At 35.3% G+C, this 69,918-nt stretch overlaps 8 protein-coding genes and 1 long non-coding RNA gene across 16 annotated transcripts; 4 read left to right on the top strand and 5 right to left on the bottom strand.

Moving 5' to 3' along the window:
* Nucleotides 1-12,127: 12,127 nt before the first annotated feature.
* Nucleotides 12,128-13,456, top strand: LOC107922806 (uncharacterized). The gene is made up of 2 exons (XR_001691434.2): nt 12,128-12,781; nt 13,073-13,456. It is a non-coding gene; the product is annotated as an uncharacterized lncRNA (long non-coding RNA).
* A 3,210-nt stretch (nt 13,457-16,666) lies between these two features.
* LOC107931529 (spliceosome RNA helicase DDX39B-like) lies at nt 16,667-18,684 on the bottom strand. 3 transcript variants are annotated; one of them, XR_005904838.1, is made up of 3 exons: nt 17,269-17,324; nt 17,047-17,124; nt 16,667-16,936 (listed from the first exon to the last, which is right to left on the bottom strand). XR_005904838.1 is itself a non-coding variant. In XM_041081043.1 (3 exons), the coding sequence occupies exons 1-3, from the start codon at nt 18,637-18,639 to the stop codon at nt 16,783-16,785; spliced, it is 282 nt and encodes a 93-aa protein (XP_040936977.1). In that variant the 5' UTR covers nt 18,640-18,684; the 3' UTR covers nt 16,667-16,782. The 3 variants fall into 3 exon arrangements, 2 of the variants coding, with proteins under 2 accessions (XP_040936977.1, XP_016718925.2); XM_041081043.1 differs by lacking the exon at nt 17,269-17,324 and adding an exon at nt 18,590-18,684; XM_016863436.2 differs by having other exon boundaries at nt 17,240-17,318.
* Nucleotides 18,685-19,490: 806 nt separating this feature from the next.
* LOC107923574 (uncharacterized) lies at nt 19,491-23,660 on the bottom strand. The gene is made up of 5 exons (XM_016853758.1): nt 23,546-23,660; nt 20,510-20,570; nt 20,253-20,350; nt 19,752-19,876; nt 19,491-19,667 (listed from the first exon to the last, which is right to left on the bottom strand). Exons 1-5 carry the CDS (start codon nt 23,658-23,660, stop codon nt 19,506-19,508), a joined length of 561 nt encoding a protein of 186 aa, XP_016709247.1. The 3' UTR covers nt 19,491-19,505.
* A 3,334-nt stretch (nt 23,661-26,994) lies between these two features.
* On the top strand, nt 26,995-29,662 carry LOC107923032 (probable WRKY transcription factor 47). The gene is given in 5 exon segments (NM_001327217.1): nt 26,995-27,236; nt 27,394-27,465; nt 27,570-27,722; nt 28,498-28,842; nt 28,932-29,662. Coding segments are annotated over 5 exon segments (1,521 nt in total). The 5' UTR covers nt 26,995-27,002; the 3' UTR covers nt 29,649-29,662.
* Nucleotides 29,663-32,375: 2,713 nt separating this feature from the next.
* Nucleotides 32,376-33,636, top strand: LOC107923626 (uncharacterized). Its single transcript, XM_016853814.2, has 6 exons — nt 32,376-32,521; nt 32,605-32,652; nt 32,762-32,822; nt 32,913-33,017; nt 33,133-33,300; nt 33,384-33,636. The coding sequence occupies exons 1-6, from the start codon at nt 32,457-32,459 to the stop codon at nt 33,444-33,446; spliced, it is 510 nt and encodes a 169-aa protein (XP_016709303.1). The 5' UTR covers nt 32,376-32,456; the 3' UTR covers nt 33,447-33,636.
* A 306-nt stretch (nt 33,637-33,942) lies between these two features.
* LOC107923623 (protein transport protein SEC23) lies at nt 33,943-38,425 on the bottom strand. Of its 3 annotated transcripts, none has more exons than XM_016853809.2 (7): nt 38,196-38,425; nt 38,012-38,117; nt 37,300-37,921; nt 35,265-37,085; nt 34,556-34,672; nt 34,376-34,447; nt 33,943-34,256 (listed from the first exon to the last, which is right to left on the bottom strand). In XM_016853809.2, exons 3-7 carry the CDS (start codon nt 37,777-37,779, stop codon nt 34,119-34,121), a joined length of 2,628 nt encoding a protein of 875 aa, XP_016709298.1. In that variant the 5' UTR covers nt 37,780-37,921; nt 38,012-38,117; nt 38,196-38,425; the 3' UTR covers nt 33,943-34,118. The 3 variants fall into 3 exon arrangements, with proteins under 3 accessions (XP_016709298.1, XP_016709300.1, XP_016709299.1); XM_016853811.2 differs by having other exon boundaries at nt 37,300-37,914; XM_016853810.2 differs by having other exon boundaries at nt 37,300-38,425.
* Nucleotides 38,426-38,598: 173 nt separating this feature from the next.
* LOC107923624 (L-cysteine desulfhydrase) lies at nt 38,599-41,161 on the top strand. 2 transcript variants are annotated; one of them, XR_001691583.2, is made up of 3 exons: nt 38,617-40,158; nt 40,636-40,717; nt 40,796-41,161. XR_001691583.2 is itself a non-coding variant. In XM_016853812.2 (2 exons), exon 1 carries the CDS (start codon nt 38,799-38,801, stop codon nt 40,152-40,154), a length of 1,356 nt encoding a protein of 451 aa, XP_016709301.1. In that variant the 5' UTR covers nt 38,599-38,798; the 3' UTR covers nt 40,155-40,158; nt 40,796-41,161. The 2 variants fall into 2 exon arrangements, 1 of the variants encoding a protein (XP_016709301.1); XM_016853812.2 differs by lacking the exon at nt 40,636-40,717 and having other exon boundaries at nt 38,599-40,158.
* A 53-nt stretch (nt 41,162-41,214) lies between these two features.
* On the bottom strand, nt 41,215-44,039 carry LOC107923625 (diacylglycerol O-acyltransferase 3). 2 transcript variants are annotated; one of them, XR_005904837.1, is made up of 4 exons: nt 43,429-43,916; nt 42,489-43,221; nt 41,454-41,569; nt 41,215-41,329 (listed from the first exon to the last, which is right to left on the bottom strand). XR_005904837.1 is itself a non-coding variant. In XM_041081042.1 (3 exons), the coding sequence occupies exons 1-3, from the start codon at nt 43,876-43,878 to the stop codon at nt 41,532-41,534; spliced, it is 1,221 nt and encodes a 406-aa protein (XP_040936976.1). In that variant the 5' UTR covers nt 43,879-44,039; the 3' UTR covers nt 41,215-41,531. The 2 variants fall into 2 exon arrangements, 1 of the variants encoding a protein (XP_040936976.1); XM_041081042.1 differs by having other exon boundaries at nt 41,215-41,569; nt 43,429-44,039.
* A 1,664-nt stretch (nt 44,040-45,703) lies between these two features.
* LOC107923573 (ABC transporter B family member 21) lies at nt 45,704-51,815 on the bottom strand. Of its 2 annotated transcripts, XM_041081040.1 has the most exons (13): nt 51,437-51,815; nt 50,728-51,135; nt 50,558-50,612; nt 50,290-50,465; nt 49,950-50,171; nt 49,616-49,854; nt 49,002-49,527; nt 48,629-48,902; nt 47,449-48,323; nt 47,080-47,346; nt 46,725-46,988; nt 46,329-46,622; nt 45,704-46,208 (listed from the first exon to the last, which is right to left on the bottom strand). In XM_041081040.1, exons 2-13 carry the CDS (start codon nt 51,061-51,063, stop codon nt 45,849-45,851), a joined length of 3,888 nt encoding a protein of 1,295 aa, XP_040936974.1. In that variant the 5' UTR covers nt 51,064-51,135; nt 51,437-51,815; the 3' UTR covers nt 45,704-45,848. The 2 variants fall into 2 exon arrangements, with proteins under 2 accessions (XP_040936974.1, XP_040936975.1); XM_041081041.1 differs by lacking the exon at nt 51,437-51,815 and having other exon boundaries at nt 50,728-51,376.
* Between the last annotated feature and the right edge of the window lie 18,103 nt (nt 51,816-69,918).

Below are 69,918 nucleotides of genomic sequence, written 5' to 3'. Positions count from 1 at the left end.
TCCGAAAGGAGGATCTGCCATCGTGCCATTCTTCCTGATAGTGCCGGCGATTCCATCATGTATTTTATTGGGTCCAGCTTTGAAATTAGCCATGTCATCTGATACAACATATATTGTCTGAGTCTCCGAGCTACCCAAACCAGAGCGTAACAATATTTCTCAATGGACGAATATTTTGCCTCATATTCAGTGAACTTTTTGCTGAGGTAGTAGATCGCTTTTTCTTTCTTTCCTGACTCGTCGTGTTGCCCCAGTATGCAACCCATTGAACTTTCGAACACATTCAAATACAATATCAATGGTCTTCCAGGAGTTGGCGGTACTAACACTGGAGGACTAGACAAATATTGTTTTATCTTATCAAAGGCCACCTGGCATTCCTCGTTCCATTCTCTCGGGCTATGTTTTCGAAGAAGCCGAAAGATTGGGTCACATTGGTTGGTAAGTTGAGCGATAAATCGGGCGATGTAGTTTAATCTCCCTAAAAATCCTCTAACTTCCTTTTGCGTGCGCGGAGGTGGTAATTCTTGGATGGCTTTTATTTTATCTGGATCAACTTCGATACCTCTTTCACTGACAATGAAGCCTAGCAACTTTCCCGGGGTAGCCCTAAATGTACATTTGGCTGGATTAAGCTTTAGCTGAAACTTTCTCAGCCTTTCGAACAATTTCTTAAGGTGCACTACATGCTCTTCTTCCCCTCGAGATTTAGCAATCATGTCGTCAACGTAGACCTCTATTTCTTTATGCATCATGTCATGGAATAACGTTACCATAGCCATCTGATATGTTGCCCCAGCATTCTTTAACCCGAATGACATTACCTTGTAGCAGAACATTCCCCACATTGTTATGAAGGTAGTTTTCTCCATATCCTCAGGGGCCATATTGATCTGATTATACCCCGAGAATCCATCCATGAAAGAAAACAATGAATGTTTTGCTGTGTTGTCCACCAACGTGTCAATATGTGGCAAGGGAAAATTATCCTTTGGGCTTGCTCGATTCAGGTCACAGTAATCCACGTACATTCGTACTTTGCCATCTTTCTTTGGTACCGGGACTATGTTAGCCACCCATTCTGGATATTTGGAGGCTTGTAGGAAGCCAGCGTCAAATTGCTTATTGACGTCCTCTTTTATTTTCAACAGCATTTCAGGTCTCATCCGTCTTAATTTTTGCTGGATGGGCTTGCATTCTGGCTTTAATGGGAGCTTATGGACCACAAATCTTCATCTAGCCCTGGCATGTCCTGGTATGACCATGCGAAAACATCTTTGTATTCGCGGAGTAAAGTGATCAAACTATGTCTGGTATTCTCTGAAATAGAAGTCCCAATCTTCACTTCTTGTTTCCTCTCTTCAGTGCCCAAATTTATTGTTTCCACAGATTCTTCATGAGGCAAAATCTATTTATCCTCTTGTTCCACCATTCTTAACAATTCAGGAGACGAGACATAATCTTCAGCATTTTCTTCAGCTTCAAATTCTCCTAAGCAAACAGCCTTCTCAAAATCAATTTCAAGATTCGTAACGGGCTTATTCATGTCGTCAATATCTGAGCACCTGAAAGTTGAATGGAAAAGGAAGCTATAGAGGGACATCCAAGTATTGGAAACAACAAACAAAATGTTATGTCATGGCAATGAGGCAAATGTAAGGATAGGCTATGAAATGAGAAAATGATTATGAAATTAGTGATAATGCGAAAAATCGTGACAAAATGCATTTTCATTGATATTCATTTAAATGATAAAGAGCAAATACAAGCTCTTACAAAAGAATTCTATTATATCTAAGGACACAATAGAAGGTTAATGTTTAGCATTACTCTGAAGACTTATAAACTACAAGAAGCTCTTCGGCAGTCCAATTGTTCAACATGAAACCAGGAGGGCAAGGGCGTATCCTCGAGACATCTTTACTTGCACCAGCCCCTTTGTCAATGACATTTATACTGACATTCTGAAAACCCCTTTCAATTAACCCCAGCATGTTTCGTGGATCATCTTGTCCAGGGTACATCATTCCCGCAGATGTAAATGTTTTTGACAAAGGAGGGTACTCTATTGGTTCCCATTCTGGTTCTCGGCCCAAAGTTCTTGTAATTCTTCTCTCTTGATCCTTCTTCCACTGTCTTCTTCTTTGACGCATGTCAGGCTGGAACCCCAAACCGTATCAGGCCTTGTGGTGCACTGGCTTTAAAGCCCTATCTATTCCTTGCAGATGTCTCCCTAAACCTCTTCTCGTACGAGCTCCCCTTCCTACGGTCAACTTGACACCCATTCTGATATTTCTCGACAGTTTTGGCATCGGAATTCTGTTTCCCTCAGCGACGAAAGTGGCATTGACGAATTTAAGAGATCGAAAGGAACATTCCACTACGTCCTTGCTTACTTCCAGGTATGGGGCATCAGCAAAGATAGATGCGACAATGTCTTCTTCGCCCTCGACTGTGACCAAACAGCCATCCATGATAAATTTCACCTTTTGATGGAGGGATGATGGGACTGCTCCAGCAGAATAGATCCAAGGTCTTCCCAAAAGGCAGTTATAAGAGGGTGTAATGTCCATGACTTGGAACTCGACATCATAAATGTAAGGGCCCACTTCCAAAGGGATTTCGATCTTTTCCATGACTTCGCACCTCGTCCCATCGAATGCCCTTACCGTGGAATGACAGGGCCTTAAGTAGGACAAATCCATCGGTATTCTGGAAAGCGTGGCCAATGGCATAACATTTAACGCTGACCCATTATCGATGAGTACGTTTGGTATTATGTATCCCTTACAACGAGTCGTGATATGCAACGCTTTCACCAAGCCTTTACCATTTGGCGGCATCTCATCATTACTAAAAGAGATGAAATTGTCCGCATTCAGATTGTTTACCCACCTATCAAGCTTTTTGATAGATATGTTGTTGGCCACATAAGCTTGATTTAACACCTTCAATAAAGTATTCCGGTGTGGCTCTAAATTTAACAGTAGAGATAGAACCGAGATTCGCGCTGGCTGCTTGCTCAATTGTTCCACCACACTATACTCGCTGTGCTTAATAAATTTCAAGAATTCTTGAGCTTCTTCCTCATTCACAGGCTTTTTAGTTTCTTGCACGGGTGGAATTTCTTGCTCGACTTCGACTTCGTGCATCATTGTTTTCCCTTTTTGCTTCGAGTCGCTACTTTTCTTTACCGGTTCAACTTCTTTAGAATAGCATCGTCCACTTCGAGTAAAATGACTTACCTCCCCAACATCTTCAGTTATGGCTTTGGACTTTTCAACTTTCAGTGTAATGATATTAACATCATATCTCCACGGTACTGTTTTGTTGTCCTTATACGGGAAAGGCGACGGTACTTCAATTACCATCTGTGGTTTTAATGGCTCTCTCATCGCGTCGTAATGAATTACCAACGGTCGATCAGCACTATAAGGGGGCCCTGATGATTGGCTATCAGAGACGCATACTTCTCTTTCGTTGGCATCTTCCCTCTTGTTAAGGACCTTGATCTCCTTATTATCCATCCGGTCTTGAAGTAACCTTTTAAAGTCCTCACATAACTGAATGTCATGTCCAACAATCCCAAGAAAATTGCAAAAACTTTGACCTTCTTCTCCAAAAATTCTATCAGAGTGACAGAGCAATCCTTTCTTAACCAATACCTCCCAGATTTTCTGCAGAGGCGTCCTTATTTCTGAAACACATCTTCTGACCTTCCATTCATCCTCTTTCCCTACTGTGCTCACATTCCCTTTGGTATGGTTCGGGAACGGGTTCCCGGTGGCGTTACTAGCACTATCGAATCGTAGGATACCCGCGTTAATGAGTCCTTGAACTCTCCTTTTGAAAGCAAGACAGTTCTCAGTAGAATGCCCCTGGTTCCCTGCGTGGTATGCACAACTAGCGTTTGGATCGTACCACTTTGAGTATGGAGGTTTAAGGGGTGCTATGTAATGGGGAGAAATTAGCTGTTTTTCCAAAAGTTTTGGGTACAATTCCCCATACGACACAGGGATGAGGGTAAATTGCGGTCTTTTGGGATTATGCCTTACTGGTCTTAGTTCGTTTCTGAGTTGGCTTTGGGCAGGTACCGTGTTTTGTGGGAAAGTGGTGACGGGTCTTTGGTTGTTCGTGGCGTATACGGGGTAGGACGGATGTGGTGCTTGGTAGTAAGGGGTTTGAGGGGGATAATAGAAATTCAGGGGTGGATAATTTCGAGGTCGGGGTTGGTTAGGATACGAATTAGGAATGTAACGACTCCCAGTTCCCACCATGTGGGCTTCTGGCTCTTTCTTCTTTACGGGTGCTGCTTTTCTTGAGCCTTCTGATCCTTCCATTCTACCGCTCTTGAGGGCATTCTCTATGAGTTCACCGGATATTACAATATCCGCGAAATCCTTCGTGGCACTTCCCACTAATTTGTCATAAAACGGTGCCTTTAAAGTATTGATAAAGAGAACGGTTATCTCCGTTTTTGTTAGTGGGGTTCCACTTGAGCTGAGACGTCTCTCCATCTCTGCGCATACTGTCTAAAAGTCTCTGATGGCTTTTTCTCCATCATTTGCAAGGTCATACGGTCTGGCACCATATCTGATACATGCTTGTACTGCTCGCAAAATGCTGACGCCAAGTCCTTCCAGGATCGAATCTTTTCTCTACTAAGTTGATTGTACCACCGAAGAGCTGACCTTGTTAGACTATCTTGAAAGTAATTTATGAGTAGTTTATCCTTGTTCACATAACCGGTCATTTTTCGACAGAACATAATGAGATGTGCTTTTGGGCACATTGTCCCATCATACTTCTCAAAATCAGACACTTTGAACTTCGGAGGCAAAATTAGATCAGGTACCAAACTGAGTTCCTTGGCACCTAGTTCGGAGAAGACTTCAGTGCCTTCTATTGCTTTGAGTCTTTCCTCTAGACTCCTATATTTTGCGTCATGGTTATCCAATTTCAACTTGGATACCTCTGCTGGGTCATCCAGATCTGGAACTAGTGGATCAGCAGGACTAGCCCCTGGGTTCGACGCGAATATTCCTTGCCCCAAATTAGTGGGTGGAGCAGGTGGCATAGGTCGATGTTCCAAGCCTGTGGGTTCCCCTTGAGTATACCCTCTTTGTGTTGTATATGCGGGCGGTGGAGTGAATCCCGGGGGATAGAGTGGATCCTGATCGTGGTGAATTCTTGACTGAGGTTCCATAACATCGGGGTTCTGCATTTTTCCTTTGACCAAAGTTGTCATCATCTCCATCATTTTAGCCATCTGATCTCTTTGCTCGAGTGATTCCTCTCGAGATCTCACCATTAGGTCTCTCGTCTCTTGTTGCGATTTGGCCAGTTGCTCTTGTAATTCCTTTTGAGCCCTTTCCATCCTTTCAATTCTCTCATTGAATTCAGCTTCCATTACTCTAGCTTGTCGGCGCGTTTTATAGGAATGGCGTGGTTCCAGATTTGAAGTCTTGCAACTGCGGATTATACGGTTCTTTAGTTTCGGTGGATGATTATGGTGATATGTACATGCGATGAATGAATGAATGAGTATATGAATGGATGAATGTCCAAAGAATAAATGATGCATAAATGTTAGTTATGAGTAAACATGCAAGAATTTGGTGTTGATTTCAAGATAGCCCCATATTTAGGCATTTCATTTATCAACATAGTCTATTACAAAAAGTTTCCATTTTTCCAACAGTTACACAAATTTCCTAGCCACGTTGCCTTATTTCTTCACTTGCTCTAAAAACTCTGATATGCTCGATCTTTGGCTCGGAGGGAATTGGCAACGGAGAACTTCGGCTTCATCTGATAATTGAACAACTTGCATAGTCGCTTTGCGAATTTCATTGATCAAGAAGTCGAGTTGCATTTCTTTTTCTTTGAGAGTTCCTTCATACGCATGAATGTCCCTATCGTACTGATCATTCTTTTCTTTTAGAGCCTTTAGGAGGTTATCTAATTGTTGTTGATGAGATTGTAGCATATTTTCTAGATCTCGTGCTTTCCTTTTTAATTCTTGATGTTCAGACTGACTATTCGTAAATTCTGCAGTCACCATTTCATACTCGGCGTTCTTCCTTCTTAACTCTATCACAGCGCGCGCAGCCTTTTCCTCCTCTTTCTTTGCTTTTCCCTTCCAAAATTTCATTCCTCCCTTGATATTGCTAATTTATTCCTTCCACTCTGCTGTCGACTTGCCCAACCCACTATTCTTTATAGTGTTTCTTAATTTCTTGTTTTCCAAATGAAGGTCCCTTAAGTTGTTTCTCACGATCTCGGCTTCTCTTTGTACTTTTTCAGTTCTGGACCTTTCAACCTGAACTTCAATCTTCAGTTGATAGTTTTCTTCTTGAAGGGCACCAAGGTCCCGAGACATCTTGGCCTTTTCTCGTTCAAATTCTTGTCTTGCCATTTCTAGCTCAGACGGCGTTTCCTCCGAGAAAGGATTCTGGATGGTGTAGTTTGTTGACGAGATTTGCTGACTATTTACCCGTTGCTTCCTCCATATGTCGTAATCTTGGGTAAGGGTATCAGCATACAAGGCAAATTCCATGAAATAAATTTCCTTCCAAGACTTTGCAGTGTCTCGGACTTTCTTCATATATCCTTCACCCGTGAAAGCGAACTCGAACTGTGCTAATCCTCCAGTTGCGGGTAGAAATTGTCACGAATAAAATTGCCTTTGGACCAATAGCGGAGCATATCCAACTCCTCCCCATAACCCAAGTAAAGGTACCCAATCTTGGCTTCTACATTTGTATAGTAGAACTGAATGACGGATCTAGGGTGCTCTCCATGTTATATCCTCAGCGCGAAGATTCTGAAAGACTGATACCCAATGTTGCTCGGTGACTTCCTTCGGCCATTCTTTCTTGAGGTAAGCTTCTAGCAGGGCAAATATTTTTGAAAACATATGGAACGGAGTGCGCTCTACTTTCCAAAAATGACTCAAAATCCAAACATTGAGCAACTGAGCACATCCACTAAATCGTCCCTTTCCAACCTTTCGACAAGTACTCAGGGACCTGAAGGTCTCGGCTAGGATAGTCGGGACAGGGTTGACTCCTTGTTTTAACCTTTCGAAGAAATCAACTACTGCAACTTCGAGATGTCCGAGAACTTTTGGGAAAATGATCAAACCATAAATGGCCAAAGCGAATAGATTTACCCTTTTCAGCATGTCGGGATGGTTCAGAGCCAAATCTCGTAGGGAGGACCATGGAATGCAAATGGTTTCATTCTTCTTCTTTATCTGTTTTTCAGCCCATGCATCAGTCATGTCTGTCAGTCTCACTAACTTTTTCTTGAAGGTCATCGGCTTAGGCTCCTTTACATATATTTTTTTGAATTGTACATTGTCGATGCGGAGTAAAGCAGCATACTCTTCTATGGTTGGAGTCATGTCTTCTTGATTGAAGGTGAAACACTGATAAGCTGGGTCCCAGAATCGAACCATGGCTTGAATCACCTGTTCATCTACACGGATGGTGATCAGGTGAGCTATATCTCCATACCTCTCAGTGAAAATATCTCTAGTGTCTGAATCCCACTGATTCCAAATTCGAACCAAATCCTCAAGGTTATTTTGGCGAACATTTACAGTTATATGTTCGAGCAAATTGGCAACACACCCTTCCACTAGACTATCCCCCTTTTCTCTCTGAGTTTTTAGAGACCAGTCCCGAACCACGGCATTCTTCTCGGTTATTTGTGTAATTGACTCCTCCATCAGAAACCCGTTTTTTGGCAACCAACCTTTAATCAACACATTCCTAATATGATGCCTATGATGCATGATGAAAATAAAAATAAAAACAAACAAACTTGGTTAGTAAACACAACAAATATAATTTGAAAAACAAATTAAACTACCCAATCCAATTATTTTGCATAAACAGTGTAAATGAAAGGCAAAAGGCATTTTCCCCGTGTACTTATTTTGGTGACTATAAGCGGACAGAGGTTCGGCATGACTCTAATTGGATAGCTCGTATGGTTCATTATATGCAGTCTCGGTTCTAGACAGGTACTCGAATTGCTCGTACTATCATCTGCTAAGATCAGCACGAAGCCTCGGTCATAACCCATCACAGGCTCACGAGTTCAATTCGAGGAATTACATTTACTTATGCCTATGCGGAGGGACAAGTTAACTCACGAAAGCATAAGTCATATGTAACCCGAAAGTATTCACTAGCCTGTGCGGAGGGACGAGTTAACTCACGAAGGCGTAGCGTTTACTTTCACTTAAACGGACGGAGCCCGGGTAGAGAACTCATGTTATGCGAAAATGCAAGTGCACGGTGTGTGGGGAAAAACTCATAAACCTTTACGTTTTACTTAAAGAAACTAAACCAAAATTAAAACCATAAAAATTGAAAACTGAAAAACAACCAAATAACAAGTTAGAAGAAATATTTAGAACACGATACAAATGCATGAATTTTGAAAACGAGATTTTCGGATCACGACCAAATATTTACTTTGAACAAAGAAATTTGAAAATTTTGACAAAATGTGTTTAATTCGACTCGACTTGCAAGTTTTGTCCCCAGCGGAGTCGCCAGCTGTAGCGACGTAAAGATTCGTTTGGTTTCGGTCGTTAATTGTGGCCATCTATTGAAAACTTGGAAGTAAAAATTTGATTTTTAAAATAAACAGGGAGTCGCCACCGATCCTTTTTATTAGGTGTGACCGGACACCTGTTAGACTTCTTTTAAAACAAATAAAAGGCTGAGTTTAGGTCTACATTAAAAGCCAGAGAAAAATTAGGGTTCGGGAGTCGGTTACGCGCAAGGAAGGTATTAGCACCCTCGCGACGCCCAAAAATTGGTATCTCATAAACACAGGTTGTCTTGATTTTCAAAAATACGGGTTCAATGTAAAATTTAGTCGTGATCCGATTAAAAAACGAGAAATTTTAGTTTATTCCGTTTTTTGAGAAGGGTATATCGCTTTAACACGAGTCAATTGACATTCACCCAACATAGCGATGAACTTGATGACTTAATGTTAAATCGATATATTGCCTTGACTATTGAAATTAATTAGAAAACCGGAACGTAATTTTCAAGAGAATGCAAGACATAATAAAATATATACATATATGTGTAAAAAATAGTATATACGTAAAATATATATATATAAATAGTAGTAGTGTTAGAAATATACTATACGTATAGTGTTTGAAGTACGTATAAGATAGTAAAAAAGTACATAACTAGCAACAATAAAATAAAATATATACATATATGTGTAAAAAATAATATTACAAAAAGGGTATGTATACATGTATAAAAAAATAAATGTATTAACAATGAATATAATAGGGGTAAGAAAACAAGTATATACACAATATATATGTAACGTGGTACTAAGGATATATATATACAATACAGTATTTAAAATAATATTTACATAATATGAAAATATAATATTAAAAGGTATATATACATACGTAATATATATAAATACATATATAATATAATGTTAAAATATTTACATAATATATATATAATGTTACATAAATATATACCTATATATATATATATTAAAGATATATATATAAACATATACTAATATCAATACAAATAATAAGGATAACATATAAAAAATACATACATGAAATAGTATATATAAAAAAACATAACTAATAATAAAAAATATACATACAACGACATAAAAGTATATGAGCAGTAAGAAATATACAATACATAACATTAAAAATATATATAATAATATACACAAATATAATATATATATATTAAAATAATAATATGAAAAAAGAAAAGCATCTGTACATTATATAAATACATACATGAAGAAACATGTATAAATACTAAGTGAAAATCAATAACATTAATAATGAATATAATAATAATAGTAAATACATATATATATATGTAATAGTAAAAATGTGACATTTTAAAGTAATTATACACATATATGTAACTAAATATCATATAATAATAATAACAAAATATTGATGATGTTAATAAAATATAGTAATAGATATAACACAAATAATATCTAAAATACAGTAAAACAATGAAGGTAATATAAAACAACTTAAATTTTTCAAAAAAGGACTAAATTTGAATTAAAAATGAAATTTGGGGCGAATTCGGAATGAAAAATAGAAGAAGGGGACTAATTCGAACGCGCACTAAACATTGAGGGGCCAAGAGCGCGATATCCCCGTTTATTAAAACACTGCGTAGCAAAGGGGGGACCAAATCGAACGCGGAGCAAAACAACAGGGCCAAATTATAATTAAAACCGAACTTGATTTAAAATATTGAAAATGTGGAAGGGCCGATTGCACAAATAGCCCTTCCGCTTTTAAAAACACGCGGATCCTTGCTGGGACGGGTCGGGTCGACCCGACCCACCCCTGAAACTGCGCCGTTTTATTGGTTAAAAGGGGGGACCAAAACGCACCGTTTTGGTCCCCTATATAAGTTAAAATTTTTTTATTTTTTTTCATTTGAAACAGCTGAAAGAAAAAAAAAAAGAAAGAAGGGAGAGAGGGGAGAAGGAAGAGAGGGGAAAGGGGAGAGCTCCGGCCACGGGCCGGTCACCGGACGGCCGCCGGAGGTCTGCCGGTGCCGGCCACCGAAAAAGGTAAAAATTTACTTTTTTTATTTTTTTTATTTTTTCGAATATATGTGTATATATATGCTAGAAATGAGGAAGAAAAGAAGAAAAAAAATGGATTTAAGAAGATAATAAAGAAAAAATAAAAAAACAAAATCACCTTCCGATTTATGTTTTCGTTCCTTGTTTCCCTTTTTTTGTATTTTCCTCAGCTTTTTGTATTCGATGTATGCTATTTGTTGTTTGAATCTATTGCTGATATTGTTATTCCGAAATGGTTAAATTTGCTTCTCTTTTTTTGAATCCCCCCTTTTACAAATGTTTATTTCTCGGCTTTATAGTCGACTACAAAACTAGGAAAATATTATTTATTTTTTGTCCTATTCTGTTTGGTTTGCTTCTGTCTTTGCAGGGTATGGAGGTGTCAGGGAAGTGGAGGAGAAGCATGCGGTGGCAGACGGTATGGGAGTGACCAAGGATGGTGCTAGTGTGAAAGTGGGGCGTGGTAGCCAAGGGCAGAAGGGCGTGCGGCGCAAGTAGGGGGCAAGTGGAATTAGGGTTTCCTCTCTGCTGATTTGTTTTGGGCTGCTGGGCTAGGTTAATTTAGGGTATTGGGCTAGTAGTACTTGGGTTAGGCTAATTGGGCTGAAAATATTGTAAACAGGTTTGGATTAGTAAGGGTTTGAAATGTATTTGGGTTTGGCAAAATTGGGTATGTACATAAACAATTAAATATAATTAGTCTAAAAAAATATAGCCCAATTTCCAAACATGTATGGAGAATAAATTGACATAGTAATAAAAAAAACGAATAAATGATATGCAACAACAATCTATGGAATAATATATAAAAAAATATCAACATACAAAACAATATAGAAATTAAGAACTACTATGAGGCGAATCGATATAAAAACTACATATAAAAAATCATAAGTGAATAACACATGCAAAATTTGAAATAATTTATATATATAAAAACTAAGTATATACATAACTTATTATTGAAATAGATATTATAAAAGAGGAAATTTGAGTCAAATAATGTACAAAAACATTTTAAAGATGATGTATCCATTTAAAGTTGACAAATGTATATACATATAAAAAAGTATTTAAATGTGAGATTTTAAATCAAAACAATATTTAGTAAAATATGTTCTTAAAGAATGACTTATGTATGTAAAAATATATATATAGAGAAAAATTTAAAAGAGTTCATAAAATAATTTAGCATGGGACTAAATATGTACATAGAATTGAATTATTTTTATTATACATGTACAAATATACATGAAAAATTTGAACAAGTGTGATATAAATATTTAAAATAATATGGTATAAAAATGAACTACAAAATGGTGATTTTATATTAAAAAAAACAAAATAAAGTTATTGAAATAGCCCAACACACATATAAAATATTAAGCACTTTAACGTAATGAACATTACAAATTACAAACTTTAATTAAAATAATACATGTACAAATATATATAGAATATTTAAAGAAATATTGTACGAATATTAAAGTGAATCAACACATGTATAAACGTTAAATATATTGTAAAATAATAGGTTATACTAATAGAAGAATAAATTAAAATTGAATTAAAATAAGAGGGATAGTTTGAAAATGGAAGAAATCCCAAAATAGGGACCAGCGCGCAACATGTGCTAATTCGCAGGGACCAAATCTGGAAATAATCCATACCCCAAAACGCAGTGTTGAAACGCGGGCCTTATTGTAAACACGCGCTAATTACAGGAAAAATTTAAAAAAAATACCATGCGATTGAACGACCGCGCAAAGGGAGAGGACCTAGCGCGCAATTAACCATTTCAAACAAAAAACGCGGATCCGGCCTACCCATCGGGTCAACACACGGATCCTTCCCCCCTTTGGACGGCGTCGTTTCATATGCTTCATAAAACAAAATTAAAAAAAAAACCTAAGTTAACTATTAGCCATTTGAAAAGGAACCCAACAAGTCCTAAAGCTCTCCCCTTCCCCTCTCATTTGGCCGAACTCTAATCCCCTTTTGTGCAAACGCCGATCCGCCACCACAGTCGGCGACCAGCGTATTCGGGCTTTAGGGGAGGTGGTTTTTCAGCCTTGAGATCCCCCTTTTGGCTTCGATTTCAACGAAGCAAAAAAGAGATTTGTGGCCTATTCGCAAGGTAAGCCCTCTACTATCTTGTTCTTTTTATTTTTTTAACAAAAACAACAACCAATAACTCAATGAGAAAACGAAATGGTTCATTGAAAGCTAAAGCGATTCGGAGAACAAAGAAATCACCTCTGCTATTTTGATTGCTTTTTTTTTTATTATTCTTTGTGCGTATATTGCCTCCGTAACCTTACAAATGATGAAATCTCTTGGCTATATAGCCGAAGAGATAGAAATGATTAAAAATAAATAAAAAATACAATATTTGTTTTTTTTTGCTGTGCGTTCGTCGTTTTTGCAGGTACGGGGTGTGCGTGGCGCGAGTACGGGGGCTGTGTGCTGGCGTAAGGAGGCGCGCGTGGCGGTCGTACGGAGCGAGGGCTGGGGCTTGGCTGCGGCGCGAGGAAGAGAACCCTAGGGTTTCTATTGCTAAGGAATTTTGGGCCTTGAACCTTTGGGTCTAGATTTGGGCTTGTAGTAGGTTTGGGCTAGGGTATTAATTTGGGTATTGGGTTAGTGATTTGAATTTAATGTTTAGGTTTGGTTTGGTTTAAGCCTAAATATTTGTAAACGAACATTGGACTTTTGATTTTTAATTTATGTTTCTGGGTTCATTTCGAGCCAGGCAAAAATGGGACATTACACATTATAAATAAAAAAAAAACTTAGAAAGTCTTTGGTTTGATTCATCTGATTATGAATGACAATCATTTTCTTCTGTGTAATTTAAAATATCATGATTCTCTTGAAATCAAATTAAAAGAGAGCATGTTTTTAATGACAAGTTAATCAAGATCTTTATTGGAAGTTTCTTAATATTCTTCCATGTCGGTTCTTCAAAAAATGAGACGACACTCCTCCATAAATAGATCCAACTAAGTACCTTAATCACCCTTTTAAAAAAATTAAACTAGCACATGTAACAAAATCTCACTTTTACTAATAAAATTAAAATTCCCACCAACCAATTCACCCTAAAAAGGATTTGAAAAATCAAAATATATGAATCTCTAATCAAAACAAAAATAATTTCTTACAGAAAGAGTGGATATAAACATATTTAGCAAGAACATAGAATACTTAAATATGGCTCAGCCTTAGTTGCCTTCTCTATGTACAAAATGGAATAAAAAAAATATTAGAATCAAAATATAATAATATGTTGATGATATCTATAGATTGGATGGAAGATAGTCTTAGCTTCTCTAATTTTTATGATTCATAGCTACAAGTATAGTTTTTAATATCTCTTTTTTGCCATCTTTTTCATTGAAGAAATATTTAATGAACTTTTTGAATGAAATGTCATAATTAGGTGAGTGAATGGTCCACAATCTATTTTAATTCTATCCAATAGGAAACCATAGCTTCACAATCTGGTATTTTACCAGCAACTTTGAGCATTCTTTTCTCCAAATTAGCAGTATTACATTTTCCACCATCACTAAATCGATGGCCTTTTAATTTAGTTAATATCTTTTTATGATTAATTTAGTTATTATTAATAAAATGGAATATTAGTTTATAGAAGAAAATTTAGCACCATTACCATAACTTCAATTCCTTAATAATTTAATCTCATTGAATTTGTTATCAGTGACTTTTTTTGGGGGGGGGGTAAAAGAAAGGAGGGCAACTAAGAGACCCCAGTTATTACAAGACATAATCCTTGTAGTAATTCTCATCGAATCTTTCTTAATTATCCAGTTTACTAGTCGTCACAGTAAACATGGGCGAAATCAAAATTTTGTTTTAGGGGGTTCGAAATTAAATTATAATTTTTACGATGATAAAAATGCATTTTCACTATTTTAATAGCCTATATATTTATAATTTTTAAAAAATTAAATCAAATTTTTATATGTTTAAGGGGAGCCAAAGTGTAATTTTACCTTTACTAATTTAAAATTTAAAAATTTTAAAAGGGTTAAATAAAAAAAATTTCATTTTAGAGGAGACGAGCCCTTGTCAACCCTCTAATTTCACCCCTGACGGTAATAACAAATATGTAAACCTGGTTCATTGCTAATAGAATATTTGATCATGAAATTCGATACTCCATTCATCGTTTTATCTACAATAACCAATGTCGATTATAAGAATCACTTTTTATAGTTTGCGTAATATTATTTTTAAAATAACTCATCCGAAGTATAGTTTTAGAAACAAACAAGAAATAAAAAAAAATACAATACTTAATTTTTATTGTGCTAAAAATAGCATGATATTTATTGGTACTATTGCAATGACTATGTGATTCATTTCGCCGTTAAAAGCCTTATTATGTTTTATAAACAGAATCCAAGAAACTTATCAAAATGATGTGGGATGCTTTTGAAATTCCAAAACTTTTCTCTTCTCAGCTTGCTCTTTTTGCCATGCTACCTTAACATTCTTAGACGATACATAAGATTGGTTAATTATATCCATAGAGGTAAAAAGCTTCTTGTTCTAAAAATTCACTATTTCTTTCCTTTCACAAATTCCAACATCACAGTCCAAAAGAATCATTCAACCCCATCATAAATGAAACTTTTATTAAGCATATTCTCGAGTAAAGAGAAAAGTCTACCTCCATTATCAAAATGAATTAGTTTTAACCAAACCAATTTTGTCACTTGACAATGTCTAATTGCATTATATATCACCTTATACTTCATAGGCTTCTATATCGTTAATGCCACGCTTGCATCTTTTTGTGTTGGTGAGTAATTTATTATGCATCAAAACCCAAAGAAAATTTCAAACTCTTTGAGGTACACGCATCCTCCATATGTTAAACCATGCGTCCTCCTTAGGATTCCAACTATCCTTGCATAAGAATTTTTGAGCTACATTAAAGGAAAATTTTCCATTGGTGGACCATCTCCATAAGCATTTATCCAGCTCAATTCCCTCTCGCAAGGGGTAAATACCACAATGTTCAAGATCACCTCTTGTGGAAGACGAATATCAAATTTATCCCACTTCCATCTAGCTACAACATCAATCATCTGCCTCACACAACAGTAATCATGGGCATGCTTTCGTTTAAGAAATATCTATACAAGCTCCAAAAATGAAGTATCTTTTCCGAAATTGTGTAGATTTTCCATCATCAATAGACCAGAAAATACTTTCAGCTATATCTCTCTAATAAATCTTTCCCAAAGAATATGTCACACAAAGGAAAAATTTGATCTTTCAATGCTTTGCGGAAAGCCTTCTAGCACTTTGTAATTGGACCGTAGTACTCGAATCCTTAGAGAATCCCTGTCAGTAAATGTATTGAAGCCTATTTTCATCATGAAAGACTTGTTTTGTGCCTTTAGTTTCCTCATACCAAGGACCCCATTCTCCAAGGGTTACCAACAATTATCCTATCTAATGAGAGTAGGCTTCCATTTCTCACTTGTTGAACCCTAAATAAAGTTTCTGACATTTTTTTTTCTCACAAGCACTTGGAACCGGTGTTGATTGCAAAATTTTTATCTCATTACAAACACTTGTTCGAACCGGTGTTGATTGCATAAAATAGTGTACACATTTTAAAAAAAAGTTCACTACAGCAAAACTGACTTTTAGCGGCGTTTTTTAGGCCTTTAGCGGCGCTTTTAAGCGCCACTAAAACTATTCGTGGCGTTTTTGCAAGCGCCGCAAAAAACGCTGCTATAGACGGCGTCTCAAAATTTTGCGGCGTTTATTTGAAAAAACGCCGCTAAAGGTCAGGACCTTTAGCGACGCTTTTCCAACAAACGCCGCTAAAGGTCATGAAATTTAAAAAAAATATGTATATATAAAAATTAAAATTCATTATCAAAATATTGAGAAGAATAATGTCCATGATTTAAATATAAAAATTTTCTATTAAAATTCGTTATCAAATTAAAATAAAAATAAAAATATAGAATCAAAATTAAAATAAATAATAAAAATTAGATTAAATATAAATATAGAATCAAAATAATAAAGCACCAAACTTGTATACTGCCCACCATTATAAGTCACTAAAAGCAAGAAAAGCAAAATGACTTAATTCATGGAATTCACGAATGTTAACATCAGACATGAGTTTAAAACTTTGCCTTCGGAAGGATGTTCAAAACCAGAATCCACAATAGATCGAAGCAGCTCCGGTTTCAGCATCAAGTTTCTGAATCCCGAACTGTGAATTCCTACATATCCCCTACACCACATAAAAAAGAACATTGCTTTACACTAAAACTAGCAGATTATATTAGAACATTGTTTACCTTAAAAATATGTATAAATTAGAATCAACTAAGGCTAAAATACCTGAGGAAGTGCTTTGACACAGCTGCGATAAGTATAAAGCACTGATGCCATCTCCTTCCCATCCTGGATAAATGTGTTCTGCCATGCCATCAAATACAAGATCAGAGACTAAAACAAAACACTAAAAAGTTTATCAAAATTTTGCAATTAAAAACACTATGTCAAACTAAGTTTAATAGCTCCTCTAAAATACATCTTAGAAGGAAAGGACACTTTGCTCACAAAATGTCTTTGTTTTTCACTCAAACTAGTAGTTGACAAGCACATATAATCATAGAAAGAAGATAAACATTTAGCCCATTAGTCAACCAAATTTGGTACCCTGAGAGTTAGAAAGTCAACTTACTGTATAGGACCAATCAAAAAGCAAATACACTAACTCTTATTAATAAAATTTTACTTTTATTTTGTAATTTGGAAATTGGAAATTTTTTATTAAAATGAAAATTGAAATCCTTTGGCTTAAACCACAAAAAATAACTGAAATTTTTTTTAGTCATAATTGATACCTAAGCTAAACTTCATTACTCAAAGTAACATATAAACTACATTATGTTACTCAAATTACCCATTCTGTTAAAAAAATTCACTTATCTAATATTTTGTGATAGATGATAATATTTAACTAAAAAAATAATTTTTATTTCCTTAAACTTCTTTCTAAAAAAAACTTATAAATATATACATTTCTTTTTTTTCTCCACCCAACAACTTAGCTATAGAAAATTCAAGTTCATCCAAACCTACTTTTCAATAACAAAACCTAAACTTCGGCAAGCTTTTTTTTTTTGTTTTTAAATCTCAATTTCGACTCATTTTTCATCCAAATTCAAAATTCAAAATTCATTTTTTAATTTTTTTTAAAAATAAAATTTTTTATTCTTTTCTATATACTTTGTATAAGATAATTAATATTAGATAAACATATATAACAAAAAAAATTGGATAACACATTAAATTCAAATACTTGAAAAAAATGAGTAAAAACAGGTAAAAGAATTACAAATAAAAATTATCTAACAGTTAAAAAAATGCATAAAAAAAAGGATCATCATGCGAAGAGAGTGAGTAAAACAATGAAAACTTAATTTTATTAAATTTGATTTTTATTAGTTAAATTAAATTAAATTAAATTAATTTAAAATTGCCACGTTTCATAAATTATTAGCTAATTTTAAAAACATCAAAATATAATTTAAGCATATTAATAGCTTAAAATGTAATTTAAACATCAAAATGATAGTGGTTATGTTGTCAAGGGTTTTGATACTGTATAAAAAATGATTTCTCTAATCATTTAATCACATCCAAATACACATGAAAGATATCACTCAGCTATTAATTCCCCTGAACAACATACTTGTTCAGGGGATGCACATCAAACTTATCATTTCTCTCCAAGCCAAAGATACAACCTTGAAACTAATACTCTTATGTGCCATATCTAACAATACTAAATCTGGTTGGCAGCATTGAACAAAACATAGACAACCACACAATAAGGACATGCAAACAAATATAATACTACTCTAAAAGGAATTACCTCTGAATAATGCCTTGTATTCTACAGCAACAACACGGATTTCGAACCATACCAACGTAGCTTTAACTGTTTCAAAAATATCATTCAAAAACAAAGTGAAAGAATAAAGATCTAGATGGAAATTTGATACCTCTGCTCTATCAAACATGACAATCTCATCAACTATGACCAAAGCTGGAAAACGATAAATGAGTGATCATGTCCATAAACAAAATTTTGTAGATGTTTGTCAACTCTCTAATGAAGTTAAAAAATTCCACAGCTTATAAAACAATTTTCCTTTTTAAGTAAAATATTTTTATTATAAAAGAAAATAGTAATCCAGCTAGAAAGTCTAAATAGGAACTCCAATTAATATAATGGAGAAAAATCGACTCTACGGCTCAACAAACACAATCAGACCCAAGGGAGCTGTTCTGCTCATATTTGCCATGAAATCAGCAGCCTTATTATTCAATTTTTTTATAGTGGTTACTGTATAGGTTTGATATTAATAGCTTGTGATGTATTCATATTTTCTATTTTCATACACTGTTAAATACACAACAGGTCCAAATAACAATCATTTACAACCATTTAAGGTAAGCCAAAACAAAATCTTTGTTACTGTACATGGATAAGATAATACTACTAAGGCAGCCTAAAAAACTCGTATACTAAATTAACCATATGTTAGAACCCAAGGCCAAATGCAATTATCTATTACCTTATTTCATCATTTTGCAATATGCCTAGGTCGAATCCTAAGTACGGATCAATCCGTCTTATGCTACGTGCAGGTTCGTGTTATGATCCTAAACTGCACAGTTAAGGGACATGTGAACTCAGTTTCTGTAAATTCACTCTTAAGTTGACCATCCAGCTCGGAGAAGGTAATGTTGAAATTTAAAACACCACAAGAAAATGTATGAAGCTCTTACCATGGCTCAGAGTTATTGCCAAGATAATTTCTGACATACCATGGCCAGGTCCAACCTTCCTCCATTGCAATGAAATTGAGACGTACAATCAATTTCTTCACAGCATCTTCTTCTGGGTTGCTAACTGGATCTGTTGACGGATTTTGTGCGGAAGAACTCTGAAAATAGTTCACTAAACATGTTTGTCCCAATTCTTCAAACAGAGTTCGAAGTTGCATATTAAGGTGTACCATGAAACTTACCTTCATGTCTTGATACAATTTGAGAAATTTCAGAGCCTGCTCGTACAATCCACAATGATAGAGGAGAATGCTATAATCTCTCATTTCCTTCGGATTGGTTCTTAGAAGAATAAAGCGTTCACATGCTGGAAATATGGTAACAATTTCATCATAATAGAAGTACATAAACCTTGACATTACATCAGAAATGCATTGAGCCATACAACTTCATGAGCAAAAAGAAGACGAAATTTTACCTAAAGCAGGTTTGAGAAAGGAAATTCAAAAGCGGAGAAAAAGGATAATGAACTTAATAGCTGAAACCAAAAGCTTTGAACTGAAGATCGAATGCTAAAACTGGAAATAGTGCAAATAATTTTCTGAACCCTTTCTGTTGCAAGGAATGAGAACGAGAGAAGGAACGCACAATAATAAGTTTCAATTATCTTTACATTTAATGATCTTGATATGTGATACCTAAAATAAAAAAGTATTTACTCATGCAACACCATCTAATCATACCAGATAAAGCACGCCTCATATCCCCAAAATGAACACTGGTCCAGACATCCCGATCTAGCCTATGTTGAGCAGCCTTTGCAGATGCAAGCCGATACCCACTGCATGAAATAAATGTGAAATCATAACCTAGAACACCAAAATAACATCTAAATACAGATTGAATTGAAATATAGATAAAATACCTATCTTCAAAGCCATTAAATTTATCTATACAGTTAGCAGCATTTGCTGCCTTAAGAATAAACTATCAGCAGTACCACGTTGAAATGGCCAGAAAGCATCCTTTAAATTTCTTAAAATCTGCAATCATGAAACTATCTGAGAAGAGAACAGATAACAAAACCAAAGGTAAAAGATTACAAAATGAGGAGAAAATGCAATATCCATAACAGAAATAGATTAAATAAAAAGGTCAAAGTTTGAACGTATTGAAGATAAATCTCCCACAAATACCCAAAAAAGGAAAAAGATTAGCTTACCCATACAAGATTTGAACTTAGACTTACTAGATTTCGGCGAAAATCAAAGGGATGGAGATTTAGAGATGGAGATTTAAAGAAGCAAGAAATGCAGTGAGAGAGATGCTGAGGATTAGGGATCAGTATGGCGACACGGAAATGGTGGAAGGATTTTGATTTGGGGATTTCGATTTGGGGGGAAAATTAGATATGTTTTGGGGATACCGATTTTAGGGGGAAATTTTAGGGGGAAATTTTAGACGTTCCAATGGGTAAAATTTGGGGATAAAATTAATAAGGGATTTCGGGGTTGTGGTTTAGGAGAAACAAAATAGGTTTTTAGTAGAGTAAAACGGCGTAGTTTTGTTCTAAGTAAAATGATTTTTTGTGGCGTTTTTATGAAAAACGCCACTATTGCTTATCTTTTGCAGCGTTTTTCAAAAAAACGCTAGAAAAAATCATTTTATTTATTTTGCTTAAAATCCCTTGTTTTGTCTGGTGAAAATTATTAGTCAAATGATTTTATAAAATATTTATTATTAATATTTTTATAAATTGGATTTTTATAAAAAAGACTAAAATTTTTATTAAATGGCTGTAATTAGAGAGACAAACATCATAGTAGGGGAGAGTGAGTGGATGTGGTAGGAGCGAGGGAGCGATTCTTAAGGCACCTGAAATGGAAGAAAGAATAAGAGGCACCAACGGGGGAAAAATCAAGGGTTTAACAGGGGAAAATTTTGGGGATAAAACGCGTGATGTTTGAAGGAAAATATTTTTTGCGGCGTTTTCATATAAAAACGCCACTATTGTTTACTTTTAGTTGAGTTTTTCATTGAATAAAAAAATGTTTGAATATATGAATTTCCTTTTTAGACAAAACTTAAAATGCTAATTTATTGAATTAGTAAAATTTATTTGATGATGTAATGCTGATTATATGAATTTCCTCTGTAGACAAAGCCTAAAATACTAATTTAAATTTTTGTTTTTTAGTGTTAGATTTTATAAAAAAAAATGTTGACTTTGTTTTTGTCACTTTTGCTCGATTTGAATATAGTATTGAAGTCGAAGCTATTAATTTCCTTTTTACTTATTTGAAAAGATAAAAACCAAAATAATAATTTATATTTTCTTTTGGTTTAATGTATAATTTGGTACCCGAGTTTGATATTTTTTAGTATTTAATTCGAGTTTTAAAGTTAATTTGATGATAATTCATGTTTAGATAATAATATTTGTTATTACTTTTTGCTAAAACAACCCTAAAATCATAATTAAATTACATTCATAAATGAAAATTTAAATAAATTCACAATTCACAATTGGCGTTGAATGTTAATTGCTAAGACTCAGTCAACAGTTGGGTGACATCCCAATACCATCAAACATGTCGTCTAATTTGTATGCCAACACACCAATGTTGTTCAATTGTAGTTCATGTTTCAAAGGTTTAGACCTTTTTCTTCCCTTTCAAACCCCATTCAGTTTTAAGCTACACTCTTTCAAATTGAAATTCTTTAATTGTATGTGATATCGTTTCAAACCCCATTCAGTTTTAATTCCATAATTTATTATGAACATAAGCTTTTACATTAATATCTATGTATATACACATCAACATCCATATGATGTTTTTTGGAGTTTAGGGTTTTAGGGGTTATAGTTTAGTGTTTAAGGGTCTTTAGGATTTAGAGGTTTAGTGTTTTAGGGGTTATAGATTAGTGTTTATTATTTTTTTAGGGTTTAGGGCTTTAGGGATTATATGACTTTTAGCGGCGTTTTATCGAAGGCGCCGCTAATGCTCTGGTTTTTAACGGCGTTTTACCAAAAGCGCCGCTAATGCTCTGTTTTTAGCGGCGTTTTTTCTGTTTTTAGCGGCGTTTTACCAAAAACGCCGCTATTGCTCCGTGTTTTATAATTTTTGCGGCGTTTTTGATAAAACGCCGCTAAAGCCCTATTTTCCTGTAGTGGTTACACCTCTAGATTTCTTGAATATAAAAAAAACCTTTTTAATTTTTCTCTCCAGTTAAGCTTTGATTTAAGAGTCATCTAAATTTGATCTTGGATAGATGCGGGCCGCTTTAAGTTTCGTGTTGACTTGCTCTTAAAACAAGTTTGGATCTTCCTTCTCTAGTTAATTGAATTGAAAGATGACTTTATTTAGAAACAACTTTTGACTTCCTCGACTTGATTGAATTGGACCGGAAGGCAAGTTTTCTTTATAATCGATGCGACATTCTTCAAAAAATTTTCAAGTTCTTCACTTTCTTCAGAAAACTTTTGGATTTTTGAATTTGTGAAATGTGTAGGATGACTTAGTGGTGATCTCTTTTATAATGTCAGTTACTCGAATAGCAGAGGAATTTCAATGAAATGTAAACTCTTCATTCGGAGTGATAATATTAAATGATTATTAGGTGATAAAATAATCACTTAATTAGTGATAATATAATTTTTAATAATTAATCTCTTAGTTAATTTAAATTAATTAGAAAAATAATTATGATATAGTATATAAAGTCATCAATTTTACATATGATACTTTTGACTTGACCCACAATAATTTTGACTTGATATGCGGGATTTTATAATTAGTCAAAAAATTTCATCATCTACAAATAATTTGAAATGGCTAAAAGGATTGATTTAGTAAAAAGTAACTCTGATTAATTCACGACACTAAAGAAATTCATAAATTTATCCGATCAATTGTAAATACTATGAAAAAACCTTATTGTTGATATACCATCAACAATATTGTCGATGATAACATCATCTTCTATTAATTCAAGACACTAAAGAAAGTCATAAGCTTATCTTTGAAAGATATACATGAATCGATTGAGTTATCACCCATCATATCACTTATATCAAGAGGATCATCTTCCCTTAATCTTACAGTTTTGGTTGCTCTTCCGCCTCCGTCCCCGCCCCTAGTGTCTTCCATACTAGCATCAAAACTAGATCCCAAAGGAGTCTCCACCTTAAAGCTTAATTTAGAATCTCCTTGCCCATTTTATAACATATGTTGCAAGTTTTTGTGGCAAAAGTTTGACTACTTCTTGCCAAGTTTCAATTATCTTTTGCTTTTGCCAAACATCTTGTCTGAATTTTCGAAGAAATATATATGTAATTTTATGAATTTTTTAAATGACTTGTGAAATTGAAACACATTTATTTCTAATGAATAAAACCATCCATTTCAAAAACAGCTGTAAAAATTACAGGATAATGTCAATTGTCAATTTTGTCATCCGTATAATTTCAGATTAATATATATTTAGTCAATGAACCATATTAAATTTCATTTAAAGAAAATCACTAGCATTGTTAGCCAAAGTCAATTTAAAATTTGTGGTACCGTGTACACAAATTGCTTGGAAGATTGACATGGTGGAGTCCAAGGGCAACATTATCTAATTCTTATGTACGTAACACTCTCTATTTATATCCTCTCTCTTAAATTTGAAATAACATCAAACATCCAGAATTCATTTTCTATTAAAAAGATTTTATGAAAAATAATTTTAGCAAGGGAGAAGACAATTAAGGGTGCAATCGAGCTGAGCCAAACACAAATACTGTCGAGCTCTAGCTTGAGTTTAATTCAAGATTTGGAGTTCGATACTTGACTTGAGCTCGAATCAAACATCTATTTTTAAGCTCGAGCTTGGCTACTTGAGTTCGATCTTGGTTAAGCTTGTTTATCAATTTTAACACTCGAGCTCGATAATTAAGCTTAAGGTTAATAATATAATTTAATAATATAAAAATATGAAAAACTCGATAAGGCTTGTAAGCCATTCAAGTCGGGTATTATTAAGTTTAAATTTGGTTCGAAAAATAACTCGAGTTGCCTAGGCTCGATAATTACTGAATCAAGTTCATATATATTTTTTCCAATCAAATTCGAGTAACTTGCGAGTACTAATGTTTCACTTACACCCCAAATACTCCAACTAGATATGATGTACCTATACATGTTTAACCATCATAATATTAACTTGTTTAAAAATGAAAATATTTGCATTTTCTTCCAAGCTACATCGTATGTGACAAAATCTCTTCAAGAGAGTCAAAATTTGTGCCGCCCAATCTCCCATTTGGACTCTACTAAGTTCAATAAAAATGTTAAGTAAGTATTCAATGAGGGCTAGCAGACTAGGAAGCATCTACTAGTTAATAGGTGCGACTAACCCTTTGACACGACACCGCCAATTTCTACTACCTAATTGCATGACGAGCGTGCTTATTTGAAATTTTTATATCTTAACTATAATAAATCCTCCAATTAATTGGTACCAACTCTATTAGAAAAAAATTAAAATATTATTTTAATAAAATTAAATATATTTGTTTATCAAATACGTTAAATATATTCAATTATATAATACTCTAATATATGATTGATTTTTATTATTTTATAATTAAAAATGAATAAATAAATAAAACAAAAAAATTACGTAAGCAACTAATAGCAAAGGTATAATTCTCTTTTTAAATAGATGTAAAATGAGTTTATGAATACTTTTTTTTTTCAAATTTGAGTGGGTATTCATAAGTGTTCTTTTCTCTAAATCTCTATTTCATTATGAGATATCTTTTTTAATAACAATGATCAAACCAAGGTAACCTATAATGCTTTTTGTTTTTATTTTTTATTTTTTGTATTTAAAACTAATAAAACCAAATTATGATCATTGAATTTAAAAGGATTATATAGATATTTCAATATTTCATCCAATTCTTTCATTTGTTGTGGTGTTTCCCCTTCATGATTTCCTTTCCTCTCCAAAATATCAGCTCACTTTTCCCGTTCATTTTACTTTATAATAGGGGAATTTTATTAGTTAGTAGAGACATTATTGTCAAAGTGTGAGGACATGAGTTCGATCGCATTTATCTTCTTATTTAATGGTGAAAAGAAAAATGTACCATATTGAGATCTAGATTTTAATAAAACTTGACGTTTGTGAAAAAAGGCAAACCTATAACATAATTAATTTATTTCTTAAAAAATATAATTTTTTTATATATATTAGGGTTAAATCTTGAAATTATACATGAAATTTTATCTAATTGTAATTTTATACATGAGATTTTAATTTAATTCAATTTTCACAAATTATTAACACAATTATTGATATAGTAACATTTTAAGTTTATATATTGTATATGCAAATAGTTATATTTATCTAATATAAAAATATATTGATGTCTTTATTTCTTTAAATGTGTATGATTGAATCAAAATTAAAGTTTCATGTATACATTTGAACCACAGTCAAAGTTTCATGAGTATATTTACACTAAATGAAAGTTCATGTATCAAATTACACATTAAATCAAAGTTAATGCATAACTTTAAATTTTATTCCAATATATTAAAACCCATTATGGTATTTTATTTTAGTAAATAAGCAAAACAAACGAGTAAAAATTTTGCAGCATAATGGGTGAAAATTTTTGTAATAAATAAATTTATTAAAATTTATATAAAAATCAAATGAATTTTTATTGAAAGGATGAAATTGAAGATTTAAAATTCTTTGCCTCGGAAGTCCAAATATTATGTTTTTTTATATTGATTTTACATTAAAAAAAACACATATATAATAATATAATTTATTTTATAATAGAAATAATTTAATAAATTTCTAATTGCATTAATACTCAATTCACCGGTAACAATATAAGTACAGGCAGAGAAGCATATGATGGCGTGAATGTGAACTAATTAATCTAAAAAATGACGTGATGACATGGTTTAAGTCAGTGAGATTAGGTATTCTCCCGTAAGCGGGCCTGGACCAAACTTTTTTTTAAAATCCCTGACCACCATCTGATGGACCCGAGCCGTCAATTACGTTGACCTCAAGACGACGTCCCCAAACGGATCGCCCATACCCTATCCGTTCTTCCCGTCTCAACCCCTACCGTTTCACTCCTTGCTTTGTTCCACCTCACCCAAAATTTGCCACGTCTCCAATTTGCAATCAATTGTCACGACATATCTCCCGCGGGGAAAAAAGGGTAAGCTTTCATTCCAACGGATGAGACTGGACGATAAGTCGATGATAGGTCCTTAGAGATCACATTAATACTCCTTTTTTTATATATAAAATTTTGGACCACCTCTCTAAGGTTAAGTCGTTTCTTTTTTTAACAGTAGTATTACCATATTTTATTATAAAAGTATGGTGAAAATGCTCCTTTCTTGTTGAAAGCTTGAAAAAGCTACATAACTACCGCTCTCTTATTTCTCTTTGTTCTAGTTTCTCCTTTAGTCATGGAGAAGCAGCTCCGTCGAGAACTGAGGTTCTTGCACTCTGGTGATTGTCCCACCCAGGATTCTGGTGAACCTGATGGTGCCCTAGATGATTCCGGCGATCATGTTAAGCCTCTCATCAAGGAAATGGATTTCTTTCCTAATCATAATCAATCACATGATTGTCATCAAGGGAGAAAGATTGATAATAATAATAATAGTCCTTTATCTTCTTTGTTAGATTCCGATGTAAACGTAAGGTTTTTGGATTATCATTATTATCACTATAATATGATTTATTTAAAAAAAATTCTGTTTATATTTATTAATTTAAATTCATAGTAGTACTAGTTGGAGTTATTATGGAAATTTTGAGTTTACTTTCATTGACTAAATATATATGGCGTTTTAGATTGGATTAAATCTTCTCAGTTCAAGCTCTGGAGTTTCAAGGATAGCCAATGAAGAGAAACCCAAAGCTGAAGTAAGTTGTTCTTATTTCTTACTCGAAAAACGTTCTACCATATTTTTAAAATTTTCTTTGGTCTATGAGTTTCAATTTGTTGAATGGTGAATTGGGGTTTTCAGATCAGTCATGTTAAGATTGCGTTAGAAAGGTTAAATGAAGAGAATAGGAGACTGAGATGCACGTTGGGTCAGATTACCAAAAGCTACAAAGAGCTGCAAGGTCAACTATTCATGGCGGTGCAAAAACTGGCGCTTGGAAATAAAACAGAAAAGGTGAAATATTTAAGTTGAATTCAAAACACCAGATATTTTCTAGTATATATCATCAGTTTGCTATGTAATTCAGTATTCAATCAGATATAGAAGAATCAAAATCATTTTATCCTCTTAAGAACAACTAAACATTAAAGCTTGTTAATATTTATTTCTATGGTGTTGACAATTCATCAAATATGTCCCTTTTATGTGTAAATTAAATAAGTAAACTTGGTTAACGTGCTTCACATGAATGGGAGAGTGCGCTCCCTTGATCCGGTATCATCTTTTCTCGAAAATTTTTACATTTACATTTAGACCTTGTTGTTTTGGAAAACTTCCTATATCTTTCAAGGTAAAATTGTCATTAAATTAATGAACAATTCAATCCCCCAATCTATAGATACGTTTCACCAAGTGCCACACCTATTGCCCTTGTAAATGAAGGGCTAGAGTAAAAAGACTAGCAACTAAACAAAATAGGCGGCGTCAGCTCAACCACCTATTTAGGCTTATTTTCCAACCCATCGTATGCACTCTTTAGACGATTCTAAATAAAAAGATAAAAGAGTTTGTTTTCCTTTCTTCAAACCCCCATCGTTCTTAGGTTAAATCAGTACATGGTGTATACCCTAAATATAAAACAGTGTCGTTTGATTTTGATATTTAGATGCGCGATGGAGATTGTTTAATAAGACTAGCATTGTTTTTCAACTCTCATGGATGAATATATCAAGCTTATATGTGTGTGTGTGTGGCTATTGGCTAATGAAAGAGTTTTATTTTCAAACAGAAGGATGCAGTAAATGGCACGTCAAGTCCCATAATGTCAGTCCCACAGTTCATGGACCCACGACCATCGGCTGCATTAGATGTCAATGAACCTTCGGCATCTAACGATAGAACACAAGATTTGTCAGCATCCCCGGGGAAAAATATGGAAGTTGTATCGAAGGAAGGTGAACATCAAATTCCAGGAAAGCACGCTTCTGTTGAAGATGGTTCCGATAAAACGTCTCAAAGCTGGAGACCGACAAAATGTCTAAAGCTGGATCATTCTAACAAGGAAGAGCAAGTCTCTGAAGTACCTTTTAGGAAAGCCAGAGTGTCGATTAGAGCCAGATCAGAAGCTCCCTTGGTAAGTATATATACTAAAGTGCTTCTGTACAATTTCTATTTGCAACGTTTAACACAAATTTGCGGAAAATGATGGATGAAAATTTTCAGATTAGCGATGGATGTCAATGGAGGAAATATGGTCAAAAGCTGGCCAAGGGTAATCCTTGCCCACGAGCCTACTACCGTTGCACCATGGCTGTTGGCTGCCCAGTACGTAAGCAGGTGCAAAGATGTGCGGAGGATAAAAGCATTCTCATAACCACATATGAAGGGAATCACAATCATCCTCTACCACCAGCAGCCACTGCTCTGGCTAACACTACGTCAGCCGCTGCAGCAATGTTGCTATCAGGTTCAACAACAAGCAAGGATGGCCTTAGCCTACCAAGTTTTGGCTACTTTCCTTCCTTACCCTATGCATCCACAATGGCCCCCTCAGCGGCACCGTTCCCTATCGTAACCCTTGACTTGACTCAGGGCCCAAATGCCGTTCCCTTCTTATGGCCGCTGCCTTCCGCAGCTACATTTCCACTACCTGTGCACGGTTACCCACAGATTTTAGGGCACTCCATGTTGGCTCCTCCCAAGTTATCTGCAGTATCGGCAATGCAGTTATGGCAACGTCCTGTTTCTATGGTTGAAACTGTTACAGCAGCCATTGCTTCTGATCCAAATTTCAGCAGAGCCTTAGCCGCAGCTATTTCAAAAATTATTGGAGCACCAAAAAGAAACAACGGTGGCAATAACAATTCCTCCAATGGGGTAGCTACTCTTCCCGGATCACCCCAGCTTCCACAGTCTTGCACCACTTTTTCGGCTAACTAGCCAGGGTGATTAAAAATTTGGGTCTTCTCAGGCTCGTGATATTTTCACTTTTTATTGCATAAGCGTTTGCTAGGTAATCAGCCGGTTAGAGAGAAGGGTCCATCTCTTGTATGATCATAAAAACAGGTAGTTCCACTTCCAGGCGCCATCCGATGTTCAATTTGATCAAAACAGTAAAATATTTGGAACAAGATCTGATGTACAGGCAAATACAGTTGCACCTCCGAGATATTAAGGGATTTCTTGCTGCTCTTTTGATCAACAACAGTATACTTATTGTTGGTTGTTAGATAATGACCGCCTTTTCTAATCTAAAGATGCACTATACTTTCCCTAGAGAATATATTATCCTAAGCATAACTGTAAGAATGAATTTCTTGTGTTGTAGAAAATCTTTCTACATAATAATTAAATTTAAAGTTTTTTACGAAGAGATACACATGTATAGTAAAATTATGGACAAGCACTTATTTATGTTTTAATTAAGTGTTTTTATTTAATAAATTAATGAATTTGATTAGTAGTGAAATGATATCGTCTGATTGATAAAATACCCTTTCATCCGATGTTTATGATAACTAAGGTGATTTGGGCTTCTACTTTAATGGGTTAAGACTTTGAAGGCACTCCAATGTTTCAACCCCTCAGTTTTAGTATTATCCAGAAAAAAATATATCAAAAGCCAAACTCCGATTTTTTAATCTGAATTCTCATCATACGATGCACACTTAATTTTTAATCTTATTTAAATAACATTAAATTTTAATTTTTTATATTTTAAAAAATCTTTTTATTTTTTGTTTTTGAATTTTAAAGAGTTTTCATATATATTTTTTATAATTTATAATTTTTTTAAAAAATATATATATTTTAAATATATTATAATTTAATTTTTTTAAAATTAAGTAAACTATTTAGTTGATCACTTAATATTTTGGGTGCTTTAATTTTGATCACCCAAATAAAAAAATATTTCAATTTGATCAAATAATTTATCATTTTAGTCACTCGTTTACTTTCTCACTAACGGAAGTTGATATGGCATGACACGTGATGTCTGTCCTTGCTGGCTGACATTTCCATGTAATTATGTAAATATTTTAAATCTATTTTCTTCTCCTATTTTTTGGTAACGTAAAAGCCCTTACCCAAAATTGTGAGCTTTGAGAGCCTAGTTCACTGCAAATCTTGGACCTTGGCGTGAACAATTTGTCGGGAAATACCAAAATGTTTCCAAAATTTAACTGCAATGGTTGCCAAACCAGATGACACAAATGCAATTATTGATTACTTCGTTAATGGGAGTTTTTAAGGAGCGAATTGCTAGTATGAAAGGGAGACTCCATGAATATACCACATTCTTTAACTAATTACCACCATGGATCTTTCAAACAATAATCTCATTGAGAACACTCCCAAAGAACAAACCTGTCTTGCAAGCTTACAATTATTGCATCTATCAGGAAATTCGTTAAGAGAAAACATACTAGAAAGTTTATGAAAAAAGATAATTTTTGGATTAGAGCTTTTACATTATGGTGAAAAGAAAAGAAGAGAATGGATTTAAAATATTTATATACTTACATGGAAAATATCAGCCTACAACGACTAATTATATGCACATTATGTGTCATGTCAAATCAGGCTTCGTTAATGAGAAAATGGATAGGTGACCAAAACAATAAATTATTGTAGCGGTAGCGACCAATTTGAAATTTTTTTATTTGAGTGACCAAAATGAAAGCACCTAAAAAGTTGAGTTACTAGTTAGGTAGTTTACCTAAAAAATTTGCATACTTTTAAAGAGTATGGACCAAATTGTCAAAAAAACTATAAATGTAGAGGGCTAAAAAAGTTTAAAAGTTTTAAAATTCGATAGACCTATTAATCGATATAGACTAGTTGAACCGGACTGAAGCATAGTTGAATTGGCAATTGGATCTATCTTTATAATTTTTAATAATTTATTTGTTTTGAAATGATTGGGCTGGTTGTTTAGAACCAATTTGTTAGACCAATTCAAAATCGGTTCAACTGATTTTTCACTTGATTCAACCAATCTGTATCGATTCGCAAATCAACTAATTTTTTTACCTCTCATTGGACCGATACCCAACAGGTTCCCCATCGAACTAGTTGGTTCAGTCTGATTTAGATAACATTGAGATTTGAAATTTTTATTTATATTTTTTAAAACCATTTTTAAAATTTTATAAAAATTATATATTTTTTAATTTTTATTAATTTTATTTAAAGTATGAAAATAATATTTTAAGAATTTTATGTAATTTTAAAGTAAAAGGACCAAATTGATGAAAATATAATTATTGAGCGTTAAAAAATTATTTTACTTTTGACATGGTTAACTTTAATGATGGAATTAAACGGAGAGACCAAAATTTTTAAATAAAAAAATATAAATATTTAATGTCCTTTAAATTAAAATATAAAGATTAAATTTTAAAATTTGAAAGAATAGATTGTAGTATATTTAAACCGGTCACACTTTGCTAATATCATTGCTTACCTCTATTTTTTTCCATCTCTTTGGATAATAAGCCTAAACTTTTCCTTTTTTGGATCATTGGATTTGGTTTAGTTTTTTTTTTTAGAAGGAATGAATTTTTTTTTTAAAATGTTATAGCCATGCAAGATTGGAACTAGCCATGGGCCTATTAACTTGACAACTATATAAATGGGCCAATTTTAGGACCATAATACCCCATAAAGTTCAATGAACTTTTCTAAATAGATTTCTTATGAACTTTTCATCGAAGAAGTAGCGAGCGAACTCTGCAAACAAGAAACATGCCGCCTAGAAACAAGGCGGCCAAAAACAACATTCAGGATGGCGCCCTTCCTCAACAGCAAGAGTATGTCTCTTTTAATTTCATTAGATTTTATAAAAACTGTCTTTTGATTTCTTACTTTTTTATTTTTCTTCGGGTCCTGAAAGTTGCTATGAAGGAGAACGGCTCATTCACGTGCTTGAATCAATCCGAAGGTAAATAATTCGAAACAATTAGCTTCGATTAACAAATACCCTTTTTTTTTCAATTCAACTACTTGTTGTTTTACGTAGTTAAATTTTATTATGTTATTTCAATGAACAGAGGGATAGAGTCAGCCAGAGCGCTGGCTGGAAACTCCTTGCCTGAAAAAGTGTGGCTTAAGGTTTGATGTCTTAGCCAATGCTGTACTCATTTTTTTCGACTAACCTTGTGGTTTTATTATTGTCTGATTATAATATTTGTGGCATTTTAGCAACAATTTGCAATCGGTGTTAATGACGTAACACGTGTACTTGAACGGATGGCAGCCATTATTGACGACGGGAGCACTGCCCAATCACCTTTTGTTAGATTTCAGGTTAGCTATCCTGGTTTTACCCATGTTTTAACAAGCAGCTAGGGTTAGTTTTTTATTGCTTGTACGTTTGCTGTTAAGTAGCTCGAGACTTGGTGTATGTTTGTTGCGTTTGTAGGCTATACTGTTAGCTGCTGATTGCAACCCAAAGTGGCTGACGAAGCACCTGCCAACGTTGGCTAAATCAAGAAAGGTACCGTTGATCATTGTTAAAGATGATAAAAAGGGGTCCTTAAGATTGGGTGAGCTTGTAAAGCTAAAAACAGCTGTTGCAATTGGAGTAAAGGTTAGGATCTCGAATTTGCTGATTGTTTTTTAACCTAGGGTGTTTTTGACTATGTGCTGAAATATTTGTCTTTTAAACTATAGGCTCGAGGAAGTGCTATCAATCAAATCATGGAGGAAATTCTTGATGGTGACGAACCCAATTAAAGGGCTCTGCTTCAAGTTCAATATGACTTGCCAGTTTTTTTTTTTTTTGCAGTCAGAATGGAATGAAAGAGCTGTTTATTATTATTATTTTTTAATTCTATGTTGTTATGGTCCCTATGGTAATGAAAGGGATTTAAAATGTAGAAATTGATATCTATGAGAAACCAGCAGAAAAGCCTCACATGATTGAGATCTGTTTTTTGTTTGAAAAATTACAACACAAAACCTAAGCAATTGTATTCGGATATATTTTTAAACATAAATATAAAAATATGATTTTCTACATATATGAAAAAATATTTTTTTTTAAATTAAATTGGGGAATAGGACACAAAGCCAAAACAGGAGGGTAGCAGTAAAGTGAAACTATTGCTCTCTACTAAAGCATTTTAAGCAAAGAAAGTGAAAAATGTTAAAAACTTTGTAGTTTCTATTAAGTATAGCTGTTTATTTGAAGCTTAAATGAGGGTGATATTTTTATCAAAGAGAGAGCAAGAAAAGAAAATAATAATAATAATTAATAAAAAGAAACGAAAAAAGAAAACATGAATGAGTTACATTTACAATCCCCTCACAAGGAGAAGAACAAAAAGAAGTAGAAATCCCAATAAATGATGGTTGGATGCAACTCTCTGGGACTCCCCCTTTTGGCGAAAAAAGGTAAAACATCTCCTAGATTGGTTCTGGTGGCACCACTTTCAAACTCCGAATCCATTCACAGAAGCTAGGATCATCAAAATGAATAAAACTGCTTTTCAGTTTTGTCCGCTGTTCTGTTGTCAAGGTTCGAAGCTGTGGAAATCTTGCCTCCTGCATACGTATCACGCCATTGTTAATTTTTTTCTAAATACCCATTTTCAATAAAATACAGACATAGATATAGGCCTATTATGACCAAAAGCGAAAAGGCTTTCCCATTTTCCTCTTACCTGCTCGTAAGGAGGATCCTTGTGTGCTGGTATCAGCCGAGAAACGAAATATCGAGCCTGAGAGCTTCCCTCCTGCGACAAACCACATCATTAGGTTCTTTTCTTTCTGATAGCTAAAAAAAAAAAACCGTGACAATGCACAGTTAATAGAAGGTTGGGGCAATTTAAAAGAAAAAGAACCTTGAATGCAAGGATGCGAGGAGCTGGAAATCGTAACTCTGTAAGCTCTTCTGCCAATGTTTTACAAGCTGCCAAAGCTGCAGCACTTCTTCCTTCATCTGCTGCAAGTTCAGCACCCTGACCCAGCAGTTGGCAGGAAGATGTTCAATATTGTCACGGAAATAAATAAATATAGTTTCTAAATACAATTCAAGCATAGCAATCCATCAATCTCTCCCTCAAAACATACCATGCTAACACATACAAGTAGAAGAGTGAAAAGGGAAATGAATTCATCCAGGGTCATATATCACAGGGTATGTATACATATAACTTAAAAAAGTGAATATGATAAAAAACATGTTAGATGGATGACGTAACTACGATCATATTCACTTTGTGCATTTAGCAAATCATGCATAGCTTCTCACTTCCAAGCCTTTCCAACCATGTTCCCCCTACATCAGGCCATCATCACTTTTCTACCGTGGCCTAATATTAACAGAAAGAAATACAATTCTGAATAATAACCAGGCACGATGGTTGTTCATGAGTGGCATAGGAACACCCAGACTACGTAAATTTTTGGGTCTCCTATTCAATCACAACGTGAGAATTGAACCACATAGCACAAACATGAATGCCAGGCTCTATGGTCAAAGATGAACAACACAGAAGCAACTATAGCAGATATACAAGCCAAAACTAAAAGATGGTTTAATTTACATACCAACCAAATGAAGACATCTGTACCATGGTCTAGAACAACTGCTGTATCAGACTGCATGACAAGATCATAAGCTGGCAATTCTTCAAAAGTGCCTCCTTCCCGATGCATCAGACAGCGAGGGGCAACCATGCGAAGTGAAAGATCAAAGGATGCATTCAAAAACAAATTCCGCAGTACAGATCTCTCATCCTCATGACCAACTATATTTCCCAACAATGGACCCCTCCTAAGATGGAATAGAAACTCTGGTAGTAGAGAGATTTCCTTTGGGAACCGACAAAGCTTTGACTTCGGCACTTGAGAGCCAAATTTTAAAGCAATGTCTTTAACTCTTTCATCTATTGTTGTACGCATATCAATTGCATCAGAATGACTTTTTGCTCCCAAGAGAGTCCTCTTGGCAATTAGGACGGCAGCCACCTCATCTTCAACACTTTGAAGATATTCTGGAACACTATCAACAGTTGGCAACCTGATAGTAATCACTCTAGTTATATCAGCTTGATAAACATTTGAGTACTGAATGGCAAACTGGAAAAAAACGAAATCACTCTTGATGTCATGTCTATTCTCCATTGATATGGAGAAGCATTGTGTTTCTTCGACACTCAGCATTTGAATACAGAGAGAAAGATCATTCTTAAAGGTTTCATGGTTTTCTATATGTGCCTCTTCACCAGGACCAACAACCTGAGTAACAAGAATATCATCAGAACAGCGAATCTCCAACAAACCATGGGAACCAGCAGCCCTGGCTGATGCCCTTTGTAAGTTCATACCAAAGGCTTCACCAAAATCATCATGGAGAACAAAAGCACCTCCTGAAGCTTTTGCAAGAGGCTGCAGCACAGGAACCCTTACAGGGCAAGTTCCAGCACAGAGAATGTCTACGACTGTGTTCTGTTGATGAGCCTCACGACCAAGATGCTCCATCCATTTTATTGCAGTCTTTTCCTTATGAGGATAATTAGGGTGAGTATAAGAATGAGGGACAGATCCAGGGCCATATGTATTTGGTCCACCAGCACACACAATGATTCTGCTGTTAACACCTGGCCTTTTAACTACACCTCGTGAAAAATCTGCAGATGGACCTTGAATAATAGCTAGAGCAACCTCAACTGCAGTACCTAAGCACCTATCTCTTGATGCTTCTGGAACATTCAACTTGTAAGGCCTCAAAGAGGAGAATATCAGGTGTGCCACCTCTTTTGAAGCATGCATTGGGGACAAGTATATACCTGTCCCATAAATCAATGCTTTCAAAGCCTCCTGAGTTGGTGAAGCTCCACCTGGAATCACCTCGGCAGATGCAATGGATTCCTCTGAGAAGTCATAGACTGATATTGCACGACCATACAAAATGATTCCAATTCTAGTTGTTGGTGGCAGTGAATCAACGAATGCATGCAAGGAGCTCTGTAAATACTGAAGGTGTTGCTCATCTAAACATTCATCTATGACAAGAAAAACTGGTGCAGAAGTTCTTAAATCAGTAACCAGAACAAAACTTGGCCTCTTATTCCCTGTTTGAATGAAATCAACCAAAGGTGATGATAACTCAGGAAAATTACGAAGCTCTTCCTTGCTCAATGCTATGTATTCACCTTCGCTTCCATTTAGATTCCCGCAAATTACACACTGCCATTGGCCTGAGCCAATTAGTATGTTGGAGTATAAATTCGAATAAGCTCCACAATCAAGGCATCGATGAGGATCACGTTGTATCACTTGGGGACCAGGTGAAGTGTCCCTCCCAGGAGAAACCAGTACTCCAAAACCTAAGCTAGGTACGTTTGCTTGTTTCTTGTGTTTCAACACCTGGTCCACAAAATAAGGATAAATAAATTTTGGATAGAAATAGTGCATATAACTGCAAAGATCAATAGGATGTAAAATTTGATAATATGTACATAATCATAAAATTCTGAAAAAGATATTCAAGACTTTGATAGAAAAAACATAAAAAAACTCGCCATAAGACCAATAAAAATATATTAGCTTTACATCTCATCCGACAAGGAAAGAAAGATACCTTATGAGCCGAGAATAAAACACATGGTGACTTTCCATCAGGCACAGGTTCCTCTATAGCACTGGGAAGTTGCTGTTGCAGCTCAACCGACCCATTTGAAAAATAGGGAGGAGAAGATGTGGGCAAAGACGAAGCTGATGAGAAAGCAACTGGCTGAGGAGTTGCAGGAGAGGTTCGGAAAGGCACAGCAGCAGGCCGGACTGGTGATGCAAATACAGGGGGACCAGGGGGAGTACTCATATGGGGAACAGAGCTTCCAGTATTGACTCCATTTGCTGGAGATAGCATAGTGGATAATTTTATTGAAGGGGAAGGGATCTGATCTTGTTGTGAAATTGGCGGAGGAAACCTAGGTGCCCCAGAGGAGATTGTGGGAGGAGCAGGAGACATTGCACTTTGATCAGGTTTAGACGAAAGAGAATCCATCTGAGGAGTAATTGTTCTAGAGTATCCAGGGGAAGCTTGTGGCGGAGTGGCCATTGCAATTGAAAGTTTCCCTTAATTGAATATAATGCCGATCAAATTCCAGCTCTTCGAAGAGGATCAAAGGTGCCGGATTAAAGCGTTTGCGAAGAACTTCAACGCAATGTTCACCGGCAAAAGCCGGAAGAAAACCTTAAAACTCCATAAACAAACAAAGAACAAGATTGGATTTTGAAGGAAACCCAATTCAAGATATCAATTAAGATTCAATAATGCCCCAAAAACTCACCACAAGTAACCTCACAGGATTAAAAAAATGGGGGAATTTGATCACTTAACTCCCTATCTTCACCTCAATTCGAGCTTCAATACAATCCCTTCTTCCGAAGTCCAATCTAAAATCCAAAATCGAAAAAGAAATGAGATTAAATTTAGGTTTTGTGAATATAATAGAAAATTAAGAAAATCCCAACCTGATACGAGACGGGATAAGAAAGAAAGAAGAGTGTTTTATTTGAATTCTCAAGGAGTTGGAACCCTAGCTATGTTTGACTCTTCTTGATCTAACTCTCTCTTTCTTCTCCGTCTCTTGTTGGGATTTCGGCGCTTAAGATTAAGCGAAGGGAGCACCAGAAACAGAGCCCGTTGCCATTGTCATTGATCTCCCATTTCAACCTACGGTAATGGTTCATTTTGCACTGCTGGCTCGATCGCTTCTTTTGATTGGTCGACCGCTGTTGACAGCATACAGTGTGACGTGTTCTTCATTGAAACGACGCCGCTTCTACATTCCTACGTGTCAAGCTCATGACCCCTGGACTTGCATATTCCCCAAATTGTTTAGAGGAAAAGAAACGAAGACGTATTGCTTGCATCATCGTTATCTATTCGATTATCATCGGTCCCAGTCTTGCCCTGGAAACGAATACGGTAACCTTTTATTGGAAAAAAAATACCAAATAAAACCAAGAAAAGGGCACTACCACTGTTTGGTAGCTGTCGACTGTCCAGTTCTTAAAATCATGCCCATTTTCACGACAAAACCCTAATTTTCGATTTGCTCCTTATCTCCGCCGATGCAGCACGATGACCCTAGAAACGGTGAGTCGACTCACCGCAGCTCCAAGAAACCCAAAATTTCATCTCAGTTCATTACCGAGTCGGATATCCGAGACGAATTCTCTCACCACCACCAACGTGTCGCACGCATCAACAACGGGAGTTTCGGTAGCTGTCCCGGTTCGGTTCTTGCTGCCCAACGCCATTGGCAGCTACAGTTCCTCCGTCAACCTGATGCCTTTTACTTTAATTCCCTTCGTGACGGAATAACGGCTTCGCGGAAAATTATAAAGGACCTCATCAACGCTGACCACGTCGACGAGGTCTCCCTCGTCGATAACGCCACAACCGCTGCGGCCATCGTGCTCCAACGGATCGGCCGCAGTTTCGCCGAAGGGAAGTTCCAGAAAAATGACACTGTTTTGATGCTCCACTGCGCGTATGAAGCCGTCAAAAAATCAATCCAAGCGTACGTCACCCGGGCCGGCGGCTCCGTCATTGAGGTACGGCTACCATTCCCGGTAAATTCAGAGGTAGAAATCATATCCGAACTCAAAAAATCGATCGACGAAGGAAAATCCAACGGTAGAAGGATAAGGTTAGCGATTATCGATCATATTACATCAATGCCATCGGTTGTTATTCCGGTAAAAGAGTTAGTTAGGATTTGTAGAGCGGAAGGAATAGAGCAGGTGTTCGTAGACGCGGCTCACGCTATTGGGAGTGTGAAAGTGGATGTTAAAGAAGTTGGAGCTGATTTTTATGTTAGCAATTTACATAAATGGTTCTTTTGCCCGCCTTCTGTAGCATTTTTATACTGTAATAAATCGACTACATCATCTGATTTGCATCACCCTGTTGTTTCACATGAGTATGGAAATGGGTTGCCTATCGAAAGCGCCTGGACTGGGACTAGGGATTATAGTTCTCAGTTAGTTGTTCCTGCAGTTTTGGAGTTTGTTAACAGGTTCGAAGGAGGGATTGAGGGGATAATGAAGAGGAACCATGATCAAGTGGTGAAGATGGGGAAGATGTTGGCGGAATCATGGGGGACAAATTTAGGGTCTCCCCCGGAGATGTCTGCTGCAATGATTATGGTTGGTTTGCCGTCGAGGTTGTGCCTTAATAGTGAGAAGGATGCTTTGAAGTTGAGGTCACATTTGCGGGATTGTTATGAGGTTGAAGTTCCAATCTTTCATCAGGTTCCAAAGGATGGGGAAGAGGGTGTAAGAGATAAGGATGGATTTATTACGGGATATGTGCGAATTTCTCATCAAGTTTATAATACATTGGAGGATTATGAGAAGTTAAGGGATGCTATTAATCAGTTAGTCGAGGATGGGAAGACTTGCAAAATGCTTTTTAAGGAATGAAGAGGTAATTTCTTTGACTTAATTTGCTCAATGTTGGATTGCTTTTGTGGCATTTTCTGTTAAGAAGTGTTACTTGCCTGCTTAAAGCTAATCATCGTTGCTCTTTATCTTTAATGAGAACATATATAATGTTGAAACCTAAGACCGAGTTAGTGTTTCTTGTTATTATTAATTGTGTTCCTGTAGAAAGTCTTATGCTCCTAAATCTATTACTAGGAAAAACCAATATTTCTTCAATATCTCTATGCCTGTGGAAGTATTCTGATTCTGATTTAATTGCACCATGATGAAATTGCATGTGAAATGTCTTAACCTGCCTATTCCTCTTGGATCTTTTCTCTGCTTTCTTTTTTGTTTATATCACAATACTAATGGAAGACTGGAATTAGGTTAATATTAGTAACCAGAGAGTATATATGTCTGAATGACATTTCTAAAAACTTAGTAGTGTACTGCTCATACTGATGCATTAATAATCCAGGGAACCTATATTCACAGGAGGTGGAAAGGAGAGGCAAAAAGGGGGCTTGGGACAGTTGATTTCATGCTAGATATAACTTAATGTGCCTTCTCAATTTGTATGAAATTTATTCTAATCCAGAAGATTATGTACCTTGATTTCTTCTATTTGCGCTTGTCAGGGAGTCATAAAGGTTGGAGCTGCTTTCCATGGAATAACGTACGTGCTTTGCCAGTTTTCTGATGCTTGCGACATCACACAGTTTTTAAAGAACCAAAAATGATTGGGAAAGAGAAGGTAGAAGAAGTAGCTATTATGTGTGCCTCTTGGAACCGCGAAAGCGTTTTGGAATAACTTTTTGCCAATGTAGTCTGACAGGTGCCTAGGGCTTTGTATCAATCCCTTGTAGTTCGGCAATAATAAATGTATGAATGAATCCAGCATTTTTTAGCAGTTAAACCTGCTTTCAGCTGAAATATGTTGTTCATTAATTGTATCGCAATATTTTGAATTTATATGTATGTGTAATCGGTATATCCTTGTCTGATATGAATTCCATAAAGCAAGCGTCTTTAGCATTTATCAAGACATCTTCATGCGTTATCCTCCAACAGCATTGTCATTTTTCATTCATGAAAACGGCATGAAGCCTCAGATTACATTAGACAAAAGAATGAGCAAGTCAGAAGGTGTGGGCGCTACCCTGCCATACCAGCTAACCAAGAAAACACAATATTACAATAGGATCGCAATATTTTCCAATCTTTACAAGAAACTGACTTCTTTAATTTTTGAATAAGCTGCAGTCAATCAAGACTTCACAAAAACATGAGACCAACCTCTTTGACTTGCTAAGGGGCAGAGTTGACGAATTGCAATGGTTACAGCAGAGGTGTACGGGTGTTATCACCATGGTTTCAGCAGAGGTGTACGAGCGTTATCACTATTATAGTCCCTGCAAATCACCGCAATATCAAATTATGCATCACAATTAAGCAAATCACCGCAATATCAAATTATGCATCACAATTAAGCTTCAATCAAAGGCGAAGGAGAATTTTGCCAATTTAGTGAATCTTTGCAGTCACTTCCTGCCCCAGTAAGAGGCAGAGAGATCCCTGTTCACATAACTCAAAAAGCCTCCTGAGGATGTTCTAAAAAACAGAACAGTTTCTGGCCTTCCATAGAGGCCAACTGCACAAACAAAACAAGCTCCTTCATATCAATAGAGACAAACATAGAGAGAAGGTTGGCAACATCATCCCCAGCATTTCTTAAAACTAGACAAGCCTTCTTGGCTTGTTTTGTAATTAAACTTCAAATCGAGAAAAAAATGTGTTCCAACAATTCCGAATCATGTTCCGAATCATGTTGGAAACAACGTTCTTAGCAGGAATAAGATTATGACAAACTCTCCACACGAAATTCTTAACCTTTGGAGCCACAATCAAATCCCAAATCTGCCAACATCCTTTTTGACATTAAATTGGTGAAATTATTGCATGTTTATCTATATAGTCACTGCGAATCGATTAGTGGCTTGTTCATCGGTAGTAATGCATTACCAAATTTTATGTTAGAACCTGCGATTGGAAAACCGAGGAGGAGGAGAGCGGAAAGAAGGGAAATGATGAAATTTTGGCACAAATTTTGCAGAACAAACTAAAAACCTCAAGCTGCATTCGACATTACTCTAAAACTGAAAGATAAAAGCATTTTACATTATCATCTAGATCGCTAGAGCCTAGATTTAAAGTAGTTTCATCCATGCCAATAGCTCATCCACTATATTTCCCCTATTCACACTATTAACAAATTCATGATCGTAATCGAAGAATGAAACAAAATGAAGTCTCAAGAAGAGAGCACCAGACATTCATCATCTATGTTCTTGCCCAAAAGATTTGCAACGATGAGGTTAACGTCTTGCAACCCGACACCCGTGCATGTAGGATTAATCCCAAGTCTAACAGAGTCTTCATTGATTCTTGTTGTAGTTTCCGTTTGAGAGTTCAAGACCCTTACATTTGGAGAGGTCTTGCACTTCCCCATGCATTTGCACGCCACAACAGTGCCCTCTTCCCCCAACTTCCTTTCAAACTCTTCTAACAACGCCGCAGCTCCCATCTTCTTGCACTTGCCACCCATGCAAACTTCAATCTGCTTGGTTGATGTCCCTTCCACAAGGATGTTGCTCTGCCCATCCTTGAAGCCATTTGAACTGCAACATTCACCATCCAATCCAGCAAGAGGAACTCGTATTCGAATTTGGGGGCTTGAATCTGAGTTTTCTAGTTCCATGAGCGAGTTAGCTAATGTTGCTTCCTCTGCCACCGTTGGAGCTTCTATAACTATCTCTTCGGGTCGTTTCAAAGCATTGCCAATTGGTGTTTCTGCCTCTAGGGAAGGTTTCAAAGCATTGTTTCTCAGGGCTTTCATGTCAACTACCTCCCCACATTCGCTGTCACTTGATTCAGAGGAAGATGATGATTCTGATTTCCCAAAAGTGGCTTTGAGCTTGGCTCGTTCCTCTTTCAATTTTCTCTTCAACTCCTTTTGTTCTGATTTCAACTTTTGCAGTTGGGCCTGCAAAACACCGCTTGCTTCCTGAAAGAACAAAACAACATATGAGGTTTTAATCCAATATATCACAAAAATCCCACTTCAAAATTTCTTTTTTCACAATTCTCATACAAAGAAAGCTTCTTAGTTTAATTAAAGAGCAATTAAACCATTTTGTCACGGCACGAACCAGATCAAAGCAATCACAAAAAAACAGAAGTAGAAAAAGAAGACGGAAAATTAATATCTTACATGAATGATCGTGGCCTTAACTTCAGCGGCCAATCCAATCCTAGTATCCTCGCCATTAGCAATCTGAGGAAGCATGGACAAGTCCTTGGACAACCGCTTGAGAAGCTTCAGCTTGTTCTTGACTTGTTTAATCTCACAGCTCTTTCCCTTGTCTTTCTTCGTGGCATCGCCACCACCACCCCTCGGTGACACATAATACTGGACATGCCCTAAATCAGAAAACTGGCAACTCAATCTCCTGCAAGATTTAATCCTCGGCCTAACTGAAACCCTGGAATCTCCAACACCATGATTCAACTCCCTGGATAACCGTCCGCTAAAATCAACCCTAGCCGCCGGCAACCTTGAAACTGTCTTACAAACAATGCCAGAGGTCTCCATGGCGTGAATCAGATGGTTTCGATTCCCGTTTAGCTTGGAAAATATAAGAATGGATTGAGAAGAATGCATTCATATATTGAATATACGTTGCCTTGAACGGTTTCAGTTTCCTGGAAGGGAAGGAAATAGCACATGTGGCACGCTATTAGTGGTTCGATTAAATCTAAAGCTGATGTGGAAGGATTGTTGCGCTTGGCGGTGGCGCGCTCGTGAGGAATTCGGTTTGCCACGCTTTACTGGCACTTTGGCATGCGTTTCTTTTTTAATATCAGCGGTGCGATGACATCATCCGAATATTGACGGCTAGGATTTTGCCAGCTCCTAGAGGCTTTTCTGCCATGTGGCTTTACGTTGTCTCTCTAATTGCCACATAGGTCTAACGATCACTTCTTGTCCTTATTTGTAAATAAAAAAATCCTGAAAATTAGTAAAAAGCCACGGGCAGGAAAACTGGCTACGAATTTTTTGGGGGAATATCCGGATAAGTACTATTACGACTCCTAAGTCCTAATACTTTTAAAAAATATAGTTAATAATTTTTAAAATATATTTTTAAGTAAATAAAAGATCAATAGCAGTTATATATTATTTTAAAATAATTTATTTATTATATAATAGTTTAAATTATTTTCATTACTATCGTGTATTAATTAAAATATATTATATTGTTTTTAAAATTTGATATAAAAATAGTATGGTTGAGAAAGTGAAAATAAAATAAATGTTTAATTATTTAATTATGTCATAATTATTTTTAATTTTGCAACGATTTATTAACAAAATGATTATAAAATTAAAACATAATAATATGTAAGTTCATGATAATTGATATTAGAATAAATTTAAAAAATTTAAAATAAAATATTTTTAAATAATATCCATCATAAAAGTTTGCCACCATTTGTTTTAAGTATGTCTTTAATTCAATTCTTAAAGATAAGTTTCTATATATGGTCATTAAAAGTAATTTTAAATATTTCATTTTAAAATTAAATATGAAAGAATAAATCAAATAGCTTATATAAATTAAAATATTTAAAAAAAAAGCTAACACTATTTTATACTTATTTGTAATAGTACAAATTAAGTTACTATTAACAAAATAAAATTAAAAAAAAATGTGTGTCTGCGCTTCAACCTTTTTTTTGGCCCCCAAATCCGCCACTTTTTCTAGTGATGTTTTAACTCTCTTTTTGGTCATTTTCAGTTTACCACATGTGCGATTTCATCACTAATTCAATTTTAATTAATTTAATTTGATTTTAATTGCATTCAATTTTATCACTGTTTGGCTTTTTCTTTATGTAGATTTAAATTTAAACGTTTATTCTACATAGTATTAATTTTTAATAATTTTTTTATAATTAATAGTGATTTAATTTAATTATAAAGTAAATAATTAATACATGTAGATTAATTAAATGATAAAATTGTATAAAGGTAACATTTTGATTTGAATGTAATAGAAAAATGTTAATTTTACTCAATTAATAATATTTATAGTTGAAATATTATTTGAAAAATATATGAAAGAATTAAAAATTTTATAAGTAAAATGAAAAAAAGTAACTAAAAATGGATTAAAATTGAAAAAAAAAAAAAGAGAGGAAGAAGTGGTACGTATATATTTTGAAATATTCACACCGTTAAAATTGATTGAGCAAAATAAAAACGATAACGAGGAATAATGATATTTTAAAAACCTAAACATTTTTCTTCAAACTTCTCTACTTTATTCTAAAAAAAATTGCTTTGGCCATTATCCATCATTATAAGACATGCAGTAGAGTTTCTTTAATTTTCCCATGGTTTATCTCATCAAATCTGACTCTTTCTTCCGTAGGATTCAAAGGAACGAGCAAACGTATCATGAAAACAGCATTTGCCTCTGGGTATTAATATATGATTATCTGCATGAATTATTGTATCAAGCAACTATCTTGCAAATTCTAAGAGGCTGAGTTAAAATTGAATTCAATCACTTAATGCAATCATAGGTAACATTAAGTAGAATATTCGACTCTCAACACTTGTAAGTCCTACTGCGAAGTGGAAGCAGTCATGTGAAGTGCAACTAAGGAAGCATAGAAACCATCTTTGATGTTTATCAAAGTGTCATGCTTTCCTTTCTCTACAATAACCCCATTTTTAACCACAGCTATAACATCTGCATTCTTGATTGTGGATAGCCTATGAGCAACTACAACCGTCGTGCGGTTCACCATCACTTTATCTAGTGCATCCTGAACCACTTTCTCTGATTCTGCATCCAATGCACTTGTAGCCTCATCTAATAGCAGTATCTTTGGACTTTTAACGATGGCTCGTGCAATGGCTACGCGTTGCTTTTGTCCACCTGACAATTGAAGTCCTCGCTCTCCCACCACGGTATCGTAACCCTGGATTATATAGGTGAAAAGATCAGTAACCAGTCATTAGTCAAAGCATATTTGGAGACTATTTTGTAATGGTTGCATTATTGAGCCAATTTGGAGACTATTTTCAAAAAGATCTGTAACCTGTTGTAATGCACTGATGAACGTATGAGCATTGGCCAACTCTGATGCTGTTATAATTTCTGCTTCAGTTGCATTTCCTCCCTTTCCATATGCAATGTTGGCACGGATTGTATCATTGAACAAAACAGGTTCTTGGCTGACAAGCCCCATTTGTTGCCTCAGCCATTTCAATTGGAGCGTTTGGATTTTGACTCCATCAAGAGTGATAGTTCCTGAATCAGGATCATAAAACCTCTGCAATAATGAGATTACAGTAGATTTCCCACTCCCACTTTCTCCAACCAGGGCAACTGTCTGAAAGAAACAAAATGATCGATACGTGTATGATTTTAGTCTCTACAAATATGTTGATAAGTGATGTGTTTGCGAGTTCAGTATGGCAAAAGGATCGTTTACCTTTCCAGCATGAATAGACAAGCTTAAGGCTTGGAAGATTTGAATATCTGGCCTTGATGGATACTTAAAACTAACATCACGAAGCTCCATATTCCCTTTCACATTTTCTAGTGTCATCCCAGACTCATCACTTGGGTCTATTTTAGACCGGCGATCAATAATTGCAAATATGGAAGCTGCCGCAATCTTGGCTTTGTTGGAATCAGGAGCGAAGGAACTTGATTGAGAAATTCCAACAGCTGCCATGGTTAAAGCTAAGAAAACCTGCGAAATAAATATTGGTTTCAGCATCATAGGGACATACAAAATTAAATAGCATGCCTTAACAAAAAAGATCCAAAGATGTCAAACTCACTTGAAAAACATCTGTGAATGTCGCCTGGCCGTGCTCAACAAGTTGAGCTCCTGCATAGAAACTTGTTGCATAAACAGAAAACAGAAAGAAGAACGCAAGTCCGAATCCTGATCCGCTAATCAAACCCTGCCTTATCCCGGTTTTCATTGGACCCTCACATTTCTTTTTGTAGAGTTGCATTACCTTTTCCTCTGCACAAAAGGAAGCAACTGTTCTTATACTCCCAACTGCATCACTGGCAACTTGGCTGGCCTCCTCATACATCATCTGCAACAATTTATGTATACATGTATAAATCAATAATATTCTTAAAAATATATGCCCCTTTTACTTATTTTTCACAATTATGTAAGCAATATTCAGGCATACCTTTGCATCTGCACTGAATCCCTTCATGAATTTTGCTTGAATGTATCCATTGACCCCTATGAGAGGGATTAATACTAGGATAATAAATGCCATCTGCCAACTTGCAACAAAAGCAATAACTAAACCAGCCAATGCTGATGCAAAGCTTGAGACCAACTGAGCTAGTGCATCTCCAACCAGGGCACGTATCGAGGCTGCGTCTGCCGAGAGCCTTGCACCTATTGAACCACTTGAATTATCAGGTTCATCGAACCAAGCAACTTCCATGCGGACCACTTTCTCGAAACATGTTGATCTGATTCGTTGGATTAATTTACATCCGGCGATAGAAAAGAAGTATGTTCGAGCAGGATTTATCAGAAATGATGCCAGGCCAAGGGACAAAAATATCAGTGCCCAGAATCTTGAATCCTTTTTCAATTCATCAGGAGGTTGATAAAATGTTTTGATCATATTGGAAATCAGGATACCGAAAAGTGGAAGTATCACACCGTTGGCAGCTGCAAAAAGAGTTCCAATTAAGATCACAGGAATCTCCGGCTTGTTGAGGTAAGCAAGCCGGAGGATAGAAACCTCCTTAGCCTGTTTCAATGGTGGTTCAGCAGGGTCTTCTGTATCTAACATTGCAGGATCAGTGACATTCATTTCAGTAGGTAAACCAAAAGGTTGAGAGAAAGAAGAATTGCGGCTGCTAGTTCTAGATGATCCCCTGCTGATTGATCGCTTGAATGACCTTCTTAGGCTCGATTGTCTGAACAATTCTTGATTAACATCTGATACATCTGCAAGCTGTTCCAACCCTTTATTTACTTCTTGTAAACGAATGAGCTGAGAGTAAGCTCCCTCAGGATCCTTGAGTAGTTCTGAATGCGACCCTGTCAATTCGAAGAAATGTTATCGACTGTGATAAAGTATGTTGTTGTGGAGCATAACACTGCTGATGCAAATGCAAAAAAAAGAAATAAGAACTACAAGCAATTTGTTAAACGTGTTACAAACATATTCCTTAATATTTAAGATATGCAATGGAAATACGCAAAATGTCTGAAAATACACCAACATGCAGGCAAATACAGGTTTAGTTAGTGGAATAAAAATGTATCCCCTTGATAACATGCGTCTGTTAGATAGCTCCACTTACAATTAAGATGAAGTTCAAGAAATATATGATTATAACTACCTTTTTCAACCATCTTTCCTTTATGAATTACAGCAATCGAATCTGCATTTCTCACAGTACTTAAACGATGAGCAACAATGACAGTTGTCCTATTGCCCATTATCCTGTCCAATGCCTCTTGAACAACTCTTTCAGATTCTGCGTCGAGTGCACTTGTAGCTTCGTCTAAAAGCAAAATCCGTGGGTCTTTCAAGATTGCTCTTGCAATTGCCACTCTCTGCTTTTGTCCACCAGAAAGCTGAGTTCCATGCTCTCCAACCATGGTATCTAGTCCCTATGCATGGAGTCCATAGTTTCAAAGTAAATTAAAATGTGCAATTCATATATTGAAGTTGATATATAAAATAAAATTAATCGGACAATAAACTAAAACCTGAGGTAGTTTATCAATGAAGTTAGCAGCATTTGCAAGTTCAGCTGCTGCTCTTATCTCTTCCGTGGTTGCATCTTCTTTACCATATGCGATATTATCCCTTATGCTTGACGTAAACAACACTGGTTCCTGGCTAACAAGACCAATCTTTCCCCTTATCCATCTAAGCTGGAACTCCTTGAGATTAATGCCATCGATAAGAACCTCACCGGCTTGTGGATCATAAAATCTCTCGATCAGGCTGATTGCAGTTGATTTCCCACTTCCACTTTGTCCAACCAAAGCTACTGTTGTGCCACTTGGAATAGAAAGAGAGAATCCACTGAAAACTTGCTCCTCTGGTCTGGCAGGGTAACTGAAATAAACATCCCTCAGTTCTACATCCCCACGAATATCCTCCAACACTTTTCCACTCGTGTCATAGGAATCAATCTCTGGCTTCCTTTTGATGGTCTCAAACATCTTAAACGCTGCAGCTTGACCAGCCGCAAACGCAGTCATGCATGGAGATGCTTGCCCCAGAGACCTGAAACGTCCGTAGGTACCAAGGAATTTAGCCTATGAAGCATGCTTAATGAAGTAGAAGATGGACAAAATTCAAAATTTAAACTCACATGGAACCTGTCAATACAGCCATGATCACATTAAGTACTTCACCACCAGTGTACCCTTTCTCCAAAATCATCTTCCCACCAAACCAGACAGCCAAAGCATAACTGCAGAATATAACTAGCATAACTAAGCCAATACCTACTCCAGCAGCGGTGCCTTCATGAACGCCTGATCTATAAGCAGTAACAAGTGACTTATTGTAATTGTTTATTGCTTGCTTCTCACCAGTAAACGACGCAACCTGGAATCAAGTCAATGATTGGCCATATATTTTCACCAAAAAATAGGGGCAAAAATTGATAACTTAGCTGCGACTATTTTTAATATAGAACTTACAGTTCGGATCGAACCAATTGTCTGTTCAACTACAGTGGCAGCTTTAGCATAAGCATTTTGTCCCCGGGATGCCATCTTGGATACTATAACGGCTATGGTTCCACCAGATATTACAAGTAGAGGGATAGCAGATAACATTACGAGAGTAAGAAGCCATCCTTTGACAAATGCTATAACAAAGCCTCCAATGAACGTGGATATCAATTGTGAAAACTTCCCTACCTGCAAAAAAGAGGTGAATATTCCATGGTTACATGTGTATTATGATTCCAATGAAAACATCTTACTCAACGAAGATTCTAAACATCCTAGTCAAGACTAGGATAGTATAGTCGTATACCTTTTCGCCCATGGCGTCCTGTATGAGAACTGTGTCCCCCGACATTCTTCCAATAACTTCCCCTGTGTTTGTTTCCACATCAAAGAAAGCAACGTCTTGCCTCAATATGGTTTTCAAGTACAGGCCCCGTATTCGTGCAGCTTGTCTCTCACCTGTGATCATCCAGCAACTCACCTCTGAAAAAAATAACAATATCCAAGCTTTTCAGCATGAGTCTGAAGCCACATTAAACATCAGGCAATATGATTTAAATTAGAGATTTTCTTACGGAGAAACGCAGCCGCCGCAGCCCCCATCGCCAGGTAGACAAATCTCACAGAAACCTTAGATATGGTTTTAAGAATTCAGTTAATAATCCCCATGTGAGACGTTTAAACAAAACAATAAACTAAAAGTAAAAAGACACACCAGCTATGTTCATGCTACATGCAGAAATACCTTGGAGACAGCTTCAACCACGTTGCCATTACTCTGGTTTGTTCCAAAAGAATCAATGAGATTCCCAAACAGGATTGTCATAAGGGGCATAGATAGACCATTCCCAGTTGCAGCGGTTGTGCCGACGATCATTAATAAGATATCCGTAGAATCAGCAAATGCAAACAGCTTGTAAAATGGAACCGTGTTAGTTTTCTCATCTCCTTTGCTGCTTTCAGGATCTTGATTTTCTCCATTATCGCCAGGGACTTTCTGTGACTCTTCCTGGCTTTTCGATGTACCGGCTTCATGCAAGTCGGTAACTTTCTCACCATTAAAACCATTCTCGGAGGCCATTGAGTGGCTCCCAAGCAATTACTTTGATACTCAACAACTTCAGAATCTATAGGATTTATTATGTTGTGGCTGCTGCAAACAAATCAATTAATTTAAGCCAATTAATTTAAGCAAGATTGTTCCCCTATTATTAACAGGAAATTTCTCTGCAACAATGACTCCCAAGCACCCGTCTAAAGGAAAAAAAAAAAACAAATTTGCAAAAGCTGCAGTTATGCTTTATCAGCAGTGCAACAGAAAGTGAAGAAATTTTTTCTATAAAGGCATCATTTGAGCATAAACCAAACTTGAGATACCCTCCCAAGTCACCAAGGAAAAAGACAAAGATAAGAACAGAACAGAATAATGAAAAGAGAGATTGAGAAACATTTACTTGATAAAAGTTCGAAATGAAATACTCTCAGGGATTTGGAGTTTCAACTTACTCCAAACTTTGTTAAAGGCTAGCCTCTCTCTGTTTAAAAGCATATTTATATGCTCTTTGGTGACTGGTGAGTATTTGCCTTGACCAGCAAGCCTTTTTTTCCATGTAAAAAAGTATCATTCACCGTTATTCAATCAAACCCTGGGCTGAAGTGTTGCAAACCTAGTCAAAAGTTTCTGGGGTTTTCACTTTCATCAACCGTATCCCGATTGTTTTATTCCTTGTCTCCAAACAATAGTGTAACGGCATAAAATATAAGATTGCTGGCTTGGCATGGCTTGGAGTAGTGACTTGCCACTGAAAAAGACAACCATTCTCATCATCAAATTGCCGAAGGGAATCACAAGAAATAGGAAACAAACCAAGGCTAAAATCAACATGATTTGGTAGCCTAAATCATCCTCTCTTTTGAAATGACCATATCTACTGGGATATCGCTTCGTTTTCTATACAATATAGTACTATCCTGGACCACCTTTCTTTTTTCATAACAAGATTAATAATAATAAGAAGAAGAAAATAAAAATAATAACGTCGAGTGTTATTCCCTAATGCCTATATTTACAAACTTTTAACACCTGAATTTTAATCCAAGGTGTGACGAAGGGTGTGTCCAGAGATCTGACTTCAAGCAAGTGCTAATTGAGGAGTTAATTTCTTTTATTTGGAATCCCATCTAAATTTTACTTTGAATAATTATTGCCTTAATTATAAAATTAAGCTCTAAATTATATCATTTTTCTCACTTACTTTGAATTCGAGGATAGCAGATTAGGGTGTAATGTTTGCTGTCGCTTGTTGGTTTTTGTGGAAGAATAGGAACAAAATTATTTTCCAGCAGATTACCAGCCACTCTGAAGAGGTTCTTCAAAGTAATAATATAGGCATTAGGGAATAACACTCGACGTTATTATTATTATTTTTCTTCTTCTTCTTATTATTAATCTTTTTATGAAAAAAGAAAGGTGGTCCAGGATAGTACTATATTGTATAGAAAATGAAGCGATATCACAGAAGATATGGTCATTTCAAAAGAGATGATGATTTAGGCTACCAAATCATGTTGGTTTTAGCCTTGGTTTGTTTCCTATTTCTTGTGATTCCCTTCGGCAATTTGATGATGAGAACGGGCAATTATTTTCCAGCAGATTACCAGCAACACAAGTTCTGTGCTTACCGCTGAATTGTGGGCAATTATTACTTTGAGTTCGACTGAGGAGCTATTATAAAACAATAATTGAATGTGATAGCAAGGTTGTAACTGATGTGCTTGAGGATATCTTAAAAGGAAGTCCCGCCAATGACTCTGATTTGAAGGATAAAAGAATAATGCCGGTAAATTTGGACTATCAAATTCTAATATGTGTTTAGAGAAATTAATATATGATAGTTGATCGATTAATTAAAACATATCCTAGTAATACCGACGATTAAAAAGTTTCTATTAAAAGATATATTAAAAAAAAACTCATATAAGAACATACAAACTTGCCTTTTTTTTAAAAATAAAAATATCAATTTTATTTAAAAAATTAATGTGATTAAGTAAGAATGTGATATCTAACACATAATTATTAGATAATATTATACCAAAAAGAAAAGTCTGAAAAAACGTAAATAATAATAAAAAAAGGTAGATTTTAAGGGCTTATTTAACATTACAAAGAGGATTTTCAAACTTTTGACGAAAGAGGTGTAATCACATTTGATGAAAAGGAATTTGAAATAATTTATGTAACGGACGTGGATCACAAGAGAGAAAACAAAAAGAAAAGCAAGAAGTCTAAACCCGCCTAACTCTTTTCCGTTGTCCTTTTTCATGCTGCACTATAATGGAGCAACTTAATCTATACTATCATCATATTTTGATTTAATCTTTATATTTTAATTTAACATAATTTAATTATCTATTTTTGTAATGATATTAATTAGTTTAAATATTTATTATCCACAACTTTTTTTTTTGGTGAAAAAGTAAAATAAATAAACTCATAACAAAAACCAGACCAATCCCTCAAACTAGGAGATCTCAAACAAACGTAAATCTTTAGTTCTATGTTGGACTAGATTGACCATATGATCAGCATCCTGATTTTCCTTGCTAGAAATGTGTCTAAAGCTCCACTGTTTGAACCATGACAACATCTAATGAATTCTCCTAACCAAAGTATAATTGGATCCTTCTGAAGACCTCTCTTGAATAGTCGTAATCGGCTCAAGATAGTCAGATTGAATTAACACATTGTCATAGCCCCGTTCACTTAAAATAATCAGACCATCCAAAATACCCCACGACTCAGCATAAAAAACAAAAAAATTTCCCAAATATCTATTAAATCCAAGAATCCACGTTCCACCTTGATCTTGCACTATTCCCCCTACCGCCGCAAAACCAACTTCTTTCTAGATAGATCCATCTTTACTCAATGTGACCCAATCGTTAGTTAAATATGAAGATGAAAACTTACATCGTGTTTCAGTTGACATGCCCCTTGTAGAAGAGACGTATTGTTTTGCCCAACTATACGTCACCTTAATAGTTTCATTATCACTCCATGGAGCACCCTGGAAAAGGAAAAGATTGTGATTCTTCTAAATATGCCAAGCGATGATCCCAAATAGATATTGCCAATCTACATCTCCGAAGCACCAACCATGCTAATTTTCCAAGTTTAACACAAGCCACTCATATAAATTTCCTGCATAGAACATAGAATACCATTCGACTGGAATTAGATGATCCTAAATATTTCTCGTTGCAGGACAATCCCTAATAACATGAAACACATTGTAATGGCCTAAATTCAAGGTTATCGTAATAGTGGTTTCGTAACCACAAATCCAATTTAAAGAGAAATTTATTTCAATATTTTTGCATGAAAATTGATATGATAGGAAAATCATATGAAAATATTGATAGAAAAAATTTTACCGATTTAGTGGTTAGTTAGAAAAAGAAATTATTGAAGAAATTGGGTAAAAACAAGGTATCGGGACCTCTATCTCGTAAAACCGAGTCTAAAATAATTTTATAAATATTTATGAAATGTTAGTAATGTGGTATTAAAATTTCGTAGGAAATTTTAATGTTTGGGTAGTCAATTAAATGAAAAGGACTAAATTGTAATAGGTGTAAAAGTTGCTAGAATGATTAAATAGCTTAAGAGTCTAATGATAAAGGATTTAAAAGGCAATTAGACCCAAAATTTATTATGGCTGGACAGCAAGGGCATGAAATCAGCAGGAAAATTGATAAATTAAGGGCAAAATTGGAATATTGCAAAATTAACTAAATAAAACTAGGACTAAATAGGAAATATCTAAATTTCTCTTCATTTCTCTTCAATTCCAGCAGCTAAAAACGCCATAGGAGGGTTATCTAAGCTGCTATTTCATAATTTTTCACCAAGTGAGTTAATCCTTGCCTTTATCTTGTAATTTTTATGTTTCTAAGACTTTTACAACTAGGTCCTACTATTAAATTCATTAGTTTTTGATTTCATGTATGAAATTGAAAGTCACCATGGTTGATTTCTGTAATTTTATGATGAAATAGAATGAAATTAAAGCTTTAATTTGTTTATGAGATGATTTTATTAGGTAATTTCAATAGAAATTGATTTTTAGGACCTAATTGTGAAAATGCTTGGAATTAAAGTCTATTGCTGAAATTATGATTCCTAAAGGTTGTAAACTAGTTTAAGGTGATATAATAAAATTTTAATTGAGAAAAATCAGCTCAATTGAGAGGCTAATTGAGTAGGGACGAAATTATCATTTATTAAAAGCTTAGGGGAAAAATGGTAATAAACAGCTTGCACAAAAACAGTTTGGACAGCAGCAGTAGACTAACTTTGAAAAATCACCATAAATTTTATAAATAGAATTAGAAGATGAACAAAATATGGAATTAAAGCTTATTGAGTCTAGTTTCTCATAGAAGAAATAGTGTAAGCAATGGATTTGTAAATTTTGAGATATAATGAATTTTGTGAGACAAGATCAGAATGAATTCGGGTTCCCCTGTTCTGAATTTGAAAAATAAAAAAAATTGAATAAAAATAATTAGGGGCTTAAATTTATATGCATAAAATCCTTAATGAGTCTATTTTTAATAGAAACAAACAAGAACATCATTTGAATCCTGTATGAAGAGATAATTAATTTTTAGTGAAGAAGGGTCAGAACTGTGAGACAGCAGAACAGGGGTGACTTTAAAGAATAAACTGTACTTATTGGCTAAACTAAAAATTCTAAAAATTTTATGGTAAGAATATATATGAGTCTAGTTTCACGGAAAACTAACGGATCTTAATTTGGAGTTCCGTAGATCGAGTTATAAATAATTAGTGACTATGACTCAAATAGATAGCTTTGAATAAACTATAAATAATAATAGTTGAATTATAGAGAATGTTGCATATGAACATGAAATGTATTAAATTGATAATTAAATTTATTTATTTAGATTCAGAAGATTCAAATACGAAGCTAGATCGAGGAAAGGAAAAAGTTCGGGATTAGTAGATTTTTTTTTGTTTACAAACAAGTATCAAGGTAAGTTCGTGCAACTTGAATTATATTCTTAAATTGCTTGAGATTGTATGTTATTGATGTGAATATGATTTGAATGTTCATTGTATGAAAATTAATGAAACATTGATATATTTGATAAAATGGGAAGAAATCCCGTTTGAATGAAAGGAAAATTCGATGGATCTCTGAAAAGGAATTGACGGTAAAAAGGATCTAGCCCGGACGGGTGATCCTATCCTGATATAGCCCTCCCGAAGAATATGTGTAAAATGGATTTAGCCCGTATGGGTAATCCGAATTAGGGTCTGAATTTAGCCTGAACTAGTAATTCAGATCCAACCTCATTAGAGTAATTGTCGTTGCAGGGGATTTAGCCTGGACTGGTAATCCCGCTGCAAGGTTAAGGTTCGCGGGAGTGTGCTCTCTGAAATGGAAATGTGCGCACATGAATATGAATTGACGGACCCGGAATTGTACACTAAAAGTGTACCTCTGAAAATCCATCGAAATTCCGATAAATTCAACGGGATAAATATGGAAAAATAACAAGGAAATGGAAATTATGATATTGATGAGCTCATCAATGATGGTATATATTATTGGTACATGGAAATTATTATACTAACTTGAATGTTGAGTTTGTGCATATTAGGGTAATACTGCATTGAATGGATATATGAATGTTTATTGTATTGTATTGAAAATATTAGGTAAGTATAATTTTTGTTACATGAGTTTACTAAGCACGAAGTGCTTACCCCGTTTCCTTTTTCCCTGTTTTGTAGTGTTAAGAGCTTGGAGGTCGGATTTGGTCGGAGACACATCACACTATCAACCTCAGGATTTCGGTATATAAAGAAACTTTATTTTGGAAATCAATGGCATGTATAAGCTAATAAAGTAAATGTTAACATGAAATGAATATAAAGTTAGCCATTAGTATGGTTAACAAACCTGGTTTTGGGTATGTGATGATGTTATCTTATAAATATGCATGAATTTATCTTGAAAATATGTTGAATTGGTTTGGTTGAAGTGGATTGGTCTCGATTTAATGTTGCAGGGAAGGTTAGATATTTATAAAGGGGCTATATTGAATATAAAAAAAATCGTAAACTCCGGTAATACCTCGTATCCTACTCCGGTAATGAATACGGGTAGGGGGTATTACACACATCCTCTGAACCATGACCACAAACGTCACATACTGAATCATGCCCTAGTCTTCGTCGTGCGAGTTCCCTCTTGGTAAGCAGGCGTTGATTGAAAGCAAGCCAAATAAAGAACCTAACCTGTTGGGGCCTGTAACACCCCTAGCCCGTATCCGATCGCCGGTATAGGCTATGAGGTATTACCAAGCTAAACATTTAATTTCAATCACATAATCTACAGACACAAGTATAAATCGAACTGAATACATACAGATTTATAAGTCATAAGTGCCATTTTCATACGACCAAGATAATTACAATTTCAAAACATATTTTTTTTTTGTTTTTTTTCTTTGTCAACAGTCCAACCTATACATGCCATATCGAGTCCAAAATATAACTGTACCAAAAAGATCGATAGTATGAAGAACTGCTGACGATCCCCGAGTCGATAGCCAAAATCAACAATCTATAAAACAAAGAAATAAGAAACAGAGTAAGCTTTCGAGGCTTAGTAAGTTTTAAGTAATTCATACTATTAATGCTCATCATAAAAATTGAACATTGAGTATCACAAAACTTGTATTCTAATTGTAATTCACTTGACCAAATATACATCAGTACATTAGTTACAAACCGCTTGGCCGAATATGTATGTATGTATACACAAGACTTCTTGCACATATTTCACTATTTACATAGATTATACTAATACCTTTAATCACATTCTTTCATATGGTGACTTACATTAACCAATTATATTATTGTCTTATCCTCAAATACCGAATTCATTCACGCACATATATATATTTCGTGCCTTGATACTATTAAATCACTAAAAAAAATCAATTCAACTATAAGCACATAACACGAACCTTAACATGTAAAACATATAATACTTACGCAACGATGTTTACCATTGATATTCGAAGTCGAAATCTTATTTAACTTACTGGCATCGGTTCTGTCAAATCTTAGAGCTCGGAATACATTACTAGCGTAAGCCTGCGGGTCTTTAACCCAGATATTTTTCCAGCACGTAGCCTGCGGACCTCAAGTCCGGATATATTCCTAGCATATAGCCTGCGGATCTCATGTCAGGATATTTTTCCAGCATATAGCCTGCAGACCTCATGTCCGGATATTTTCAATCTCATACACATTTGGTCATAACACATGACAGTCACCTTATCACTTAATAGTCGTATATTACATTCGAATATAAACTCGATACGCACATCATCATTCACATTTCAGCTCAGTGGTTATATCTCATATCACTCATTCTATTCATCATTTAATCTTAAATTCAAAGTGGCCATCAAACTATAAGTCATATACATGCATTATCTATTATACATCTTAATTTAAGTGCAAGCCAAAGATCACAATTTACCTACTATACTCTTATAGTGGCATCGTCAATTATATACTAAAGGAAACTACTTAAAACTTACCTCGGATATATTTGAACGGTTGCGAAATGGTTACTCGGTTACTTTCTCTTTTCCCTTATTCGAAGTTGCCCCCCTATGCTCTTGAGCTTTAATTCAACAAATTTTAAACTAATCATTAATCGACTATTCAAATATTATTTTCAGAATATAATACATATATATTCGAATTTCACACATACAGATTATAGTAAGCTTATAAGAATCAATGTTTACAATATAATCACAATTTCACTATAAGCTGACTTCCTGAGCAACAGTCATTAAATTATTTATAACCGGAGGTACGAAACTCCAAATCAGTTTCCGTAAATTTTCCTTGAAAATAGACTCATTTACCTTTTATCCATAAAATTTTAAGGATTTTTGGTTTGGCCAATAAAGACCAGAATTTTTTTAAAGTTTCCCCTATTTCACTGTTTGACTATACTGACCACTCTTCACTACGAATCAAATTTCTCATTGTACAGATTTCAAAATATGTTCTTGTTTATTTAATTTGAAACTAGACTCATTAAGGAGTCTAAGAATATAAATTTTATCTTATAAAAATTTTTGTACTATTTATAATGATTTTCTAAAAACAGAACAAGGGATCACGGATTCATTCTGACACTGTCACACACAACTTTAAATATCTCTCTATAGGAAATTCCTTTGCTTTCACTGTTTATTTTATAAGAAACTAGACTCATTGAGCTTTGATTACATATTTTATTCAGTCTCTAATTCCACTCCAACAATTTATGGTGATTTTCAAAAATCACGCTACTGCTGCTGTCCTAAGCAGATTATTACAATTTGCTCTTAAATTTTCAAGTCCAAACACTTAAGAACTTACCATTTGAGTTTACAGCATATCATCATATATAATTAGCTCAACTTTCAATAATTAAATTTTCTAATTAAAACATAGAAATTTATAACCAATTCAAAATTCCTTAACAATGGCCGAATATCAAAAGGGCTATCAAAGGACATCATCAACTGACTAACAAGCTTCAATTGTAATTTAAAACTTAAGTTCACATTCGGCCATTATAAGCAAAACAACCATTCAAAGCTCACTTCAATTTTTTTTAACAAATAATACTAATGTTTAATACTATCTCCCAATTTGGTATGAGTTACCGAATGAAATTAAACTCCTAATTCATGCACTAAAACCACATTCGGCACAAGCAAACTTCATTTCAATTATGCCACTCTTAAACTTATCTATAATACCCTAAGTTCATTTAGTAGCTAGGCAACAATTATACAAAAACAATAAGCTTTAACAACAATGTACTTAACCAATTCCTTAAGCATCCATTCGGCAATATATATATTAATGACTAAAACACTTAGGCCGATTCTAAAACATCCATAAATCTTCATAATAGCACATGTAACTAGCTCAAATCTCAAACCATCTAATATACTATCAAAATATATATAACATTACAACCATTCTCTTTAACATCTTCCATAGCCGAATGTTCATATCACCATCAACTTCAAAATTTTGGCATGGGCTAAGTAAGGAACTTAGGATCTAGCTTAAACTATGCTAAGATTTAAAAAAACTAACTTGAATTTCTTACCTTAATTTCCAGCTCAAAGGTGACCGAAAGACTTAAGCTATTTCCTCTTTTGCTCTCTTATTTTCGGCTAGAAGGAAGTAAAGATGAATTCTTTTTTTTTCTTCACCCCTTTTCTATCTTTAATAACCTTATTCTATATTATAAAACCATATAATAGAAATAAATATATATATGTTATATAATAATTAACAACATGGCCGGCCACTAACTAAAATGGACAATTTGACATGCAAGTCCATACTTTTATAACATGCATTAATAGACCCTTACACATTAACCTATCACATTTTAAAAATGTCTCATATAAGTCCTATTAAATAAATTCACATTCAAATGAATAAATTAAAGATTGGAACTTTCACACATGCATGTTCACGCACAATAAGCATAGAAAATAACGGTTAATTATTTTTATGACTCGGTTTTGTTGTCCCGAAATCACTTCCCGACTAGGGTCAATTTAAGGCTGTCACAACTCTCCCCCACATAAGAAATTTTCGTCCCCGAAAATCTTACCAGTGAATAAGTTAGGATATCGTTCTTTCATAGAGTTCTCGGGTTCCCAAGTAGCTTCTTCGATCCCGTGCTTGAGCCATAATACCTTTACTAACGGAACCTTTTTGTTTCGCAACTCTTTTACCTCGCGAGCTAGGATACGAATCGGTTCTTCTTCATAACTCAAATCAGTTTGGATTTCAACCTCTGTTGGATTAATTATGTGCGATGGATCGGATCTATAACGTCGAAGCATCGAGACATGAAAAACGTTGTGAATCTTTTCAAGTTCAGGGGGAAAAATCAATCTGTAAGCGACTGGCCCAATTCGTTCGGATATTTCGTATGGCCCGATGAACCTCGGACTCAATTTGCCTTTATGACCAAATCTGAGCACCTTTTTCCAAGGTGAAACTTTAAGAAACACTTTGTCTCCGACCTGAAATTCAATGTCTTTTCGTTTTAAATCCGTATACGATTTCTGACGATCTGAAGCTGCTTTCAGACTTTCACGGATTACTTTTACTTCCTGCTCAGCATCTTTAACCAAATCAACCCCGAAGATTTTACTTTCACTAAGCTCGGTCCAAAACAACGGTGTACGGCATTTACGACTGTACAAAGCCTCGTAAGGTGCCATCTTAATGCTTGATTGAAAACTATTGTTGTAAGCGAATTCAATCAAAGACAAATATTGTTCCCATGAACCACTAAACTCAAGGATACAACATCTCAACATATCCTCGAGTATCTGAATAATCCGCTCGGATTGACCATCAGTCTGAGGATGAAAAGCGGTGCTAAAATGCAACTTGGTACCTAATGCTTCTTGCAACTTCTTCTAGAATCGCGATGTGAATCTCGGATCTCTATCATACACAATAGAAATAGGTACCCCGTGTAACCTCACAATCTGAGAAACATACAACTCGGCTAGTTTGTCAAGTGAAAAATCCGTACGTACGGGAATAAAATGAGCCGACTTTGTCAGTCTATCAATAACAACCCAAATTGCATCTTTCTTGCTTGACGATAATGGCAACCCAGATACAAAATCCATCGTGACTCGATCCCATTTCCATTCGGGTATCATGATCGGTTGAAGTAATCCTGAAGGCACTTGATGTTCCGCTTTCACTTGTTGACATACCAAACACTTGGAAACAAAGTCAGAAATGTCTCGTTTCATACCAGGCCACCAAAACTGACGTTTCAGATCGTTGTACATTTTCGTGCTACCAGGATGGATCGACATTCGGCTATCATGAGCTTCGTTCAAAATCATCGAAATAAGTTCTGAATTTCTTGGAACACACAATCGACTTCTGAACCTCAAACAATCATTGTCGTCAATTTGAAACTCTGAATCCACATTCAAAATACATTCAGCTCGTTTAGCCACCAATTCATCATCGACTTTCTGAGTTTTACATATTTGATGAGTCAATAATGGTTTGACTTTTAATTCTGCTACTAACACATTATCGGATGAAACGGACAAGTGAACATTCATCGCTCTCAAAGCAAACAATGATTTGCGACTCAAAGCATCGGCAACCACGTTAGTCTTTCCAGGGTGATAGTCAATAACAAGATCATAATCTTTCAACAATTCAAGCCAACGTCTTTGTCTCAGATTCAAATCTTTTTGAGTCATTAAATATTTGAGGCTTTTATGATCTGAATATACATGACATCTTTCTCCGAACAAATAATGTCGCCATATTTTTAAAGCAAAAACTATGGCCGCTAATTCGAGATCATGAGTCAGATAGTTTTTCTCATGTGACTTCAATTGCCTCGATGCGTAAGCTACAACTCGACCCTCTTGCATCAATACACAACCCAGCCCATGTAAGGACGCATCACTATAAGTAACAAACTCTTTACCAGATTCGGGCTGCACTAACACTGGAGCTTCCGTCAAAAGCATTTTCAGTTGGTCGAAACTTTTCTGGCACTTTTCTGACCATTTGAACTTAATATCTTTCTGAAATAGCTTCTTCATTGGTGTAGCTATCATCGAGAAACCTTTTACAAACCGTCTGTAGTATCCAGCAAGTCCCAAAAAGCTCCGAACTTCAATAATATTTCTCGGGGGCTTCCAATCAAGTATGGCGGAAATTTTGCTCGGATCAACTCGAATTCCCGATGCGGATACTACATGTCCCAAAAAGCTAACTTCTCTTAACCAGAACTCACATTTACTGAACTTAGCATATAACTGTTTATCCCGTAAAATCTGCAACACTAATCTTAGGTGCTCAGCATGTTCGTTTTCATCTTGCGAATAGACCAAAATGTCGTCGATAAACACAACTACAAACCGATCTAAATATGGTCTGAAGATCCGATTCATCAGGTCCATAAATACCGCAGGGGCATTAGTGAGCCCAAACGGCATCACTAAGAACTCGTAGTGACCGTATCTCGTTTTGAAAGCAGTTTTAGGTATGTCTGAGTCTCGAACTCGCAACTGATAATAACCCGATCTCAAATCTATCTTTGAAAACACTGAGGCTCCCTTCAGTTGATCAAACAAATCATCAATTCGTGGTAACGGATATTTATTCTTTACTGTCACTTTATTCAACTGACGATAGTCAATGCACAATCTCATGGTTCCGTCCTTCTTTTTTACAAACAATACTGGTGCACCCCAAGGTGAGAAACTCAGTCGAGCAAAACCTCTATCCGTCAATTCTTGCAACTGGGTTTTCAATTCCTTCAATTCCGTTGGTGCCATACGATACGGAGCTATCAAAATTGGTGTGGTACCAGGTACTAGTTCGATGCCGAATTCTACTTCACGAACAGGTGGTAACCTTGGCAATTCCTTAGGAAAAACATCTGGATACTCGCAAACCATTAATACTGATTCAAGCTTCTTTTTTAATTCTTTACTATCAAGTACGTACGCAAGATACGCCTCACACCCCTTTTTGACATATTTCTGAGCCAACATCGAGGATATAACTGCCGGTAACCCGTTCATATTAGTAGACTCAACTCGGATTATCTCATCATTTGTGCATCTCAAATCAATAGTCTTTCTTTTGCAATTCACCACTGCATCATGGATGGTCAACCAATCCATACCGAGAATAACATCAAATTCATTAAACGGTAGAAGCATCAAATCAGCCGGAAAATAGGAACCTCGGATTATCAGGGGACATTTCCTGCACACTTTGTCGACTAACACATATTGACCCAAGAGATTTGACACTCGGATTACGAACTCAGTAGACTCAACAGGTAGAGTCTTATTGGATGCTAAAGTTTCACATACATATGAATGAGTAGAACCAGGGTCAATCAAAGCAATCACATCAGTATCAAAGAGAGTAAAAGTACCGGTAATAACATCAGGCGAAGAAGCATACTCGCGTGCGCGTATAGCATAAGCTCTAGCAGGAGCACGAGCCTTGGATCTGGTTGCAGCATCTCTAGACCCTCTCTGACCGCCACTAGTATTCCCTGAATTCCTAGGTGGTCTACCTCGTGCTGTAATACTCGGTTTCCCACTCTGGCTCACATTTTGCTTCGATAATCTCGGGCAGTCTTTAATAAAATGGTCGACTGACCCGCATTTATAACAGGAGCGGTCATGAAATCTACAACTCCCCGAATGCCATTTACCACAATACTTGCACTCTGTCCTGTCCCGACGATCATTTCTAACACTGGCAACTGAAGTGGCTCGTGTACTCACAGGGGGTCGATCGTGGTCTCGTCTAGAAAAACCCGAAGTATTCTTTGATCGGCCTGAATCATCTCGAAATTTCTTCGATGATTGCTGAAAAGACTTTCTTGAAGATCTTTTACGAAATTCTCCAGCTTCGACATCAGCTTTCTTTTTTTCTTTACTAAGTTCTTCGGCTTTGCAAGCTCGTTCGACAAGTACTACGAACTCTCGTATTTCAAGAATGCCAACGAACATCTTTATATCTTCATTCAGCCCATCTTCAAAACGTTTACACATAATAGCCTCAGATGATACACATTCCCGAGCATATCTACTGAGTCTGACAAACTTCCGTTCATAATCAGTAACTGACATGGAACCCTGTTTAAGTTCAAGAAATTCTTTTCGTTTCTGATCAATGAACCTCTGACTGATATATTTTTTTCAGAATTCAGTTTGGAAGAACTCCCACGTCACCCGTTCTCTAGGTACAACAAAAACCAATGTGTTCCACCAATAGTAAGCAGAATCACGTAGCAAGGATATAGCACATTTCAGGCATTCATCGGGTGTGCAAGATAGTTCATCAAGTACTCGAATAGTGTTGTCCAACCAAAATTCAGCTTGCTCGGCATCATCACTATCTATAGCTTTAAATTCAGTAGCCCCGTGCTTTCAAATTCTGTCAACCGGAGGCTTATTTAACCTCGTCTGATCAGTTACCAGAGGTATCGTAGGTGCAGGGGGCGTATTATTCGGGAGTGGGGGTTGTGGGACAGCCGTATTAGTTCGAATGTATTGGTTGAACCACTCATTCATCACACTATAAAAAGCCTGTCTAGCCTCGTCGTTCTGATTTCTTGCAATAGGTTGAGAGTCCATCGGCGCTGTCCCATCCGCGGGAGCAGACGCTACACTCTCAACATCATCGGCTACCGCTCGATTAGGATCGAGATCCATTACTATACGGAAACACATATTTAACTGTCAGAATTCATCATACTATCGTATTAATACTATATGGCATGTATAGCTAGACTCAAACACTCTACGTTAGTCCTAGAATCGGCTAAACCGTAGCTCTGATACCAATACAATGTAACACCCCTAGCCCGTGTCCGATCGCCGGTATAGGCTATGAGGTATTACCAAGCTAAACATTTAATTTCAATCACATAATCTACCAACACAAGTATAAATCGAACTGAATACATACAGATTTATAAGTTATAAGTGCCATTTTCATACGGCCAAGATAATTACAATTTCAAAACATATTTTTTTTTGTTTTTTTTTCTTTGTCAACAGTCCAACCTATACATGCCATATCGCGTCCAAAATATAACTGTACCAAAAAGATCGATAGTATGAAGAACTGCTGACGATCCCCGAGTCGATAGCCAAAATCAACAATCTATAAAACAAAGAAATAAGAAACAGAGTAAGCTTTCGAGGCTTAGTAAGTTTTAAGTAATTCATACTATTAATGCTCATCATAAAAATTGAACATTGAGTATCACAAAACTTGTATTCTAATTGTAATTCACTTGACCAAATATACATCAGTACATTAGTTACAAACCCCTTGGCCGAATATGTATGTATGTATACACAAGACTTCTTGCACATATTTCACTATTTACATATATTATACTAATACCTTTAATCACATTCTTTCATATGGTGACTTACATTAACCAATTATATTATTGTCTTATCCTCAAATACCGAATTCATTCACGCACATATATATATATTTCGTGCCTTGATACTATTAAATCACTAAAAAAAAATCAATTCAACTATAAGCACATAACACGAACCTTAACATGTAAAACATATAATACTTACGCAACGATGTTTACAACTGATATTCGAAGTCGAAATCTTATTTAACTTACTGGCATCGGTTCTGTCAAATCTTAGAGCTCGGAATACATTACTAGCGTAAGCCTGCGGGTCTTTAACCCGGATATTTTTCCAGCACGTAGCCTGCGGACCTCAAGTCCAAATATATTTCTAGCATATAGCCTGCGGATCTCATATCCGGATATTTTTCCAGCATATAGCCTGCGGACCTCATGTCCGGATATTTTCAATCTCATACACATTTGGTCATAACACATGACAGTCACCTTATCACTTAATAGTCGTATATTACATTCGAATATAAACTCGATACGCACATCATCATTCACATTTCAGCTCAGTGGTTATATCTCATATTACTCATTCTATTCATCATTTAATCTTAAATTCAAAGTGGCCATCAAACTATAAGTCATATACATGCATTATCTATTATACATCTTAATTCAAGTGCAAGCCAAAGATCACAATTTACCTACTATACTCTTATAGTGGCATCGTCAATTATATACTAAAGGAAACTACTTAAAACTTACCTCGGATATATTTGAACGGTTGTGAAATGGTTACTCGGTTACTCGGTTACTTTCTCTTTTCCCTTATTCGAAGTTGCCCCCCTATGCTCTTGAGCTTTAATTCAACAAATTTTAAACTAATCATTAATCGACTATTCAAATATTATTTTTAGAATATAATACATATATATTCGAATTTCACACATACAGATTATAGTAAGCTTATAAGAATCAATGTTTACAATATAATCACAATTTCACTATAAGCTGACTTCCTGAGCAACAGTCATTAAATTATTTATAACCGGAGGTACGAAACTCCAAATCAGTTTCCGTAAATTTTCCTTGAAAATAGACTCATTTACCTTTTATCCATAAAATTTTAAGGATTTTTGGTTTGGCCAATCAAAACCAGAATTTTCTTAAAGTTTCCCCTATTTCACTGTTTGACTATACTGACCACTCTTCACTACGAATCAAATTTCTCATTGTACAGATTTAAAAATATGTTCTTGTTTATTTCATTTGAAACTAGACTCATTAAGGAGTCTAAGAATATAAATTTTATCTTATAAAAATTTTTGTACTATTTATAATGATTTTCTAAAAACAGAACAGGGGATTTCGGATTCATTCTAACACTGTCACACACAACTTTAAATATCTCTCTATAGGAAATTCCTTTGCTTTCACTGTTTATTTTATAAGAAACTAGACTCATTAAGCTTTGATTACATATTTTAGTCAGTCTCTAATTCCACTCCAACAATTTATGGTGATTTTCAAATATCACGCTACTGCTGCTGTCCTAAGCAGATTATTACAATTTGCTCTTAAATTTCCAAGTCCAAACACTTAAGAACTTACCATTTGAGTTTAGAGCATATCATCATATATAATTAGCTCAACCTTCAATAATTAAATTTGCTAATTAAAACATAGAAATTTATAACTAATTCAAAATTCATTAACAATGGCCGAATATCAAAAGGGCTATCAAAGGACATCATCAACTGACTAACAAGCTTCAATTGTAATTCAAAACTTAAGTTCACATTCAGCCATTATAAGCAAAACAACCATTCAAAGCTCACTTCAATTTTTTTTTAACAAATAATACTAATGTTTAATACTATCTCCCAATTTGGTATGAGTTACCGAATGAAATTAAACTCCTAATTCATGCACTAAAACCACATTCGTCACAAGGAAACTTCATTTCAATTATGCCACTCTTAAACTTTTCTATAATACCCTAAGTTCATTTAGTAGCTAGGCAACAATTATACAAAAACAACAAGCTTTAACAACAATGTACTTAACCAATTCCTTAAGCATCCATTCGGCAATATATATATATTAATGACTAAAACACTTAGGCCGATTCTAAAACATCCATAAATCTTCATAATAGCACATGTAACTAGCTCAAATCTCAAACCATCTAATATACTATCAAAATATATATAACATTACAACCATTCTCTTTAACATCTTCCATAGCCGAATGTTCATATCACCATCAACTTCAAAATTTTGGCATGGGCTAAGTAAGGAACTTAGGATCTAGCTTAAACTGTGCTAAGATTTAAAAAAACTAACTTGAATTTCTTACCTTAATTTCCAGCTCAAAGGTGACAAAAAAGACTTAAGCTATTTCCTCTTTTGCTCTCTTATTTTCGGCTAGAAGGAAGTAAAGATGAATTCTTTTTTTTTCTTCACCCCTTTTCTATCTTTAATAACCTTATTCTATATTATAAAACCATATAATAGAAATAAATATATCTATGTTATATAATAATTAACAACATGGCCGGCCACTAACTAAAATGGACAATTTGACATGCAAGTCCGTACTTTTATAACATGCATTAATAGACCCTTACACATTAACCTATCACATTTTAAAAATGTCTCATATAAGTCCTATTAAATAAATTCACATTCAAATGAATAAATTAAAGATTGGAACTTTCACACATGCATGTTCACGCACAATAAGCATAGAAAATAACGGTTAATTATTTTTATGACTCGGTTTTGTGGTCCCGAAACCATTTCCCGACTAGGGTCAATTTAGGGCTGTCACAGGGCCCTTAAAATTTTTAGGGGATGCGCCACATCGGTCTTTTGGATTCCATAACCTTTTTTGGAGCTTCTTATAGGCTTTTTTAAGGGAAAATGAATCTGTAGAGATACCTCCTAAAATTATCCTATCAGGCCCTGCTTCCGGATGAGGCAGAGGGATCTCTACAATCTTCCAAATCACCTCCTTTGGGAGCCAAAGACGAAAGAGATCTAGGTTCTAATCGTCATCCTTTGTCACCATATCACTCAAAAGACAATCCATGTCTAGAGTGGAATGTCTAAGAACAATATTAGCCAACGATCCCGCTTTCAAGATCCAAGGGTCACACAAACACCTAATATTTAGTACCATCCCCTACTGACCATATCAAATTCTCTCGAATAAGTGGCCAAGCTTTAGTGAGGGTTGTCCACAAGAAAGAACCTCTTCCTCGCGACAATGTTTCTGGAAATCCACTTGAAATATTGTATTTGGACCTTAGAACCATAACCCAAAGCGCCTTTGAATCAGTTATACTACTATAACCCAATTTCATCATAAAAGAGGTGTTATGATCTTTCAACTTTCGAAAACCTAGACCACCATGATCCCGAGGTAGGCAAATGTTGTCCCAACTAACCAAAGCCAATTTCTTCTCACCATTAGAAGACCCCCAGATGAATTGTCTAACCAATTCATTCTATTTCCTCATAGAGCCTGTAACGCCCCGTACCCGAGACCGTCGCCGGAGTCGAACACGAGGTGTTAATAGACTTAATTCATTACTTAAACAGCTCAAACAATTTATTTTTAAAATTTTAAGTCAAGCTAACAATCTGCGTCATAGTCGCTTAAAAATTCATATCTCGAGTTACGAAACTCGAAATCCAATTCGGTAAATTTTCTCTGAAACTAGACTCATATATATATTTACTAATTTTTTTATAGAATTTTTGGTTGATAAAATTAGTACATTTTATTAGTTAAAGTCTCCCCTGTTTCAGGGTTCGACTGCTCTGACATCTGTGTATTACGAATCAGATATCTCTCTATAAAGAATTTCAATGAC

This window comes from Gossypium hirsutum, chromosome A11 (genome assembly GCF_007990345.1).
Source record: "Gossypium hirsutum isolate 1008001.06 chromosome A11, Gossypium_hirsutum_v2.1, whole genome shotgun sequence".
Taxonomy (NCBI): domain Eukaryota; kingdom Viridiplantae; phylum Streptophyta; class Magnoliopsida; order Malvales; family Malvaceae; genus Gossypium; species Gossypium hirsutum.
Note: the sequence above shows the minus strand (reverse complement) of the source record. Positions and strands in the feature narration are given on the sequence as shown.

What these genes read in the sequence shown, in the direction of transcription:
- LOC107931529 (XM_016863436.2), bottom strand. Translation starts at nt 17,313, where the DNA reads ATGTGCTTGTCAACTACTAGTTTGAGTGAAAAACAAAGACATTTTGTG. An exon ending in GTGTCCTTTCCTTCTAAGAT is followed by an intron (nt 17,125 to 17,239) that starts GTATTTTAGAGG and finishes ATGGCATGGCAG; the next exon opens with AACACATTTATCCAGGATGG. An exon ending in GTGTCAAAGCACTTCCTCAG is followed by an intron (nt 16,937 to 17,046) that starts GTATTTTAGCCT and finishes TATGTGGTGTAG; the next exon opens with GGGATATGTAGGAATTCACA.
- LOC107923574 (XM_016853758.1), bottom strand. Translation starts at nt 23,660, where the DNA reads ATGGAAGACACTAGGGGCGGGGACGGAGGCGGAAGAGCAACCAAAACT. An exon ending in TATGAGGCGTGCTTTATCTG is followed by an intron (nt 19,877 to 20,252) that starts GTATGATTAGAT and finishes CCATATTTCCAG; the next exon opens with CATGTGAACGCTTTATTCTT. An exon ending in AATTGTATCAAGACATGAAG is followed by an intron (nt 19,668 to 19,751) that starts GTAAGTTTCATG and finishes AACTATTTTCAG; the next exon opens with AGTTCTTCCGCACAAAATCC.
- LOC107923626 (XM_016853814.2), top strand. Translation starts at nt 32,457, where the DNA reads ATGCCGCCTAGAAACAAGGCGGCCAAAAACAACATTCAGGATGGCGCC. An exon ending in CTGAAAAAGTGTGGCTTAAG is followed by an intron (nt 32,823 to 32,912) that starts GTTTGATGTCTT and finishes GTGGCATTTTAG; the next exon opens with CAACAATTTGCAATCGGTGT. An exon ending in CACCTTTTGTTAGATTTCAG is followed by an intron (nt 33,018 to 33,132) that starts GTTAGCTATCCT and finishes TTGCGTTTGTAG; the next exon opens with GCTATACTGTTAGCTGCTGA.
- LOC107923623 (XM_016853810.2), bottom strand. Translation starts at nt 37,779, where the DNA reads ATGGCCACTCCGCCACAAGCTTCCCCTGGATACTCTAGAACAATTACT. An exon ending in CTCGCATCCTTGCATTCAAG is followed by an intron (nt 34,448 to 34,555) that starts GTTCTTTTTCTT and finishes GGTTTGTCGCAG; the next exon opens with GAGGGAAGCTCTCAGGCTCG. An exon ending in AGGATCCTCCTTACGAGCAG is followed by an intron (nt 34,257 to 34,375) that starts GTAAGAGGAAAA and finishes ATACGTATGCAG; the next exon opens with GAGGCAAGATTTCCACAGCT.
- LOC107923624 (XM_016853812.2), top strand. Translation starts at nt 38,799, where the DNA reads ATGCAGCACGATGACCCTAGAAACGGTGAGTCGACTCACCGCAGCTCC.
- LOC107923625 (XM_041081042.1), bottom strand. Translation starts at nt 43,878, where the DNA reads ATGCATTCTTCTCAATCCATTCTTATATTTTCCAAGCTAAACGGGAAT. An exon ending in TTAAGGCCACGATCATTCAT is followed by an intron (nt 43,222 to 43,428) that starts GTAAGATATTAA and finishes TTGTTCTTTCAG; the next exon opens with GAAGCAAGCGGTGTTTTGCA. An exon ending in CAAGAACATAGATGATGAAT is followed by an intron (nt 41,570 to 42,488) that starts GTCTGGTGCTCT and finishes GGTGATTTGCAG; the next exon opens with GGACTATAATAGTGATAACG.
- LOC107923573 (XM_041081040.1), bottom strand. Translation starts at nt 51,063, where the DNA reads ATGGCCTCCGAGAATGGTTTTAATGGTGAGAAAGTTACCGACTTGCAT. An exon ending in TCATTGATAAACTACCTCAG is followed by an intron (nt 48,903 to 49,001) that starts GTTTTAGTTTAT and finishes CTCCATGCATAG; the next exon opens with GGACTAGATACCATGGTTGG. An exon ending in GATTCAGTGCAGATGCAAAG is followed by an intron (nt 47,347 to 47,448) that starts GTATGCCTGAAT and finishes AAATTGTTGCAG; the next exon opens with ATGATGTATGAGGAGGCCAG.